The 70962-nt window shown below is 49.5% G+C and overlaps 1 protein-coding gene and 1 non-coding gene across 7 annotated transcripts; one reads left to right on the top strand and one right to left on the bottom strand.

Moving 5' to 3' along the window:
- Positions 1-14436: 14436 nt before the first annotated feature.
- Positions 14437-66895, bottom strand: HNF1B (HNF1 homeobox B). 6 transcript variants are annotated; one of them, XM_065897923.1, is made up of 9 exons: positions 66363-66895; positions 61566-61765; positions 56687-56873; positions 55007-55242; positions 35598-35758; positions 30565-30697; positions 26730-26924; positions 24171-24289; positions 14437-15405 (listed from the first exon to the last, which is right to left on the bottom strand). In XM_065897923.1, the coding sequence occupies exons 1-9, from the start codon at positions 66704-66706 to the stop codon at positions 15385-15387; spliced, it is 1596 nt and encodes a 531-aa protein (XP_065753995.1). In that variant the 5' UTR covers positions 66707-66895; the 3' UTR covers positions 14437-15384. The 6 variants fall into 6 exon arrangements, with proteins under 6 accessions (XP_065753995.1, XP_065753991.1, XP_065753992.1 ...); XM_065897919.1 differs by having other exon boundaries at positions 30565-30700; positions 56687-56951; positions 66363-66863; XM_065897920.1 differs by having other exon boundaries at positions 14875-15405; positions 56687-56951; positions 66363-66706.
- On the top strand, positions 19522-19653 carry LOC136139567 (small nucleolar RNA SNORA72). The gene has a single exon (XR_010657088.1). It is a non-coding gene; the product is annotated as a small nucleolar RNA SNORA72 (small nucleolar RNA).
- Positions 66896-70962: the final 4067 nt, after the last annotated feature.

Below are 70962 nucleotides of genomic sequence, written 5' to 3'. Positions count from 1 at the left end.
GCTACAACTACTGAGCCTGCGCTCTAGGGCCCGTGAGCCACAACTACTGAAGCCCACGTGCCTAGAGCCCGTGCTGCGCAACGAAGAGAAGCCCCCGCTCGCCCTAACTAGAGAAAGCCCGCGTAGCAACGAAGACCCAACGCAGCCAAAAATAAATAAAACAAATACATAAATAAATAATTTTTTAAAATCTTTAAAAAAAAAGAATTTGCTTTCAGAATATGAGTCAAGGGCATGGTTCCTAGAGAACCGTGGGTGGCATCTGGGATCACCGAGACATGTACATTCCTGTGCACACGCTTGCGTGTGGGCACACACACACCTGGCCCAGACAAGCACACTCACCACACCACCACATTTGTGATGAGCAGGCCCTGGAAACAAGGGTGGCCTTCGGGGGAGCAGCAAGTTCACGGGCTTGTGGTCTCCATTCCCCAGTGCCTTGATGTGACCCGTTACGCCCTGCTGGGTGTGGTGGAGCCTGCCTTCTCCGAACTGAGTCCCGGCTGGGGCAGTCTTTCCAGAGGTTCGCCCAGGGGCCTGGGGACACAGTTCCTATTCCCTGGTCTCGGACTGCCAGGAGTGCCCACCTCACAGCCCCCTAGGCAGGGTTCCATGTTCCAGGTCGGCGCTCAGGCCAGCCGTCCTTCAGCAGCGATGCTTTTGTAGGTCAAAAGGGAAAGCATTGTTGCTGCCCTGTAGCCGGGCAAACAAGCAGCTGGCTTTGAAGTCCCAGGGGGGATTTGCTCAGGCTGGAGTGGGGAGCCTGAAGGAGAGGGCTGCGAGCCTCCCCCGAGCCTGGCTGTGTTTGTTAACTCCGCCCGGCCACCCAGGCCTGGGGTGTTTGATGTCTCTCCGGAGAAGCAGGAGGAGGGAGGCCTGCCCGGGGGTCCTCCCAGGGACAGCTTTCAACTCCTGCTGAGCCTGCGAGGGAAGGAAACACCGAGCCCCCTCCATTCAGGGTGGGCCACGGGGGCGTGGCCCAGGGCGGCTGGCAGAGTGTGCTGTCTCCCTCGGGCGCTGTTTCTTTTCAGGTGGCATCAGGTAAGAATGAACGGCAAGGGGAGACTGGAAGAAAGAGGTGACAAAGGCAGCCCTGGTGCCTTCAGTAGCCACAGGCCTGAGGGTCCCACCTGAGGATCAATCTCCTCCTCCCTTCTCATCCTCCACCAGCTGCTTCCCTGGGTCTCCGCACTGTGCCTCACCCTTTCTCTCCCATCCCCAAGGCAGTACAGGGGGCAGTTTGCCTTCCCCCAGGGGCAGCGCTGCTGTGTTCCTGCCTCAGAAGCTCTGCCCCCCAGCCTCTCCTGCAAGCAATAAAATGCATTGGGTGAGGAACCCTGGTGGGAGGTGGCCAGGGTGGTGGTGGTGGTGGTGGAGAAGTCTCTAGAAACCTGGGTAACACAATGCTCCCACTGGGCTGGCTCTCAGGGCTTGCCTTAGGGTTCCCAAAGCATGTTTGTAACCTTTCAGGCCTGGGCCACAGGGAATGAGACAAGGAATTAACCATTATTATTAACCAGTTCAATGTCCTATGTACGATTAACCACGAACAGCTCCATTTCTGTCTCCTTCTTTCCCTCCTAAATGTCCCTCTTCTGCTACAAGCAAAGGAACACATTCTGCTAGAGTCTCACCTCCAACACCGCTCCATCTGGTCTGTCCCTACCCGCCTCCCCCCTGCGCCCCCCCCCCCCACACATGTTGAGATTGAGAAAGAGCTTGTTTACGATAAGACCTTGAAATCTGGAGTTATAAATCCTTCCAGGACGGCCACCCTATCTCCGTGCTAATGCTTGTGGTGCCGTCCAAAGGAGGCTCACCTGATTGTGACCCATCCCCTCTCACTCCCCGGAGCCCCCATCTCCTCCTCTGCAAACATGGGACAATGGGCAAATGGGAGTTACCTGTCTCAACAGGTGTTAGCCTGGCCTCACTTTCCTACAGGGTGATGCAGAGGTCACCTCTAGCCCAGCCCTCTCTGGGCATTCTTGTGATTGTAAAAGCCCACCTTCGGACGTGACCTTCCTTTTGGTCCCCCATGACTTTAGCTGCAGGAGGCCGAGCCCACCTCAATGGATTTAGAAGTCCTCACTTCAGGGACTTCCCTGGTGGTGCCGTGGTTGGGCATCCACCTGCCAGTGCAGGGGACACGGGTTCGAGCCCTGGTCTGGGAAGATCCCACCTGCCGCGGAGCAACTAGGCCCGTGTGCCACAACTACTGAGCCTGCGCTCTAGAGCCCGCGAGCCACAACTACTGAAGCCCATGCACCACAACTACTGAAGCCTGCACGCCTAGAGCCCGTGCTCCGCAACAAGAGGAGCCACCGCAACGAGAAGCCCACGCACCACAATGAATAGTAGCCCCCGCTCGCGGCAACTAGAGAAAGCCTGCACCCAGCAACGAAGACCCAACGCAGCCAAAAAGAAATAAATTTATATTAAAAAAAAAAGAAGTCCTCAGTCTAGCTGCTGAGGCCACTGGCTAGAGTGCAGGCAGCACCACCATTGTCTGGGGATGCGGTGTGTGTGTGGGCGGAGGCTGACGCCGCTCAGTTTGTCCGCACCGTTCATAGTCCCTATTAGCCTTCCCTACTAAGCCATGAGCCGCTTGAGGGAAGAGATTTTTTCTTATTCATCGTTGAATCCCTATGCCCAGCAGACTGCACAGAACATAAATGTTTGGTAAATGACTTAGCCTAATGCTGTCATACTCATCGCCAGCAAATATTTATTGAGGGCGTCTTCTGGGCAGCAACTCAGCTAAGCAGTAGTGGGTACAAAGATGGACGAGACACCATTCCCACTCACAGCGGTTTACGCTAGAGTCAGAGAGACCCAGAGAAGCTTCACTTGCCAGGAGGTCAGAGGAAGGAGCTGGGGCTGGAGACCCCAGGGAATCTGGCAACCAAAGTTTCCCGAAAAGTTAACTTACTGTGGATGCCCCCAGACCCAGAAACCCATTCACTGTGGATCTCTGTATATTCCAGAGTGGAGCTAACCACTTACCAGTTATCCGCACGTCTAGCTTTTCCCTATGTGACTTTGTCTCAAAAATGTGAATAAAAAACTAGTGTCTCTACTTGGGAAGGATTTCTCAACCATTAAGTCCTGGGAACCATGGAAGTGAAACGTGTCCCCACGGGGACTCCAACCGGAGCCACACTTTTTAGCTGTGCCCGTGCTGTTTGGTTTGGGCTCCCCAGGGATTTGAGGCCAGAGCTGTCACCGCCCTCAGGAGGAAGGAAGGAAGGAGACGGAGGCACCTGTCTGGAGTTCGGGCCATCCCAACACAGCTCAGCACATCTGTGCTGGCCACCAGGAATACAGAAAATGACAGCAGGGTTGTAACTCCTCCTCTTATATCTCCGAGAACCTGGGAGAAGAAGGACAGCAAGTTGATCTCTTGGGGTCCCAGGGGGGCCAGATGATGTGAGCGGCCATTGCTGTACCAAGGCCATCGTCTCATCAAGGGGACCTCCAATGCATGGACTGGGGGTCTAGCAGCGTGCGTGGACAGTAGAGGCACTGTCACTGGGTGGCATTTTCTGCTTGACTCTTTTAAGCCAGTGCTTCTGAAACTGTTCTCCTCAAGTGCCATGTGGCAGAGAGGAGTGACTTTCACATTTCTCAAGGAGCCTGGGGTTTTAGGTCACTGCAAACAGGACATTTCTTTGAAGAGCCATATTTGATCTTAAAAATGCATGTAAAATTTGTATTTTCTACCACGACCTATCAATTTGCTTTGATATAAAAATGCAGTTAAAATTACTTATCTCTGAATAAAATGGATGCTCTGGGAAGACAAACTATCTTTCCTGTGGCTTCTTGGACCCCCTGACTCATTGCCCTGTACCCCACTTTGAGAAGAAGCATGTCTCTTAGGACATCAGGCCCATACACATGTTCCAACCCAAAGTGGGCCTATAACATACTTGCGTGGCCCGTGACCTTGATCCCCAAACGCTCCTCTAGGTCTGTCCTACGCTGCTCTGCCCACACGTTCCTCCAGTCTGACCCTGTGGGGTCATCCCTTCACCTCTGGGTCTATCCTGCTGCCTCCAGCAGAATTTGGAGATCAGGTGGCCAGTAACCCTATTCTTCAAATGTCTGGGGGCAATGGCTCTAAATCTTTTTGCAGCCTCTTTCACAGAGAATGAGCAGGGCCGTAAGTATGAGATCCTGAGGTGGGCTGAAAATAACTACTAAAATGGATACTTAATGATCAGTTATTTAAAGGGTCCTCAGCTAGGGATTGTCCTTGCAATGGCCTTGGTAGGCTTTGCTTTCCCTGACACAACTGCTCCACCTGTACAAGGAAACTAGGAATCAAGGCTGTCTGCTTACGTGATGACGCAGAAGTTAGGTGATCTGAAGTCCATGGTAGTTTTGTTATGGATTCACTCTATCAGTGGATTTCAACTTTTAAAAGAAGTGCCACCAATTCACTTATTCACCCATGCATTTGCTTATTCATTCAACGAGTTTTTATAGAGAATCTACTATGCAGCAAGCACTACATGAGGTACTGGAGGTACAGTGGTGAACAAGAGTAACATGGTCTGGGCCGCCTTAGAACTTGCTAGGGGGAGACAAAATTAAAGAAATGGTCTCCAGGAAGCAAATAGAATGAGCTCAGATGGGGCAAGCCCAGGGCCTTCCGCCATTGACCCCTCCTGCCTTGGATGTCATGCCCAATAGCACAAGGACACAGTGAGTAGGTCCGGAACTAAGTTGGGGTCATGGCGAATTGCCTGCAACTCCTCATAGGAAGGTTAAAAACACATAGAATGAAATTCCCCTCCGAGTCCCCTGACCTGCCCAACTGCCCCAGAGACAATGCACCAAAACCTAAGTGTGCAAACATGCCGGAGAGTGAGGAAATTCATGGTTTCATATAATCCTCACATTCGAGCAGCAACGTGGACTGGCACCAGGCTCTCCCCCATGTCACAGATGCAGAACCCGAGGCCTTGGAGAGGGGAAGCAGCATGTGGAATATCCCCTGGCTGGGCCAGGACTGCGATGGGGTTTATGGGGTGGGGTGGGGGGGTGGCGGGGGCCCGGGGGCGTAGGGCCCAGGCGTGGCTCTTGATTCTACTGAACAGTGCTGGGCTGGAGCCTCTAGTAACTTGCCAGACAGACCCCCGTGGTTCTGGAGACTCTGGCCACAGCCCTTTATCTTTCCTCCCCATGACCTGTGCAGATCTGATGGCTCTCGTTCTGAAAGATCTGGACTCTAGAACTCAGCTAAGAGCTGGTGGGACAATGGAAATGTGGGCTTTGGAATGTATCTAAACAACCCACAGCCCTGTCCCCTCCTCCCCAAAGACTGACCAATGACCCCTAAACCCCTGGATTGTTCCTAAGAAACCTAGTGTGGCTTTGGCAACTGCCTGGATTGTCACCATTTCCACCCTTCAGTGCTGGAGTATCTTCATCTTAGCCTGTACTGCCATGCAAAAGAAAACGCAACCGAATCTGGAGCAAGTTAGGTTGTAGAGCTAATCATGTGTAGAGTCACCTTCTTATGACATTAAGACCTCCAGGAGAGCCACTGAAAAGTCTTGTGAGGTCTGCTAATTCCTCTGCCAGTGAGGAATGTGTTTATTCTTCCAAGGGGCAAAGATCCCCCACTCAAAGTGACGCTGCCACATTGTGTAACCAGGAACACGGGTTGTTGCTGATGTAAACATCGGCCGGGGCGGGGGCAGACCTGCCGGGAGCCTGGGCTCCTTTTCCCAGAGGTGTTTCTTATGAATGGCTGTGTCCAGTGAAGCAATTTCCTGCCTTGTAAATTTCTGCCCAGCAAACCACATCTCCTATCTATCTGCTGCCTGGCTCTGGGTCATAAAACAATTCCCCAGAGACCAATCAGAGCCCGATCAGGAGTCCTTGAGTAACAGGAAAATTACCCTCCACCTGCAGACGTAATGACACTCTGCAAGCTAGTGGCTTTGCAGTTTCTGAACGTAAACATCACATGCCTTACGCCATGCCTTACCTCTGCTCATCTGAAATGGGGGGCCCACACATTTGATTCTCAGGCCCTGGTTCACTCCTCACAGGCACTGGCTGGCTAGTGACCCATTACCTTGACCTGAGGACCCTGCAGCCTGGAGAACATATTTCACTGTGTCAGAGCACGATTTGCAGAGCCAGGGCAAGAGAAGTTCAGGCAGCGGGTCTCAGGCACGCAGAGGACAGAAGATTTGGGCTGAAACTACATTGGAACTGATTTGGACATTCACTTTGCATTTTATGGGTCCTCAGCCTGGAATGTTTTCTCCCCACCCCCTCCCCCATCTGCCTGGTGAACTGACATTCATTCTTTCTATTTTATTTATTTATTTATTTGGCTGCGTTGGGTCTTTGTTGCTGCACGCGGGCTTTCTCTAGTTGTGTCGAGCGAGGGCTACTCTTCATTGCGGTGCGCAGGCTTCTCACTGCGGTGACTTCTCTTGTTGTGGAGCACGGGCTCTAGGCGTGCGGGCTTCAGTAGTTGTGGCACGCAGGCTCAGTAGTTGTGGCTCGCGGGCTCTAGAGCGCAGGCTCAGTAGTTGTGGCGCACAGGCTTAGTTGCTCCGCGGCAGGTGGGACCTTCCCAGACCAGGGCTTGAACCCGTGTGCCCTGCATTGGCAGGTGGATTCTTAACCACTGCGCCACCAGGGAAGTCCCCTGACATTCATTCTTTGTGATGCAGTTCAAGTGTCCTCCGAGGAAACTTCTCTGACTTCCACCCAGACAGAATTTCCTCCACGGTCCTACCACTCTACCTTCTAACACCAACACAGCACATTCATTGCAATAACTTGCAAAATTTTCTGTCTCCCTGGCCAGGCTGGGAACTCCTTCAAGGCATCTTGGAATCCCCAGCACCCACCCCTGTGCCTGGCTCAAGTCAGTGTGCAAAAGAGGGTTGTTGAATAAATGAGTGAATGGGCATCTATTAGGTGTCTCTCTACCACACTTAGATGCTTTGCATATGGAAAATGCACAATGGATATAGTCAAAGGGATGAAGCTCTGGGTTAGGCCAGTAAAGACAGACATAACCTAGGCCTCCTGTCCTGGAGAAGTCTGCAATCTGGTTATGTTTCTATGGGTGATAGGAATATGTGCAGACGGGGTATAAAGATCAGATTCACAGATAGACAGAAGCGGATTGTTTTTGTTGTTGGTTTTCCTTTCTGAGGGCCAGCTCAGAAGCCAGAATGGGTTCCAAGCTGGTCTAAGTAACCCTAGTATTGCACTAGCCATAAGGAGATACCTAGGACCTCCATTTTCATCTCTTTCCTTTCTCCTTGTCCCCATTTGTAGCAGATGTAACAGTGACTTGCTCCTTCCTTTGAAGCTTGGGAGGCCCCAGACAGAGGTGCTGAGGGTGGTGGTAGCAGGTGCACACTGGGGTCATTTTCCAGTTGTAAAACTAGTAAACTCCATGACACACATACACACGTGCATTCACTCAAAAAATATTTACTGAGTGCCTAATATGTACCAGGTACTAGATGCTGGGGACAGATCAGTGAATAAAACTCCCAGGTCCCTGCTCTCACAGAACTTACACTCCAGCTGGGGGCAGGCACTCAGTGATGGCGGGGATGGGGCCCATCATGTTCTCTCTCACATAGTCCGAAAAAACTGGACGCAAATAACTAATATTTAGTGCACACTTTCTCATGTACCTGGTGAAGGACTTGATCCACCTTGTATCTCATTTAATCCTTACAACAGCCCCATTTTCAGAGAAGGAAACAGGCTCAGAGAGGTTAAGTAGCCTTCCCAAGATCACACAGCTAGTAAGTGGTAGAGCCAGGATTTGAACTCCGATTTGCCTGACTCCCCCCAGCCTGAGCTCCTCACCATGACTCTGTATGGCAGCAGTAAATATTTACCAGGTGAACAAAGGGGTGGATGAATGGTTAACCGTCACTACAGTTGCAGCCCGTTGTTTTGCTTCCATGATACAAACGTGAGCACCACGTTTAAGTTTTTCATTTACTTATTGATTCAAGCTTTTCCAAAGTGTGGCTCCCATAGAGAGTAGATTTCATAAAGATGAAGAAACAAGCATCTTTCTCATTATCATCTGTGTTTCCCAGGCAAGGCAACCTATTTTACACAAATAATCATGAATTATCATTGAAAAAGTTATGCCAAAGAAACTATCACCTTCAGTTCTCTTTTCTGGGTTTGTGGTAAAGTCTGTATTAGGCTGCATAACGACCCCCAAAGATAGCAGGTCTGAATCCTTGGAAGCTGTCAACCATTATCTTAAAAGGAAAGAGACTCTGCAGACGTGATGAAGGAAGAATGTCCTGGATAATCTGGGTGGGCCCTAAATGCAATGACATGGATCCTTATGAGGAGGAAGAAGAGGGAGATTTGACACAGGAGAGAAGGCAATGACACCAGGAAGGCAGGGATTGGAGTGATGTGGCCACAAGCTAGGGAACCTGGAAGCCACCAGGAGCTGGAGGATGCAAGGAGCAGATTCTCCCCTATAACCTGCGGAGGGAGTGTGGCCCTGCTGACCCCTGGCTTGGGCTCAGTGATACTGACTTTGGACTTCTGGCCCCCAGAACTGTGAGAGTATATATTTCTGGTGTTTTAAGCCACTGAGCTTGTGGAAATTTCTTATAGCAGCCACGGGAAACTAATACAGTCTTCTACAGGAGGAGGCAGCAGGGAGAACAAGTCTTTGACCACCAGTGTAGGTGATTCAGAAATACACTCTCTTTTAAAACTAAAAATAGAATTACCATATGACCCAGCAATCCCACTCTTGAGCACATATCCAGACAAAACTCTAATCCAAAAAGATACATGCACCCCTACATTCATAGCAGTACTATAAACAGTAGCCAAGACATGGAAACAACCTAAATGTCCATCAACAGACAAATGGATAAAGAAGATGTGGTCCATATATACAATGGAATAGTACTCAGATATAAAAAGAATGAAATAATGCCATTTGCAGCAACATGGATGCAACTAGAGATTATCATATTAAGTGAAATAAGTCAGAAAGAGAAATACAAATACCATATGGTACACTCATATGTGGAATCTAAAATATGACACAAATGAACCTATCTATGAAACAGAAACAGACTCACAGACATAGAGAATAGACTTCTGGTTGTCAAGGGGGAGGGGGTTGGGGGAGGGATGGAGTGGGAGGTTGGGATTAGCAGATGTAAGCTTTATATATAGAACGGATAAACAACAAGGCCCTACTGTATAGCACAGAGAACTATACTCAGTATCTGATGATAAGTCGTAATGGAAAAGAATACAAAAAAAGAATGTATATATAAGTATAACTGAATCACTTTGCTGTACAGTAGAAATCAACACAACATTGTAAGTCAACTATACTTCAATCAAAAAAAAAAAAAGAAATGCATTCTCTTTTTAGTCAGGATGCCCCCAAGAAATCCCACCTTGGAAAGCAAGGGGATCCCCCTACAAAAATGAATCCACCTCCTTCCCAGCTCCCATCCCCTTTCTTGGCTTTGTGTTTCTTTCCATTGCCTGTCAATCAATACCCGGCATACTGTATATTTGTTTATTTTGTTATTGTTGGCTCCCTCCCAGTTGAATGTAAACTCCATGGGAAGAGTAACATTTTTTTTTTTTTTTTTTTTTTTTTTTGTGGTACACGGGCCTCTCACCGTTGTGGCCTCTCCTGTTGCGGAGCACAGGCTCCGGATGCACAGGCTCAGCGGCCATGGCTCACAGGCCCAGCCGCTCCACAGCATGTGGGATCTTCCCAGACCGGGGCACGAACCCGTGTCCCCTGCATCGCCAGGCAGACTCTCAACCACTGCGCCACCAGGGAAGCCCAAGAGTAACATTTTTAAAACTGCTTTTCTTTCCATACCTAGAAGTGTATGTAGCACATAGTAAGCACTCAATAAACACTTGTTGGATGAATGATCAAATGTCAGGTTACTGCCACCTGGAGAGTCCTGACATCATATCAGGGACATGATAACAGCAGACATCACAGCATGACATACTACCCAGATGCTTCCTAAAGTACCACTTTACAAGATGCCTGAGATAAGAGTCTTTGCCCAGGTAATACCGTTTTCCATTTTCGATAACATCAATTTCTATTTCCTGATTTGTCCAGGCCTCAGACCTTGGAATCCTCTTGGATGCCACATCTAAACTATCAGAAAACCCTCGTGCCTTCAAATCCTCTCCCTTTAAAACCACATCCACGATCAGACAGCCTCTCGTCACCTCCACCCCCACCCCCTGGCCTCAGGCTCTGATGATGTATTGCTTCATGACGGTCTCTTTGCCGTCACTTTTGGCGCCTCCCTACAACTCAGCAGTCAGAGGGATTCTGTTAAAGCGTAAGCCAGATCTTGCCCCTGCTCTGCTCACAACTTTCTGATGGCCTCTAGCTCCCTCAGAATAAAAGTCCTTGCAGTAGCTTATAGCAGTCCTTACAATGGTGACCAGGTCCTTGTCATCCTGTCATCACCTCCCCGCACTCTGCTCACACCCTGACTCCCACACTCCCGCTCACTCAGCTCTATAGCTACTCGAGCCTCCCTGCCGAATTTTTCATAGATTTAAAAAAATCATCTGACATGCACATACACACATTCACACATTTACTACCCATCTCCTTAACCAGAATGTAAAGCTCACGAGGGCAAGGATTTTTATCTGTTTGATTCACTGATGTATCTTCAGTGTCTAGAACAATGGTGCCTGGCACACAGTAGGTGTCAGTATTTCTTGAATAAATAAATGGGAAATATTATTTTGGACTAGACAATATTTCCAAAAGCAAAGGGATATACAGAAGGCTAAGGCCTTTTGGCTCAGGAAATCAGGCATGTTTTCCTTAGAGTGCGATTTTTTTTTTTTTTTTTTTTTTTGTCTTTTGAAAACTAGCTTCGGACTTCCCTGGCAGTCCCGTCGTTAAGACTCCACGCTTCCACTGCAGGGGGCACGGGTTCAATCCCTGGTCAGGGAATTAAGATCTTGTGTGCCATGCAGCGAAGCCAAAAAAAAAAAAGAAAAAAATACTAGCTTTATCTTTTTATCTCTTTCATAATTAATTGGGAATCATTTAATATAATTGGTTTATTAAGGATGTCTGGACAATTGGCCACAGGAAGGAAACCTGCCTTTGGGGACTATAACAGTATGTATCTATTGAGAAAATTAAATGTGTGGAAATGGAGAAGAAATTTCGGGTGATCTGTTGGAATAAACACATTTATACATATGCAGACTGCATGAAACCTGCTCTGAGGAGTCCTGCTTTTGATGTTGTCTCCCCTCATGTTTGTTCTGCTCATTCTTCCTTAGAAAGCATTTCCTCTATATACATGCAGATACCATTTTATATACGCCAGGAAAAAAATGGTCATCCAGGTGTGTGAGAAGCCCTGCATGCCCCAAAGATTCATTTATAAAATACTGTCATGTTATAAATCTTGGCTGACAATCTAGTATTTGCCCAGCTGGAATGACCTCTGTACGAAAGAGAGACAGAGACAGGGAAAGAAAGGGAGGGAGGGAGACAGGGAGGGGCTTTATAGGCATTTGGTTTAGCTGATTGCAACTTCTCGTGAATATTCAGTCTGTTTGATACAACTGGGATGTGTTTAAAGTATCAAAAAACATGGATTTGTTATATGCCACTATGTGGTCCATTACTGGCAATCTCTTATATTTTCCAGAACAGATTTCAATGGCATTTATTTGAATTACTTCCTCATTCAAAGGGGACGCATCAGCTCTGATTGTGCTTGGGAAGAAGCTCACTCCTGCCTCTTCCTGACCCACCCCCTTCCTCGCTCTCTGTATTCCTCCTCCATGTCAGCCCCCTCCCCAACCTTTAGGGACATGAAGCCACCTTTAGTCCCAGCCACTTGGCTCTCTGTGGTCCTCCCACTCATCACCACATTTTTTTTTTTTTTTTTTTTGCAGTACGCGGGCCTCTCACTGTTGTGGCCTCTCCCGTTGCGGAGCACAGGCTCCGGACGCGCAGGCTCAGCGGCCATGGCTCACGGGCCCAGCCGCTCCGCGGCATGTGGGATCTTCCCGGACCCGGGCACGAACCCGTGTCCCCTGCATCGGCAGGCGGACTCTCAACCACTGCGCCACCAGGGAAGCCCCATCATCACATTTTACCTTCTTCTTTCCCTAAGGACACAGACTCCCCAGTCAAGCCTTTCCGTTCTCCTCAGACCTCTCCTCCCTGACTCACCCTCGGTTCACTGCTTGATTGGTCATATACCATAGACATGAGCAAAATCATTTCACCAGCGGTTGGCAGTTTTCTTTACCAAGCGTCACGCTGGTGATGAGGGTGTCTGGAAAGATCAACCAAGTACAGAAGACTGCGTGAGGAGGCACTCTGGGATGAGAGGATGCTAACACACACGCTCTCACAACGTACCAGGCCCACGTCTAAGCGTTTAACATATATGAACTCAATCACTCCTGTGTACAGTAGGCACTACTATCACCCAGTGTTATGTAGGCAGACAATGAGCACGGGGTTTAGTGGTGAAGTTGGAGATTCTAATCAAGGCACTCTGGCTCCAAAATGAATATCAAAGACCTGCCCCCCAGGCTTCCCTGGTGGCGCAGTGGTTGAGAGTCCGCCTGCCGATGCAGGGGACACGGGTTCGTGCCCCGGTCCGGGAAGATCCCACATACCGCGGAGCAGCTGGGCCCGTGAGCCATGGCCGCTGAGCCTGCGCGTCCGGAGCCTGTGCTCCACAACGGGAGAGGCCACAACAGTGAGAGGCCCGCGTACCGCAAAAGAAAAAAAAAAAAAGAACTGCCCCCAACCCAAAAGGTCAGTTCCCTGGCTGTCTACAGTGTTCTTATCCACCTGAATCCAGGAGCTAACACTCCAGTTATTTCTGCCTTTGCGGGGAGATAATCCACTGTTTGGCATGGACAAGTCAATCCATTTTAAGGTAGGTTTTCATTACCGATTTCATTTCTTATCCACGGGTGTGAAAATGAAATCTGCCTTCCTCAGATCTCACCCTAGAAGACGGAGGCAGATCATGGTAAAAACAGAACCATCTGTCTGTTAGCCTAGGCTCAGGGTGTAAAGAGAGACCCCGGAAATGTTGGTCCCTAACATGCTGGAGGAAGGTATGCGGAGGTTTTAGTTGCAAATGAATCTTCAGAGTGGGTAATGCCTGCCTGAATGCACACACAGTGAGCCTCCTTGCCCCTCTTAGAGCCAGTGGGAAGGGAGATTTGATTTAGAAGGGAGGTGTTCTCAGCTGTCAGGGTCACCTTCTACAAGTCTTGGATCACGTAGCGTTTGGTAAAGAAGACTCCCTAGAGATTTCCCCCTACCTGCCCACCCCCCCAACTCCCAGATGGCCTCTTGGATGGTGAAGACCTTCTGGATTCTCAGGGTTATTGCAATAACACAAGATCTGAAATCTATCAAATGCAGATACTAGCTGTCCCAGAAACAACGTTGAGTCCAAACACAGGGCTTCAGTTGAGGCTTGAGCTCAAGACCTATATTCCCTTCCTCTTCCTGGAACTCACAGGAGCCAACCAACAGGACATCTCAACCAGAGACAGCAAATCTTGGCCTCTCTTGATACATGGTGCTCGGCCTTGGCCCCAGTCCTTTTCAACCCAACCATGAATTTTCTCTTGACCACTTTAGCCCAAATTACATTGTCTGGGGGAGCCAGGAGCCAAAGGAGGTCAGCGTTTCCAAACCTACCCACCCCTGCCCTGGGCACTCAGTACATTTGCCCGGCTCACTAAGAATTACGTCTTCCACTACACTGAGATTTTGAAAAACCCGTTGCTTGGGGCCCCGTTGGCATGATGCCCTTGTACCCAGCTTGGGAACTGCTCTGTCTAGAAGCCAGAAAACCACATGCTGGTAGGTCTACACTGCACGTAAGAGGAGACAGCAAAGAGGACAGGTCCAGCCTCCTTCTTCCTGGAGTCAACGCTGGATCATCTGTGGCAAAGTCCCTGCTGGCAGAGTGTTCAGGCCTCTTTTGGCTTTTCACCTTCCTGCCTGGGAAGGAAGAGCCATTCTCCTGACTAACAGCCCTACAGAAGGGAAGAGAGCTGGAGTTAACACTTAAAAGGAGGTTGAAAATGTTACCCACGGGGATTCCACTTTTCCTACTTTTTCTCTGTTCCTGTGACCAACAGTCACCAAGAGTTGGCTCCATGTCTACTTCTGTGAGTCACAGAAAGACAAAGGTATTGGAGTCTGACTGGGGTTACAGCCTTTTCTTACCTTAGCGGTAAAGCCGGCCTGAAGACACTGGGGCATGCAGCAGCGAGCCTGGTGGAGTAAGTGGAAAATTCCAAGGAGACCACGGGCCGGGGGTTCTTGGAGGAACCGTGGCAGGGGAAGAGTCAGAGACAGACAGAAATATGAGACGCTGGGCAGTGACAAAATAAATTGTTTTAATGGGAGGTTTTCGGAAAGGGCAACTTTTCTTTGTGCTATCAAACAGCCAGTGTCCCTGTCTTGGGGTTTCCTGGGGAGGTACTGGCTGATCCCCCAACCCCACCGGAAGCGAGGACGTTACTCTGACACTATGCTCAGCCCTTCCAGGGATCCAGAGGTGTGTCTTAACATCAGGAGATTGGAGTGAGCTAGCAGACAGTCCAAAATACACAGTCCCTGTGTGTGCCCGGGCCCGAGGAAGGGGGGGCAGGGGCTTCACTTCCACCTTAGATGTTTCTCCGTGGGGGAAGACAGAGGGGGCAAATCACTTTGAAAATTCAACTCTGACCTTTACGAAGAAAACGGATAGACACTTTAGTATTATACACAGGGCAGAGGGGAGAGGAGGTAGAGGGGAAATTGCACTTAATTACAGTAGTTTATAGTTTACACCCATTGGACAAATTTACTTCTTTAAAAGAAATCTCCAGATCAGCTGGGAGGGGGGGTGGGGGAGGGAGGTGGCTGATATTTACAGCGCGTTTGGCTCAGTTCAATAGCACGTGTCCTCCTCGCCTCATTTCAGTAACAGATTCAAGTTTTCACATCAGTTTGTTCGATGAAGGAGCATGATGTAGACGCTCCGGCTTTCTCTCTTCCTCTTCCTCGGTTTCTCACCTCCCGCCTTTAGGACAGACCGGACGGGAGAGCTTGACGTCTTGGGAGAGGCATCGTGACAATACTGCATAGAAGGGAAGCTGGGCTCCGGGCCGCGCCTCTCAGAGCGGATTGTCCGAGGCGCTGGCAGGACGTCAGGTGAGCAGGGACCTCTCGCAGGTGCTGCTTGTCAGGTCACTGCGCTTTTCCGCGACAGCTGCCTGGAGGGTGATGGTGTGGAAAATAGGGTCCTTGTTGCTGTGCACAAAGTAAGTGATGTGTGGGCATCACCAGGCTTGGAGAGGACACTGCAGAGAGAGAGGAGAGACAGCTCAGCTGTGTACATCTGCTGGGACCTGGGCCATTAGTCTGGCTTCTCTGGGGGAGCTGAGACCCAACTCAGCAAAGAGCTGAGGCTGGAGGCCTGGGGACCCCGTGCCTGCTGAGCCTGAAACACGCTCCCTTTAGGAAGACCTAGGTGCCGGCTTCCCTGGCTACTTCAGAAGACAGAAGTGAATTGCCGCCGACCTTGAAATAGTCATAACTCGCCGACCTTTATCCTGAAGTTGGGCTCCTCTTCCTGTGAGTTTATAAATAAACTGCTCAGTTTGGTGGTGATGGCAGCTGGATGGGGAGCTCTTGCTTCTGGTGGAAATAAGGATCTCTTCCTAAGTCCTCTAAGAGCAGGGGTTCCCCTAGACCCCTTCCCAAACTGTAATGGACCCGTGAGTAGCAGAGATCCTGTTAAAATGTACTGATAGATTCTGATTCAGTGGACCTGGGGTAGGCCTAAGAACCTGCATTTCTAATCAGCTCCCAGCTTGGGTGGATGCTGCTGATATATTTTGAGCCACGAGGCCATAAAGCGCATGAGAAAATCACCACGTACTCACAAACGATCCATCAGGGACGAAGCACGGGGAATTGCGAAGTGCTTTCTACAACATTTGTTACCGTCAGGACAAGAGCTCAGAGGACCAGGATCTAAGGGCTGAAGGCCTCTGACGCCAGGCTTCCCGGTGCGTCGGGGCAGGAGACCTACCCAGCATGGAGGAGCCTTTGAGAGGAGCCAGACCCCCATCCGAGGCAGCCTCTGCTCCCAGAGCCCTGGGCCTTGCTCATCTCAGCTGTCTTGGAACACCACTGCTCGCCCTTGCCTTCCAGGGAGTCCCTTTTCTCCTCTCTCTGTCTCCTTCTTCTCTTTCCGCTTTGTTGTCATCTCAGGGGAAGGTTCTGCCCTTTGGCTTCGTGGCTTATTTTCTCAAGACCTCACCCAATACACACGCGTGCCGCACGCGCGCACGCACATACACGCACACCTCCCACTACTATTAAAGGCCTATTATCCCACTGTTATCTCATTAATCAGTGCTCCCAGCCATAGCCTTGTATGAGGCTGCCATTATGTCCATTTTACAGGTGAGGAAAACAAGGTCAAAGAGAGTCCGTGGATTGTCCAAGGTTTCAGACCTAGGAGAGTGTGGGGATTCCAACCAGTTCTGGGAGACCTCCCAGCCCGCGTTCTTTCTATTACGCTGAGGTTAGAAGCCTTCTACTAGCTTTCTTCTTGGTCAATCTCCTTTCTCTGAGCCTCGGTTTCTCCATCTATAAGATGAAGGTCGTTGGGGGATCAGAGGGGCTGCTCTGTGTGCAGTACTCCGCACGGTGCTTGGTGTAACTGTCCTTGGTAACACTGGACTGCCCGGGGTGCCCCCTCCAGAGCTCCTCGGAGCAGGACTGAGCCGTGCGTCCGTGGGAGGAGACAGCTTGCTGGCCCTTCTTCATTCTTGAGGCCCTGGTCAGGGTCCTCTGATACCCTTTGCCTCCTCTTCCTTCCCCCACCCACCCCCACTCTCGAGTTTCTTTACTCCCCACTATCAGCCTTTTTCCAATTTTCAGATTTCAGGTGGAGGAGAGAGAAAATGGCTTGTGACCTTGCAGGTTTCAATAGAAGAGCAAACACCAAGAGCAGATAAGGAGACGCCAGCAAGATTCTATGACCTGTCATTAGGGATGGGCTTCCCAGCTATCAAATGTTTGCTCACATAATAAAATGGTGGCAGAGCCCTAAATGTTGTCAAAGGAACTAGGGTTATTTGCCCCCTTCAGAGTCTAAACACAAACATCTGATAAGGGGTGCACTGTGCTCCCTCAGAATGGAGGCCTGGCTCACCCAGCGGCGCGGGGGCCTTGCCCGAGGACCTCTGAGTGACTACAGAGCCCTCGTCTGGAGGATGTAGTGGCTGGGGGATTGTTAAGGATGTCCTCACCCTAAGAAGATTTGATCCGTAATGGGGAAGAGCTGACATTTATTGAGGTCCTACTGTGTGCCAGGCTGCACCGCTAAGTAAGGGCTTGACACGCATCATGGCATTGAATGCTCACGTCAAGCCTCTGAGGTAGGTAATTCATTCATTTCACATGGTTTGGAGGTCCTTCCATATCCTTAGCCCTTTTTTAGGCACTGGGTGTGTGTGCAGTTGTGAACAAGACCCTGTCCCCATCCCCACTGAGATTAAATTCTAGTGAGGGTTTTGAACAATGAATGAGTAAAACAAAATGCATAACATAAAAGTTTAGGAGGAGACGAACACTCTAGAAAAATAAGCATGGTAAGAGGTTTCAGTGACTGGAGGGAAGAGGCAATAAATTAGGGAAGGGGATCGGAAGGTGATCCCCCCACTCTTTGAGGTGGTGATGTTTGAACTGAATGAAATGAACACAGGTAAAGATATGCATTAAAGAATATTCCAGGCAGAGGATACCGCAGAAGCAGAAGTCCTGTGGTAGGATTGCTTCAGCTCTGGTTCAGCTGAGGCTGAGTGACAGAGGGAGAAAGGGCCGTGGTCTGACCACATAGGGCCTTGGAGGTCCCTGTTTCAGTCTGGTTGCAACGGGAAGCTAGTGGAGCATTTTGACAGAGGAGGGACACGATGGATTTCCCTTTTCCAGAGATCACTCTGGCTGCTGTGTGGTGAACAAAGCACACGCACCCCTGTGGGGCAAGACCGGAAGTGGGAAGTTAGGGGCCACTGCAGGAGCGAAAGACTGATGGGGTGGTGAGAAGCCGTCAGACTGAGGATGCATTTTGAAGGACCCCTAGCAGAACTTATTGATGGACTGGATGTGGGATGCGGGGTATGAAATGATCGAGGGTACCCTCAGGAATCTCACTGGAAGAACTGGTATCATGTTTGGAAATGGAGAAGCCCAAGGAGGAAGCAATTTGGGTCAGGAGGAATTGGGACAACATGAAGAGCTGCAGGTTCACTTTGAGAGGCTTGTCAGGTATGTTAGGTATGCATCTGTATGTGCCAAAGATGCATCAGGTTTGTGAATGGACCCTCAGGGGAGAGGTCTGTACTGGAGACAGAATGATAGGATCCATCTTTGTGTACACTTGATCCAAAGCCCTGGGACTGGAGATTGCCCAGGGACAAACATGGAAGAGAAGAGGCCAAAGAGCGAGTCCCAGGGCCCTTTGACAAGTAAATGTCGCAAAGACGAGTTGCCAGCCAAGGAAAGGAGGAGTGGCCAGTGTCATAGGAGGAGAACCAGGCATGGGTAATGTCCTAAAATCCAAGTGAAAAAAGGAAGGAGTGATTCGCTGTGTCAGAGATAGAGCTTGAGAGATAACCACTGGATTTGGTGACAAGGAGGTATTAGTGAGCTGGCCAAGAGGGGTTTCAGGAACGTGGGGACAAAAGCCAGACTGAAATGTTCTCAAGAGAGGTATATATACAATGGCGGGGGGGGGGTGTATATATGCAATGGAGTACTCCTCAGCCATCAAAAAGAATGAAATTTCACCATTTGCAGCAACATGGATGGATTTGGAGGGTATTATGCTTAGTGAAAGAAGTCAGACAGCGAAAGACAAATACCGTATGATATCACTTACATGTGGAATCTAAAAAGTACAACAAATGAGTGAATATAATAAAAAAAGTAACAAGATTCACTAGAGAACAGACCAGTGGTTACCAGTGGGGAGACGGAAGGTGGGTGGAAAAAGAAAGGAGATTAAGAGGTACAAACTACTATGAATAAAATAGATAAGCCACAAAGATCTGTTGTACAGCACAGATATTGGAATACAGCCATTATTTTACAATAACTATAATGGGGTATAACCTTTAAAAATTGTGAATCGCTATGTTGAAACTTATAGAATATTGTAAGCCAACTATACCTCAGTTAAAAGAAAAGAAAGAAAAGGGAACTGGGGGTGAGGAAGTAGAGACAATGAGTACAGATTATTATTAAGTTAGATTAATTATAGCTCTATTAATTACAAGTAAAGATCATACTTCCAGTTTTGTAGATGAGGGAACTGAGGCTTACAGAGATTTTAAGTGACGTGCGCAGGGTCTCAGAACAGAAAATTTTCTGCTCTTACCCACTACGTAAGATTACTGCCTTTTCTGCGAATATTCTCGCTGTTCTGATTTTGTAATAATCAGGGCAGGCTAAACATTCGCTATATTAAGACCATGCATGTGTCCCCAGACCTAGTTCTTTTCCTAGGTCTGGTTTTATAAATGCTGGTGATAAACCAAGTCTGATTTATGTGATGAATCTTATGTGGGAAATGGTAGCACAGCTAGTGTAATAACTTTTGAAGATAACCATTGCTAATTTGATGATTACCCGTTGCCATTAAATGAATTGTAAAATTAAAAAAAAAGAAAGATTACTGCCTTTTATCTTGAGTGGGACACCAGGGAGAAATAAATGCCCTTTGCCATTTAAAATCCTCCTTCCTAAGCTCGAGAGACACTCAAGGTTACCAGCAGGGAAAGCCAAGATTGGCCCAGCTGCCACGGACTGGGTGTTTCCAGCCAAGCGCTGAGCTGAGTGTTTTACAAGTTTTATTGTGTTTTGTCCTTTCAATGATCCACGAAGGAGGAATTGTTATCTTCATATTAAAGGTGAGGAAACTGAAATTTCAGAGACGCTAGACTTTTCCCTTTGGTCACACAGGTAGACAGTGGTGGAATCTTGAGCCCGGGTCTGCCTCGCGCCCACGTCGGCTCTTCATCAGCCCACACTGTCGGTGGGGAAGGTCGGGAGGGTGGGGGGCAGCTGCAGGGCATTTATGACGATGAGGCTGCCCACCTCCTTCTCGTCAGCACCCCTGACAGTGACTGCTCCGGGGGTCCTCTCCTGACCTCTCTCTACGTAAACTAGGAAGTGGAGCGGTGGGTAGAGAAGTTGTGGAAATAGGAGTGGGCTCACAGCCTGCCCACACTTGTTCTAGCCAAGGTTGGTGCTTGCTGTGGTCTGGTTTCCAGGCTGGCAGGCTGTCGTTTTGCAGGAGGCTCAGGCAGAGACCCATTTAGGTGGTAACTCTCCAGCCCCCAAGGGTTGAGAAGGGGGGGATGGGGCATAAGCTCTGGAAAGGACGGAGGGCAGTAGCTGCCAAGGATTCCCAGCGAGAAAGTTCCAGCCTGAGGTTCCCGAAACATGATCCACGAGGCCCTGGGGCATGTCTGTCTTGACAATGGAAAACACTGGGATCAGACAGCTTCAAGGTCAAATGCTGGCTTTAGCCTTATACTGGCATAACCTTGGGTCATTTCTATGAGTACTTTAAAAATGGATCTTAGGACTTCCCTAGCAGTCCAGTGGTTAAGACTCCATGCTCCCAACACAGGGGGCACGGGTTCGATCCCTGGTCGGGGAAGATCCCCGCATGCCGTGTGACATGGCACAGCCAAAAAAAAATTAAATGTTAAAAAAATGGATCTTAGAAGGTGAGCGTTGTTTAATGGATGTGGAGTGAGAAGAACCAAAGTCTGGAACTCCAACTGCAGATTTACCATCATGTGAGTTTGGGCAGATTCTTCCCCATCTTTGAAATTCAGGTTTTTGCTCTATAAATCAGGCATACAAATTTCTACCTCGCAGGATGGATGGGAGGATTAGCCAGGAAATTAAGATGGACAAGCGTCTGGAGTGCTGTGTGGCAAATGGGAGGCAGTCAAAAAATGCTAGATCTGAATTCATTCATTCATTCATATTTACTGAACATCTACTAAAGCCCAGGCATTTGGCTACACACAAAGGGCCTGGGTGCTTTGAGAGGCCCTGAACTATTTGCTTTTCTCCTGGGAGATGGGTGAGAGGGCATCCTTGTGCCAGCACGAGAATGGGAAGCAGGGATCTGGAGCCTGGGCCCAAGAGGCAGGATGCGCTTGAGAGACGGTCCTAACCCTGAGAAATGTTATTGTCAGAACCTCCTTTGATCACATGCAGACCAAGCAGTGAGTTAAATATTGAAGGAGCTAATGGAAGGTGTCTCCTAAAGGATCACAGACGGAAAGGGGCAGGAACAGGGAGGAAGCTATCACTTCGAGCACGTGACTCTGTACTATGCATGGTCTTCAGACACTTTGAATATTCTGTAAGAGGGAGGTGGGATTTTCCCCTTTAGAGATGAAGAAACTTCGTCTCACAGCCATGAATTAACTGCCCAAGGTCGTGTAGCAGGGGTGAAGGAGCTGGGATTGGCTCAGGCCTGTTGGCTTTTCCTAGCATTCTACGATGTCTCTAAAGCAGCATTGCCCGGGATGGGTCTCTATTCACTGCCCACATCAGCAGAGGAAAGATTCTGAGATGCCCTGCCCTGTGGGATTTCTGTTTAGCCCAGCTGTTTCCCCAACAAATTTGACCATGGAATCTTCTCCTCATGCCATGGGGCCCTGATTCCTAGCAATAGCCTTGAAACTCTTTTTGGAAAATACTACTTTAAAACAACAAAAAAGCAGAATTGCCACCAATTCTCTTCCAGAACTCACTTCTGACCCTTTGCCTTTGGAACAGAGTTTGTACAACTTTTCTTCACCTTGGGTTCCTTCTGCTGCCAGGAGACAGCATCTTTACCCTCTTTTTACTTCATTCTGTCTTTCCTATTTCCTCTTCTCCTGTAGTTTGCAGGAAGAAAGTTTCCTGACTGGAATACAGTATGTGGGCTTAATTTTTACTCATGTTCCTGACCGGTAAAGACCACAAGAGCAGCGATTACCACGGGTGTTTTAAAGATGGGTATTGGAAGACAAGTATTATTTAAGTGGAAAGAGTCCAGGATTTAGAATCCAAGACCAAAGTCCGGAAGTCTGGCTCCAGCATATCACCTGTGTGACTTTGGGCAGATGACCCTGCATCTCTGAGCCTCAGTTCATTTCTTTGTACTTCTTAGGAGGTTTTGGTAAAAAAGAAAATGGTGAGATAATATTCATGAGAAGTATCAGTGTAAACTATAAAGTGCTATATGAAGTTTTATCCTTACTAAATGTTATCATCATCCTAGAAGTGAGTCCATCATAGACTCCTGAAATGTCCGGGGACTCGGAAACAACTTCACAGTAGTTCTAGAGGGCCGTCTGTGCGGCTTCAAGGTCGGCTGGCCGCTCTGTCCGATGGAGGGGAGAAGCCGGCTGGGAGCCGGTGCAGAGTCTCAGAGAGCATCTCGAAGCATTTTGATTAAGAGACCATTTCCTGAATTCAGAGGACTTGTTTCAACAAGCAAGCATCAAAGTCAACTTGGGAAAGACAGGAATCATTAATCACAGCCTCATCTAGGGCTGACCAAGCGGCAGATGGATTGATAAACCTTTCAAAGGGGAAGGTATTCCCAAGCAGGGCTGCTGCGCCTGGCTGCCCCCCTGACTGAGATTTGTGAGCACAGATAAATGTTTTCCCTGCTCGCTACAAAGAGTGGGAAATCACATGGGAGTCGAAGGGCAGGGCGATGGGGGCTGTCCTTTCATCTTCCAATGGGTGAGAGAAGGGCAGCAAAGCAGGTCCCACACACTTCTCCCTCCCCAACACCCCCAATTCCAGAGCCCGGATGCCTAAGTTGTATTCAGCATCCAAGATGTGCCAGGCGCTTAATCTACATGACATCATCAAATCCTCGGAACAAGCAGATGTTATGACTTGTTTTAGAGATGAAGAAAGTGAAGGCTCACCGAGGTCAAGGTCACCAAGCAAGTGGCAAAGCCAGGAATTGAACCCACCTGTTTTGACGCTGGCGGACCAGGAGGAGATGGGGGCAAAGGAAGAACAGAGAAGGCTGAGCCCGTGAAAGAACTTGCTCAGAAACACATGGTGCTGGATGAGGTGGGATTTGAGGGAAAAAAAGACCGTCAACAGGACCAAACCCTGCCGAGAGCATCTGACATGAAGTTCAAGGTTGTCACCTACTTATCTAGCAATCAATAAAGGCCAAACAGTTCCCACACTGCACAGACCCCAGCTACTAAAAGGTCCTATTGTGTTACTCTGGAATTGTGACCTGTGTTCAGACATCTTGTCCTGTTCTCTAACTCTCGGCATCTCATTCCAGTCCAGCTGTCCAAGCTGCAGCCTCAGCGTGGGTCATCTTTACTCTCCATCCCCTCTATGTGGAGGTGGGCATTAGTCATCAACTGACATGGTGACTAAGTCTCTGGATTCCCCACTTTCAATGCACCAGGAAGTTGATTCTAAGTTTCTCTGTAAAACACCAAGTAAATGCAGGTTCCTGGCAAGGCCAGGCTGTCTACTGGGGAGTCCCCATGGGTTGGCAGAATTTCATCATTCTCTAGAGCTTACAGCGTTGGGGGTCCAACATGGGTCCTGGACTGGGTGAATCAGCCTGAGGACTCACTGCTCACTTTCTCTCTTGGTGGGAAATCCTCAGGGATCCTTCTTGCAAAGCAGGGAACTCCGCAGGGGGTCTGACTTTCTGAGCCCTCCTTGGAAATACCTTTGCTGTGGCTCACTGATCAATCCATTGGAGATACTCAAGCTCAGTGCCTACAGGCTCTGTGTAATCCAGTCTCTAGCAACTGATCAAACTTCAGTACTCTGGCGCTCTTGTCAGGGATGCCGGGGGGAGCGATAAGTCCCTCCCCTTCGGGCTGTGGCCCGTCTTCTTTGCCCTGTGACCTCAGGGATTCCTTTAGCAAGTACCAGGGGAGCCTCAGAAGGGTCACGCTTGTGGCTGAGTCCACACTTGCCGCAGTCTCTGCACATGAGAAGCCATAGTCATCCCTCCCCTCCCCCCACACCTTCTTGCTGGCGTTACCTGTTTACTGGAAGACATGTTGGTGAGTGTACTGATGCTGCTGGTATCTGTGACCACCATTGCCGATGGAAACCGGGAGGTGTGGGAATACTGGGGGGGTTCCTGCTTGTGTGCGTACACTAGAGAGACAGAGTGAAGACAAAATCAAGGTGTAGATCACACAGGGGTGAGCATAGCTACAGACCCCCGCCACCTCCAGCCCACACCACTGCTCCTGCTTCCCCAGGCAGATAAAAGGAAGGTGGCGGTGGTGGTTATGTCTGGCAAGGCAGTGCGATGTGACAGAAAGAACGGCCATGCGTTTAAATCCTGGCTCCTTAATCAACTCAGTTAGCCTCAGTTTCCTCACCTCTAAAATGGGAATGATATAGGATTAGAAGAGTTTGTGTTTAAAGCACTTCATACCAAATAGACCAACAGCTTTGCACAGTGCCTGGTATGCAGTGGTGGATGGCACTTCTGGGGTGGGAGCACTTCTTTCCCCCTGACTTTCAACAAAGTATTAGACTCCTGGGCATCAACAAGTGATCCTTAGGTATATGCGGTACAACTGAGAACTTAGGGCAAAAAAAAGTTCTAACTAGCTGGCAAAATGAAGGAGCTGGCCTGTTTGCCTACTGTTTCTGCCATGACTCAAGTACCAGGTCTCGTGCTAGCAACTGTAGATTAATTAATAATTGTAAATGGACACGGATGTCATGACTTGTATAATTCTGGGCTGTTCCAGTTTGCACTAGAATGCCTTATGACATCACACAGATATGAAGGCTGATGGACAAAATGAGACTAGACACCAAGAAAACCTCCAGGACCATGTGGCTCACTTTCTGTTTTTCTAGCATGTGTCCACCAGGTCTGGAACCTTTGACTCATGCTAGTTCATCCATAAGAGTCATGGAAATTCCAGGTCACGTGACCAACCCAGAAAGCATGTGGATGTTTGGCCTTGAGGGAGGGGACCAGCTTGTTCTACCAAGGAGTCCTCCAGTTGGGAACGGGGGTGAAGGTCACAGCCCGACGCCTCAGCCTGCCCTTCCCTTGGAGGGAGGCTGGTTATTTCCCGGCCTGGGGCAACCGTGAGCTATCTCTTCAGAGCCAGCCAGGCCAGCTGGGCCATGGCAGTCCACAGGTCACTGGTGACCACTCTCCGACTGTCATACCCGGGCCTCGCCACTGAGGAATCCTGCCCAGGTGAGGGGCGGGGGCAAGTGGGGAGCATATTGGCCCTGGACGGAAGGGCAGTGGTACACCTGTGGTCCCAGACTCTGCTACAGGCTGTGGTAGATTTTTTTAAAGCCTCGAAAATGTGATTGGAATGTGAGATGGTACTTAGAAACCAGCTCCGCAGGCCTGGGAATAGAGCCCCGAGCATAGGAGAAGGCTGAACTTGGCTGGTCTCCCTCAGACCCACAGCTCTGCCTGAGGCAGCCGGAGGAGAAACTGAAATCCTCTTTCCCATCCCTGCCTCCTTCTATTAAGGAGTCCCTTAATAAATAATCACTTGCATTTTTACAACTCTTAACGCTTACCAAACACAGTTCATACCTATTTTTGTTTCATTTCCCTAATCACTCTACGTGCACACTATTTCCATTTTACGAGGATGAAACTGAAGCTGAGGAGTAGCTAGGGAACTTAACAATGGCTCCCTAGCTGGTAAGGCTCAGAGCCAGGATTTAATCAGACAGCTAGGTCTGTCTGACCCTAAGGCTATCACTCTATTCCACAGACGTCCCTGGTGTCCCTGTGGTAACTGTGCTTGAAGCAGGGAAGCCATCCTTTCCATGATTTCTCCCCAGACTCAGAGGCCAGGGACTACAGCCTGACGTGGCCAGAGCACTGGGGGTCTGGGGCTCAGGAGGGGGTAGGGGGAGAGACACGGGGGATGGGGGTGGGTGGGAACTAAATGGTTGAAAGGTAGACTTGGGGTAGGTGTAGAAATTGGAGGCGGGAGGCAGCCTCTGTGTGGTGGGCAGAAACTCTAATATTCCTTGTGCAGGATGATGTGTAGGCGGTATTTTCTGCCCATGTTCACGGTTCTTGATTGGAGATGTTTGGGGGTGTGGAAACTGGAGGGTGTGGGGACTCTGGAAGATTTTTCAGTTTCAGAGAAGGCAAATAGGAGGCAAATTATATGCCAAGTCTGATCATTTGGTAACAGCTGCCTGGAACTTTGAACTGAAAAGGCTAAGTTGAGGCTCGTTGGGAAAAGGGGCTGTGCTTGATTGGGGGTCTCTTCCACGGGGGCCAGGGTGGGAAAGGGGGCATGAGTTCGTTCCACATCTAAGCTACCCTTACTCTCTATCTCCAGCTCCCCTTTCCATATAGGCCTTAATTGTCTTCATCAAATCTTCCCCCAGGAATCCTGGGGGTAGAGAAGAGGACCAGAAAAGGCACAGCACTGCATAAGAGTTATGCTTGAGACATTGGCTTTGTTGATCACAGGTAGGGAAAAGTGACCAGACCAATAAGCTTCCAAGAAACTTCAGACCCACAGAGGGAAGAGCTCGGCTGCTGAGGTCCCTTTGGGCTCCCTCCCCGACTTGCCCATGCCCTTACTGTGTGAGTTCTGCAGCTGCGTCACAGCGGCCATGAAGGGCTGCTGGGCCATGTGGCTGCCCGGGCTCTGCTGCATGAGGGGCTGCTGGTGAGAGCTGTGCAGCTGCTGGGAGAACTGGACGGGCTGCAGGGCTGCCAGGCTGCCGGCCACGCTGTTGATGACAGGGACGCTCTGAGCTTGGGAGGAGTTGAGGCCTGCGTGAACAAGAGGGAAGATTAGAGATGGCTTCAGGGAGGAGGACAGGTGAACAGATGTGAATGGTCATCAACGGAGGCCCTGCTATTTGCCAGGCACTGGGCTGAGGCTGTTACATAAGAGACTGCACAGAAAGCAATTTTATAGACCCATCTTATAGACCAAAAAACTGAGGCTTAGAGAGATTAAGTTGACTTGCTCAAATTCCACAGCGAGTTGTGGATGCAAATGGGCTTTCAACAGATCTGACGGAGACCTGCGAGTCTCCCAAAGTTGTCCTGTGACCTCCCAAACTTAGCTCCCTTGAGGTTGCAGGGCCCTGTGCTTGCCTGCTCCATCCACGCCTGGCTCTGAGGGAGCAGAGTTAAAGGCATCCACACTAAGGTGCAGATTACTGCCCAGATATATCTGTCCAGCAGGGGGCAGGAGTGTTCAGGGACCCACATTTGGATAAAAAGCAAAACCCCCTCCACAGTCCTGGAGGTATGGAGCCTGAAGCCCCTCATTTAGCGGGCTGTGCAAAACCCGAAAGAGGTCAGATGCTCATTCTCTTGCCTGGAACAGAGAGGGGATAAAACACTGCAACTCAATCAGTCCATGAAAAGGGTATATCTTATCTGACAGCACAGGGCTGGTGGCCTCAAAAGGACCAGGTATTGGAAGGAGTAAGTAGTAAGTTGAAGGTTGGCAGTTCCAGTAGGTGTTGCTTTCTGTTCTGGAAGGATGAGGGCTTCCGTGGTTCTGTACTGTGTCTGTATCCTAAGGTCTCTGTAGAACTGGGGCCAGCACTGCAAAGATCAGGTCCCTGGTACCCACCCTCCATCGCCTCCCTGGGCGGGACTCTGGGGAAGACACCTGAGGCAGGGTGGGAGTGGGGATGTGAGGATCAGGGGAAAGACACCCGGACCTCTTTCCTGGAACTGCCAAGGTTCCTTTGACCTTGCTTTCTGGGAAGTGGGGGGAAGAATGCGATGAAGAGGAATCCCAGAGAAAGGTCTCTTTTAGGCAAATGTGGAAGAGACACCTAGAGAGCCTTTCCTGAGATGGAGAGGGTTCCATAAGCAGGTTCACAGGAGGAGGCAGTCCTCCATGGAGATAGCACAAAAACCTCAACGATTGCCTGCTCAGAGCCCAGCTGATACTGTTATCAGAAACCTAAAAGGTGAGACCCATGAGCAGAAGGGAAGAGGAAGAAGCCCCCTCCTGGCTCTCCTGGCTGGGACTGGGGAGGTGGGGTCCTCTGAGCGCTCAGAATAGTGCTATCTCCAATTCCCCAGGGGTTCGGCTTCTCCTCTAGGCAGTGTCTCACCTGATACCATGATCTCCTGTTTCCCTTTCCTACCTTCTGCGTAAGGTCTCAGTACCCGAGGAAGCCCCATGGATTTGCTGTTGTCTCCCCGAGCCCATTGCCACTGCTCTTTTTGGGAAATCTCTGCCCAGAAAAGCAAATTATGCTGTCTAGAGTGGATGACAGTGGAGGGCATACTTCTGCAACCTGCCTGTGTTTTAGAATTATCCTGGGGAGCACTTTAAGAAATATACATTCCTCGGCCTCACCCATGACTTAATGAGTCAGACACTTTAGAGGTGAGGCCCAGGAATTTTATTTTCAACACAGTCTGTGACCCTGATGTGCCTCAATTCCAGGACGGAGAGCCACTGATGTCATTCGAACTCCTGCGAAGTATGACTCTTGGCCTTTCCATCTGTTTTCTGGGCACTGGTTCCTGCTTAAGAAGCATGTTATCCAGTCCAGTAGGTGAGTAGAGAACGAGGAATTGGCACTGCCGGGTAATCTGTTATCACATTCTCCTTGGGCCTCGGCAGTCGCCAGGCAGGGCCCACATACTCAACAGGACAGGAGTCGGCTATTCCTTGCCCCAAAACTCATCTCTCGGTTTATTGGCCTGTCATGTGGAGAGCAGTACAAGCTTGGACTCGTAACTGATTCTTCATCCTGACGCTCCATGGGGTAGGACCACTGCATCTCAGCCACGTTTTCTGGTGACCCTCATCACGCTTCAAGTACACACACACACACACACACACACACACACACACACACACCCTTCTAAGGTCAACGTACTCTGGTGTTGGCTGTCTGCAGTAGGAGATTAAGATTATTGTAAGAAGGTAGAGAAGTATGGGTGAGAAAAATTAGGAGGAACAAAACAGAAAAATATGTAATAGCTCCAGGGAAAGTTTTAATTCAGATAGTGCCTAAGAAAATATATAACTGTGTGTGTCAGCCAAAGCTGGACGTGTGAAGAGAGAAGGTAAGTGGGACAGTTTGTGTATCATTTTGGTTGTAAAAATATAGGTGGGATATCTTATCCGTAGGCCTTTTCAAATCTTCTAGAAGGTAAGCAAGCTGGTTTCAGTTATCCTATCTCATTCTCAAACCCTGGTGTTAGCGTGGTTACCATATTGCTGGAGAGGGCCCCGTGAAAAGGCAGCAAATTTTAAATACTTTATTTTGTGAGTCCTCTAAAGGCTTCTCCTTTCCCACTTCGCTTTACAGAACTCAATGGGGAGGGCATCAATCTCTCAGCTGATGAGGACAGAGAGAGCCACACTGATTCATTCAGTAAACTCCTGTGTCTCCTAGGGGCCTAGCCCTGTTTTGCCCTCAAGGAGAGCACAAGTCCTTCTCTTCAGAAGTGATCTGAGTTGCTACCCTGACTAGAGATGGTTTAGGAAGAGAGGCGATCCCCGGGGTGAAAGAAAGATAAGCGATGTACTGCCCTTAGACCTTTCCCGAGACTTCTCAGGGATGCTTCCCTGGGTCACAAGGAAGACTTGGCCTGAGCTGTTACCGTAAGGCTGAAATATGCTGAATACCCATCAACATTATTACTCTGCGAGAGACATCCACTGGCACAGCCGTGTCAGCCTTCCTGTGCCCTGAAATGGCCCATCTGTGATGGACGGGGACGGACTCTCTGTGGGATGCGAGCTGCTGGGGCTGGAAGGACCTGACCCCTCTCCCTGTCTTCAGTCCGGGACATACACAACCTATTTCTCCTTAAATCTGTCAAGGCTCAGAGATGCTGTGACAGTTTCCTGCAGAGTCCCTTCTCAGTATGTTTTCACCGTGGGCCAAGGAGGTCTCGTTCGACCACAAAAAATTCCCCTTTAAGAAGGAAGCCCCTCATGTCTTGCTCCATCTTGGCCAACACAAAGAAACATCAACACAACCCAACCTCCTGGAAAATCCACCACATACTTAGGGATAGGAATGAACACCAGACAAAAGTATAAGCTACAATATTATACATACTCATGCTTTATCGATTTACAGGCATGTCTACACACATGGTCATTGGATTGCCAACCCATTTTACAGATGAGGAGACTGACCCTCATAAAGCTTCAATGATTTGACCCACAATGCACAGCTAGTGAGCTGTGACCAAGATTCAACTCCGTTCCATAATTTTCTCTTATTTTAGGCTAAACAATCCAAATCTTGTTGAGGAGAGAAATAAGGAATGAAACGAGTTGAATCAAACCTACAAGTGTTGGGTGAGTTTTACAGGGATCTTCTTTAGTTCTTCTGTTTTTTTTAAAATCAGGTTGACTCATTTCCCATGCTGCTTCTCCCTGCCCCCAAGTTTTCTGACCAAGAACAGAGCTTACTTTGTGCAATGGCCATGACTCCAGAGAGGGGGGTCATGATGAGGTTTTGAGATTGCTGGGGATTGTGGTGGGACAGGCTGTGGATATTCGTCAAGGTGCTGACCGGGGGCAAACCTCCTCCTGAGACTGAGATCTGCTGGAGAGAAAAAAACAAGAGCAGCGTGAGTAGAATCAGGGTTGCAAAGAGCAGTGTCCAAAATGACGTGGCTCAGCAATTCCTTGGCACGGCTAATTCACTGGTCCATTCATTCATTCATCCATTCAGGAACAATTATTAAGCACCAAGTGAGGGATAGGCACCATTCTAGGTACAGAGGATGGAGTGGTAAGTAATATTGACCATAATCCCTTCCCTCATGCGCCTCTGTTTGTTGACTACCTTTGAATTACTAGCTTGCCTTAGAGATTCCTCAGCCCATGTGTATTATATGATTGTCTCTGGCTCATGTTGAAAGTATCCTCTGTTCTGCTCTATGCCCTCTATATTATTGGTGCTAAAGACATGTGATTGCTAAAAATAGTAGCTGAAGAGATGCCCTGGGATTCCCTAGCGTAGCAGATTAGGGCCCAGGCAGGAGCACAGGGAAGCTTTCACTGAGTACAGGTTCTAGGAAGCACTGCTCATGCATTAACTCACAAACCTCACTAGAGCCACGAGGCAGATACTTTCTGCCATTTCCATTTCACAGATAACAAAACTGAGGCTCAGAGTAGTGGTGCATATTGCCTGAGATCCGACAACTAGTAAATGGTAACTCTTGTATTCAAACCCAAGTCTGTCTGACTCTAAAATTCAAGTTCTTACTTTTTACAGAGGACTTTTACCCGATAATTATTACTAAGGTTTTTCTGGGGGAGATCAGCCATTATTGGGCTTCTCTACTTTTCCCAAATCTCTACTATACATTAAAAAAAAATTTTTGGGGGGGGGGCAGGAAGCCACTATTGTAATGACAAAGCTACTAAATGAGGCTTGGCTCCAGGTACCCCTACTCTGTTTCACCATTATATTTTAATGACAGATTAGTAAGAGAAACCTACTGAGTTTTGTGTATTTTTGTCCAAGGCCACTCTGAGTCCTTCTATTTATTCCTAATAGTGTCTTTTCCTTATTGATTTTCTTCATTTTCCCAAGTGTATATATAACGGCATCACAGGCCTATATTGCTAATTGGGTCTCTTCCTTGCTGGTGCTAATACGTCTACATGTCATATTGCATTGGTTAGAATTTTCCCAGTAGTATTAACCAGTAACAGAGGTAATAGATGTACTTACTTTGATTCTGTATTATCAGAAATGCTTCCAATGTTTCCCCATTAATTATAAGGAGTTCTCAGTTTTACACACACATACACACACACACACAAAACACACATACACAACAAATTTTTATTCGTGATAAAGTAGCTTACTATTTATAGTTTTAAAATAATTTTTAAAAGTATTACTAAGAAAGGACTGTCCCCCTCACTCTGAAATAACTCAGACATTCTTGATGGCATCAGGAATGCTGACAGGTGGGTTAGGGTTGGGATATATACATCAGATGTTTGAGTTGCCCTCTCCTTCTTCCTTCCCTTGTGACCCAGAGCTCCTTAGACTATAGGTCTCACACCAGCACCCAGGGGGGAAGACACTCTCTCTTGCCTGCCCTTCTGATCAACCCCATAGCTTCCAAGGTGAATTTGAAAAAGAAAGAAAGAAAAAACCAAACAGGTTTGTTTGTGTTTTTAAAATGAGCATCAAGACATGAGTTAGGGGTCACATGACCAAGAAGGAATTCTGACCACATCAAACAAGAGAGAACCAGCTTGTTTGCTAGACTTGTTTTTCAAAATGTCAGAGTCATTAAAAAAAAAAAAAAAAAAAAAATCAGTGACCTGCCTTCAGACTTGCCCTGAGTAATGCAGTCCTTTGGAGAAAGTCAATGGAGTGACAGTAATCTGCCATTTCAACGTCTGGTTTTAACGGTGAAAGAGAAACGTGGGTGCTAGTGATAAAAACAATTTAAATGTGTATGGCTTTCGCGCTTGTAAAGTGCTTTCACTGCTTGTTCTCAATAGTTAATGGCACACATAGGGAAGGCGTTATGATTATTGCTCTATAGTACAGATTAAGAAACTGAGCCTTTCTCAATGTCTTGTAATAACCTACAATGGAAGAGAATGTGAAAAAATATATATATATATTTATATATGTATGACTGAATCACTTTGCTGTACATCTGAAACTAACACAAAATTGTAAATCAACTGTATTTCAGTAAAAATTTTTTTAAAAAGAGAAGGAAAGTGAGCCTCAGAAGAGTTGAGACAGCAGCTCGGTGTCACCTGACTAGTAAGCGAGGAAGCCAGAATTCGAACCCAGTGCTGCTGGGCTTTAAATCCCATCCACTTACTATTTTGGGGGGCACCTTGGTCAAGCTCCTTCCCACTCTAAAATGCAACCATCATCTTCTCTTTGCCTTCAGGACTGATGGAAGCCAGGGAGCTGCCAAGAATATCTGTCATGATCCTCACAGGATAATCCAGAGAGTTTGAATGGTATCAACGCTGCCTTTTACAGTCCTCTGCTTTGTGCTTCACACACCTACCATCTACAAGGTTGGTACTATTAACTCTCCTTTGCAGACAAGACGACGGAAGTTTGGAGAAGTTAAGAAATGTGCCCAAGTGGTATAGTGGCCATGAAGAGCAGGCGATCTGCCTCCAGCCCTGAGCTTTTCACTATTAAGCTCTGCTGCTTTGATACTGTGGAAGTATCCAGCATGTGCTTTTCTAAAACACAAGGTTCAACAGACACAGACTGCAATCTGAAACCCGGCCAGCTCTTTGTGGACGCATGCCATTTGGGCATGGGGTGGGGGCCAAATAGAACAAAAGAAAGCTCAAATGGATCACCATTATTTCCAAAACCAATCCCTGTGGGAAGATTTCAAACGCACATCCTACCACAGGTCAGCACACGGAGACAGTCATTCCCTGGATGGGTCTTATCCCCAAAACAGCAGAGCTACAGGCAAGCCTTACACCACCCCGGTGATGCAGGCATTGTTATCCCCCATTTTCCAGATGAGGAAACTGAAGTTAAGCAACGTCCATCCTGTGGCTGATAAACAACAGAACCCAAGACGTGGACACACTAGTTCCCTTGCTGCGTTATTTTAAACCATACTCCACTCCTGTCTTTGGTGGACCAGGATCTGTGATGGGCTTGTTATATATTAACCGAAAACAGACTCTTGAATTTGGGCATCCAGTGATAGTGACATAACATATGAGCCAGGGTGTTGGAAACTAGAGAAAAGCTGGTCCCTGCAAACAAGCTTCCAGGTGTTTGCTAACGTTGAGGTGTGCTGTCTTGGTCAATCATCAATCCAATAACATACTGCTCATTAGGGCGCTGCCGAGCAGAAGAGGAAGAAAAAAGCGTCCCCTGCGGCTGCCTTTGGAGCGCCCCGGCCTGGGTGAGGCAGTTTGCTTGTTTGGAGGAAGGGCGGGAGGGCTCACAGGGAAACCCCAAGGACCTTCAAGCGATAGGAGAGGAGACCTGTTTCCTCTGCTGGGAAGCCAAGATCTCTCCCGCAAGCCCCGCCCCCCTCCTCCAGGGAAGTCTGGGCAATCCTTTAACTTATTTGGGTCTCACAAGGCAGCCAAAGAAGAAGCTTAAGGGATGAGAGGTGGGCAAGGGGGCTGCAAAAGGGCTCCCCTAGGAGCATCTTTCGTTTCCTTTTGCAGAGACCACTACCAGGGAGCGATCAGCTCAAGTCCCCAAACTAGAGTTGGCCAGGCCTGGCGCTCCCCTCGGATATTACACTTTGTTTTTTCCTCCAGGGAGCTGGGGACTCAGTCACCTGTGACTCACCATTCCTGTGTTGCCTACACGGCACACACGTCAAGGTCTAGAATGGCATCGGCTCCCTGCCCGCCACCCCCCCCACCCCCCACCCCCACCCCCCGCCTCTAGGTCAGACACCTTGAAGGAAGGCATACGGCTCCACCTTGAGCTTGGCAGCCAGGAACCCACGGCTCCTCCCTCCTGTGAAACACAGAGCATGACCCAAAGAATCAAGTTTTCCACGTTCTACCCTTCCTAGTGTCGTCATGCTGTGTTCTCTTGGAAGCCGCCCTCCCCTGCTGCACTTGTGTTGCTTGAGGATTAGAACGTCGAAAATTCAACATCAACTAGTCTATTCCTCACCGGACGGGGCTGCTCAGCTGACATCTGGGGCTGGGCTGTGGTTATGGGTATAGACAACTTCATTTAGGGAGAATAATACTGACATTCACCTAACAACAACCGTGTTGTCGTTCATTGAATATTTACCGTCCCCAACACCGTGCCTCTCGTGTTATCACCTTTGTTCCGCCAACAACCTAGTGTTATTACTTTTTATAGATGAGAAAGAAAGAGCTAGAACCTGCCCAAGGCTACACAGCTATTAAGTGCCGAGCTGGGATTTGAACCCGGGTCACTGTAACTTGAAAGTTGGTGTTTCCCACTCACCCTGTAAGCACCGCCCCACCCCACCTGCCATTTTGTGCTGCGATCTTCACTGCCGTCCAGTGTCCTTCAAAACCCCCGTGCCAGAAGCTTCCCCACCTCTCGCCATCCACTCAATCCTGACTTAACTACCCTCCTTGCCTGGACCAGGGGGCTGTGAAGAGGAAGACGGGGCTCGCTGGGGCTCTCTGGGTTAAAAAACTGAATGAGCATTTTATCAACTCAAATGTCACTGGCAGCCCCAAAACAAACAGTGTCCCACCCGCTTTGCTCCTTTATGAGGCATTCAATCAATAAAACGAGAGCAGGGCTCTGTCAGATTTATTGGCTGGGTTCAAACCGAACACCTCTTCCACCCGCCAAAGGCTGGGTCACCGGTTCTACCTTTCCGTTCCAACTCTGGACGGCCCCCATTTTCCCCTGTGAGGCTACAATGGTTCATTGTTTGAGGCAGGCCTTGTGAGAAGTTGTGTTTGTTTTGCCTCTTATCTTATCAGCTCCAGAGCTACAATGGCCCAGGTGTACTCACCATTTTACCATCAGGTGAGAGGAGATTGTGGCCCGGGTCCAGGCTGGCTGGAGAGACTTGCTGTAAAACAGACTGGCTAGTCACCATGGCGCTGTTGCCATGGTGACTGATTGTTGAGGAGGAAGTGACCTCATTGTTTCCCTGCTGGCTGTAGCGCACTCCTGCAAAACAAGGCAGACCCAACAGCGAATATTAGTGCCACCTGACCCGAGAACGCTTGCTTTCTAGGGTGGATGACAGGGAAGAAAAGCTGCCTTCTATCCGCTGTCTTTCTCTAGGGTAGAGGTTCAACGGCCTCTGCTTGAATTCTAGAATGTAATCTCCATGAGGGCAGGATGTTTTTATCTGTTTTGTTTTGTTCATTGCTGTATTCCCTCGGTAGCCACTCAATAAATATCTGTCAAATGAATGAACGAACGAATGAACAAATGAATGGATTCTGATTCTTGTTGCTTCGGCATAGTTCGTTTGGGATTTAGGGGCTTCTCTTTCTGGCTGGCGTATTTCTTTTGTTCTTCAAAATGCCTTCTAGAAATGTTTCCCTGGCATCGCTTGGCCAAGTAAGGCTTCAAAGCATGAGTTGATGGATCTTACAGAGAGGGACTGGCCCAGCGACCCTTATAAGGGCCACAGCAAAATGCACCAGACTCTGTGCACCACCATTTTGGCCAAGCCCAAGAGGCCAGGGGGACACAGGTGGAGCAGGGTCAGGATGGGGCTGAAGCTAGGAGTCTTTGGTTCTGGAACTCACATTCCTTTGGTGGGGTCCCATTTGGCTGACTTCCAGGGCCCAGGGGAAGGCGTGTCTGCTGGGAGGTGGGGCAGGCAGCATGCACAGGCAGGAGGTGGATGCCTAGTAAACCACTGCAGTTTGGTCTGCAAGGGAGGGGAGAACCAAGCATGTGTACAACGTCACTGCTCTGACCCTCCCTCTCGCTCGGGAACCAAAGCGCAGGTCTGTGCTCAGGAAAGGGACAGTGCTGGGCAGAGACCAGGCGGCTGAAGGGAGCTGAAGGGGGAAGAGAACCTGGGCCCAGTGTGCAGAGTCCAAGTCCTGCTTGATGTGCCCGTGAAACAGCCAAAGACGAAGCCAGGGGTAGCTGGGGTATCTCACCCTCAGCTCAAAGCTGAGAAAGACAGTGTTCTGGTTTATGCTTTGGATTGGACAGAAAGGTTCGGGGGACCCTGTTCCTACCTGCAAGGGATGGAGACCAAATGCCTTAGGCACGGAATTATTTGGAGAGGAGGGCCAGCTTCTCCTTCGTTTTCCCTTTTGCCCAGGTCCCCAGGATCAAACACCACTGTATCAAGTACCCGAGTTCTGTTGGTCCGCTTGGCCCCTGCCCCGCCCCCTGCCCCGCCCCCTGCCCCACCTGGAGCCCCACCTGCTCGAGGAGCCTACAGAAGTCCCCCTCCGCACCCCCGGGAGCCAGGCAAGCTGCCCTAACCAGCAGCCTCTTAATCACGAAGACAAAGCTTGCCAAGAGGAGATCCAAGCTGGTTTTCCTTGAATTGTGCAAAGGACGTTCCCCAAGGCTGATATGACCTAGAGCTTAAGAGGGCTGGGGAGAAAACAAACAAATGCTAGGGCAGGGTTCTAACCTTCAGGAGCAACTTGTTTGACTACGAAGTGGCTTGATGCATGCTCTGTGGGCTTCTTCTATTGGTTGTTTCCCCATCCTTTGATTCAAGGGGCTGCTGGGGGTGGGGGCGTTGGCAGAGGGCCAGCACTGGAGTTTGGTAGTTATAGGTCTGGAGCACTATATTTTGGTGGTGGTGGTGAACAGGAACTATGAGGCTAAGAGGAAGAAAGACTTCCACGTCTCCAAGCCCACACCGCCTGCCCAGCCCTGTCTGTCTTCCTCTGCACCTACCTGTAGCCCCTAGGTCCCCTCTTTACCACCCTCTACTCCATCCCGTTGAGTTAAATTAGGTCCTTTTCCTCCACTCATATTTGCCACCGGGTTCCCAGCAAGACGCTTATTTAGGAGAAGAGAGATCTGGAACTTGTGAGCTCAGAAGGCAGCTGGGTCCAGTAGAAAAGGAGACAGATTTCAGATCAATTAAACGAAGGACTTTCTAACAAGGAGGGCTAACGGGAAGATCGTGTGCTCTGGAGCTGGACAAACAAGGGTTCCAATCCTGACTTTGCTCTTAACAGATGCGTGATCTTGGGAAAAATCACTCTCTCCCTCTGTGGCTGTTTCCTCTCATAAAGTGGAGAGGACGCTTCCTTAATAGGGCTAGTTTGGATTAGAGATAACATCTATAAAGCTCTCAGCAGAATGCCAAATAAATGGCAAACACGGCTAGGGATGCTGCAGGAAGGGAGCTGGTGCAGGGATGGAGCCCAAGATATTTGCCCTAAGACTCTAGAACTCTGGACAATGAACAGTAGGCTCCAAGTACTGGATGGAATTACCTTTCCACGGAGAATCATTTCCAAAGAATCCAGCTCTGCTGCGACTACTGATGCTTTGTCCTGGAAGCAACTTGGGAGGGAGGCCTGGCCCCTGGCCCTCTTGTTCTCTCCTTTTGGAGAAACTGGACTTCACCCTGTTTTTCTCCTGCTTCCTCTGACTCCCTGACCAGCTATTTACCTCCCCAAGATGCTCTGCTCCTGAGAGAGCAGTGATAACGCTGGGAGTCAGGTGTGTTTTCACCTCCCAGCTTGTCCCCATCATTGATTCAGTCTCAAGTCAAACAGACGCTCGTTTTCGCCTATTTAATTTGGCTGAAGGAAGAGGGCCAGTCCTCTGGTGATCGAATATGGGTCGTGGGTAGACTTCTCCCCTACCCCAGGCTACGTAATTATTTATTTAAAAATAATTAACCAAAGATATCTGCAGGAAACAAAAGCCTTCTTCACAAGGGAGCCTAGCAGGAGGGAGGCAGGAGCCATTTGTTAGAATCTCGGCAGCATAGCCCAAGGCTGCTGTACTTTGTAAACCTAGTTTTCTCCCCCCGCGGAACTTCATTATATGAGAAATATAATGATGGAGCTGCTCTCTTCAAAGACAGATGGGCCTAGACCTCTGCACCTCCCTTTAAGGACCTCTGGTTGAGAGATAGTGTCTGGGATCCCTGTTTTGAACTCAGCTCGGCCATCAGTGTATTGGGTGAGCTCTAGCTCCCTCAGCTCTCAGTCAGAGGAGTGCCTACTGTGGGGAGGGGGCTATCATCACCACACTGTTCTCACCAGAGTGTGGTGAGAGCTGGGCACGAGGCTGCTTATCCGCTGCAGGTGCACCTGTAGCTTTTCCCACTGACACTCCTCTCACCAGGAATTTGGCAATCACTCAGGCTCCTGAGAGGGTGGCTGTAATCAGCCAGCCGCCTTAAAAGGGGGTGCGGAGGTGGAGGGTGTATCACAAGATCTCTGCCAGCAAGACCAGAAATCGGTGTTCTCGTTAGAGGAAGGAGAGGCCAGGTCCTTGTGTATTTCACAAACTCAGAAGAGCACTTGAAAGGAGAACCAAAGTAGAATAAGCTCTGGTGCCAGGTGACATGGGTTTAAATCCTGGCTCTACCACATAATAGCTGTGTGACCTTGGGGGAATTACTTAACCTCCCTGAGCTTCAGTTTCTTTATTGTTAATGATTTCCATCCCTTTGGTCATTGGATGAGTTATGGGCGTGAAATTACTCAGGCCACGCTTGGCACACAGCAGTTACTCGAGACACATCTGTTCCTCCTATTTGGGGATTGTCTCCTCCTATTTGGGGACATTTTTAGGAAGGCTGAGTTCACAAAACTTCATTGAGCACCTATCCTGTGCTAGGCATTGTGGCAGGGAGCCTGTAAGAAGTGGAATGGCACCTTCCCTTCTCCCTTCACCATTGCAGGCTCTGAAAACGAACATACGACGACGGCTCTGGTTTAATAGTGACTGACTGAAGATGCCAGGCTAATAGCCACAGAGGTCCCGCAGGAGAAATGACAAGGCCAGAAGGTGGTCGTGTACTTTCCACTCACTTCCTGGCTCAAGTCACTAACTGGCCACATCCTATCAGCAGCCCTAAGAACCACAGCAAGTACGTCCAGCAGCAAAGGCATCTTAGCTGGAATCTAGAGACACCCCTGAGGCCTTGGAGAGGAGGTGTCTACTCTCACCTGTTCCCAGGTCTCGGCATCATGGGTGATGATGCCATTTCTGAACTCCTGACAGCATGTGGGACAGAGACAAATCATTTGGTTTCCATCCAACATGACTGGTCAGAAGTGACAAAACATGAAGGAAGCTTACGGTTCCAGAAGCCAGCCTCTCCATACGCTGCCTTCCTGTACCAGCACCCAATCCAGGGCACTCTTCACACTACTGCAGGCTGGGATTTCTTTCTAGGACAAAATTGCACCACGTCACTGCACTCTTTGGAAACCTAACGCTGCTCCTCACCGCCTTCTGGAAAAGCCCCAACACCTCAACGGCAGAATGGGGCCGTTGTGACTCCAGTCTGCCTTATTGGTATCATCTGTCACCACATCCCATACAGCCAGGTCAGAGCCCTGCCACTCTTCAGCCAGACCCTGCCATCTCCTGCCTTTGTGCTTTTGCTTATGCTGTTCCCTGTGCCTGGAGAGCTCTTCCCCTCTTCTCCGTGTCCCATCGTTTAAAAGGGCTAAACGTCACCTCTTCTGTGAAGCTCTCCTTGACTCATCCAGGTAGTTATCTGTTCCATTCTTTGTATTTAACATACAGTAGAGACTCTTACAGCAGGAGCTGGTCGCCCTGCACTAAAATGCTCTGAGGATATGTTTCCTTCTCTCTCCCTCTCAAAGAGATGGCTTTTTACTCACTAGTGCATCCTCAGAGCCTAGCAGAGGGGCTGATGTGTGAATATTCACTGAATGAGGGAATAAGCCCTCAGGTGCTTTGAGGATCCTTGCCCCAGAGAACAAGGGAGCATCCCTTCTGGCAGAAGGAGAAAATACAGTCAGTTCTGCGGTCAGATTGGTATTAACAGTGCGGATTGGTTCCAATTCTATTGATATATTAGGGAATAACTTGAGCACAACATGAATTTCATATGTGAGGGATTCAGAAATCTGCACCCAGCTGAATGGAGCCACATAGGAATATACTACAATTGCTTTTTTTTTTTTTTTTAGTTTTTTAAAAAATCGAAGTATAGTTGATTTACATACAGCATTGTGTTAGTTTCTGCTGTACAGCAAAGTGGTTCATTTATACACATATATACATTCTTCTTTATATTCTTTTCCATTATGGTTTATCCCAGGATATTGAATATAGTTCCCTGTGCTATACAGTAGGAACTTGTTTATCCATTCACATAGGAATACACTAAATGCACACACACACACACACACACACACACACACACACTCACGCTCTTCAAACATCTACCAGCTACCATTAGTTCACTGCATGTACTGTAAGCCACATCCGTCCCCCGCCTCACAATAACTCACCAGCTGCAGCCCTTCCGATGCTCACTTCAATGGGCAAACTTTAGGCCTTTTTCAAGGTAAAGTGCCATATTTATTGTTGTACAGTGTTTATGTATTTCTTAGGCATTTAACAGGTGTAAAACTCTGCTAATGTTTTAATTAGATTCTTATCTTTTTTAAAAGGTGTCAACGACAAAGCTTTTGAGTATTGTGCCCTTAACCCCATTTTTTTCCCATAAGTCCTGTGGTTTTTATTGTGTGACCTTGCAAAGCACAGTGGTTTTTATGATGGGTATGTTGGGTTCTATAGGACTGACTGTGCCCCTGTGTTCAAAGGTGGAAGCAACTGCCTCCCAGGAGGATCCCAGGGTGTAATTAACTACAGAAACTTTTCATAAACCTGTGCTTCAGGGGCTTGGACTACCCCATAGAGCCCTGGGTATCTAATCCGGCTCTCTACGAGCTTCAAAAATCAGTTTAGGAATTTGGGATTAACATATACACACTATTATGGGACTTCCCTGGTGGTCCAGTGGCTAAGACTCCACATTTCCAATGCAGGGGGCCCGGGTTGGATCCCTGGTCAGGGAACTAGATCCCACATGCCGCAACTAAGAGTTCGGCATGCCACAACTAAAGATCCCGCACGAGGCAATGAAGATCCCATGTGCCGCATCTGAGACCCAGTGCAGCCAAATAAATAAATAAATAATTTTTAAAAATACACACTACTATATATAAAAGAGATAAACAACAAGGACCTATTGTATAGCGCAGGGAACTATACTCAATATTTTGTAATAACCTATAAGGGAAAAGAATCCGAAAAAGAATATATATGTATAACCGAATCACTTTGCTGTACACCTGAAACTAACACAACATTGTAAATTAACTACACTTCAATTTTAAAAAATGGTTTAAAAAAAACAGCTGAGGGGGTTCCCTGGCTGTCCAGTGGTTAGGACTCGGCGCTTTCACTGCCGTGGCCCGGGTTCAATCCCTGGTTGGTGAGCTAAGATCCCGCAAGCCATGTGGTGCGGCTAAAAAAAAAAAAAAAAAAAAAAAAACCAGCTGAGAGCCCAGTTCCACAACTCCAGAAATCAACTGGGCACCAGTGTCCAGCCGCTTTAAATTCATACTCTCTCATCTCTCTGATGATTCTGGGCCAGTCAACTTCTGGGCCTTGGCATTTTTATCTGTAAAATGGGCATACAGATCTCCCTTCCTCGGAAGCCAGAATAATGAATGAATAAAATGAGGTTAGAGAAGCACTGGGTTCCCCTGAGAAAGAAAATGCTGGGCAAACAGAACAGCAGCGTCAGCCCAGAAAGCATGACCAGAATTGCTTTTTTAGAAAGAAGCAAAGAGGGAGGTAGCGGTCTCCTGGGCAGTGGGAGGCTCAGCTTGACCCCACGTGGCCTTTAAGCCTGAAGCCTGGGGGTCCCTTTCACTGGGGTCTGTGAGCTGTGCCCAGAATCTGGTGGGCTGCCTTTCACTCTTGACATTTCAAAGCCAATCTCCCATCCCTGATAGTGCAGGAATGTTCCTCTGGCTGGTGGACCGCTGCCAGCTCGAGTGAGTGTCCCAGCCACCAACAGAGTAAACATTACTCAACCGGCCGGGGCTCTGTCACACACACTCTTCCCCTGTGTTCCTGACCTCACGCAGAGTGCAGCCTGGCACTGTTGGGTCTGGAAACTGGGAATTTAAAACCAGGCAGGAGGGAGAGTGCAGAGGAGAAAGCTCTCCGCAAAAGGAAACAACCGTGTCCATCAATTATAAGTAGACAGAGCTGTCTTTCTTATGAAGCCAAAACAGAGGTTTGGGGGTAGGGGCACCAGGAGGAATTAGGCCAGTCTTGATGGGTCCAGTAGAGCATCCTTATAAACCCACTCCCCCTTTTCCCCAAAACGAGTCACTTTCTTGAGTGAACTTCTTAAGATACTCATTTAGGATAAAAGAATGTGAAAAGTTGCCCCAGCTTGAAACTGGGAACTCCAAAAATGAAAGCTTTCAAATAAGCTGGCACCGCTGCCTCGGTTTCCTCATTGGTCACGCAGGACTATTGCCGGTTCTTATTAATATTTCCTTCTCTCTGAGGATAAAGATGAATGTTTGCCAAGAGTTGAGGAGATTAAAAATCTGAAAGTCTGGGAGGAAAAATCTGAAGCAAGATGAAAGCAGTTTAAACATGGGGCTGGTTTCAATTCCAGATCTCTTTCTATCCGAGGTGGCTTAGTTAGGAGCCCAATTCATAAGAGGAGAAACACAGACAGGCCTGTGGGGACGGTAAACACTCTTGAACTCAAGGAGTAAAAGTTGAGTGATACTTGAGGGAAGCCCACAAACTGGTTTTCTTATAAAAATCAAAGCAAATGTAACCAAGAAAAGACAAAGGCTTCCATCAAAAGCATCTTGGCTGAGAACAGAAATGAATGTGCACCTGAAAAAATGGCACACGTGAGGAGGTAGAAAGGGCTGCCTGTCCTTCCCACTAAGCCCATCTCGGCTACCACGCCTGCTCCTTAGCAGAGAGCTGGTTTCTGCAGGCAAACAAGAGAGGGTTTGCAATGAACACGTCATCCGGGAGATGCTGCTACAGGTGAAAGAAACCCAGGCAACCCTCGAGTGCTTGAGAGGGCCTCACCTCTGTAAGTGTTTTACACAGTCTGCTTCTCAATGTGTCCCAGATGCCCACTTGACAGAGTGGAACACTGAGGTTCAGAGAGGAAGAAGTCATTTCCACCACCTCTTGCTAAGGGTCTCCCAGCGAAGCAGTAGTATCCCGAAGCTGGCCCCTCTCGCTCTTCCCCGATAGCCCCACATTGACTCCACATATCCTGAGCCTCCCATCGTGATGCACTAATTTCTTGGCGGCATCTCTCACTGGAATGTAAGCCCAGTGAGGGCAGGACCTCATCTGTCTTCTCCATGATCTCCTTCCTCAGCGCCCTGTACAGACTATGCTCTGCCCCCTCGATAAGAGCGTGTGATGAATGAATGGCCTGCACTTCAACTCGAAGTGACAATGGTATAATTTATTCGCTGATCTCCCGGGTTTTCTGAGGTTGACGGGAGGCATGTATTTCTAAGGAGGAGTAGCAGAGAAGGAGAGAGGAGAAAGAGAGATTAACATCTAATCAAAATGAAGAGATAGCATGGATGCATTTCAGCAACTTCATGTTGGAAGGTACGAGGTGGAGGTGCTGAGGAGTAAGTATGACGTCGCAGCTCTTCCTTTCCGCACCAGACACCTTGGACAGTGCTTTATCCAGGGTGCAAAGGGCCAGTGGGATGCCTGCAAGGACCTACCCATTCCCTACTTCTTGAGGCCTAAGAACGTACCCGTTACCTAGGGTCCTGGTGGGCTGACCATTTCTAAAGGGTTTGGGCTGCTGGTGGGAGCCCCAAATTTCGACTTGCCGTGTTAGAACCCAGTTTTAGGCCCCTTGGGTTTATTTGGGGGTCAGTAGGATCAATTACTGGGGATTTACTGTGGCAACCTGAGTAACTCAAACGTCTTTCTCCAAAGGAATCTAGGGTAAAACTAAGAAGGGTTAATGACGGACATCGTTAGGCCGAAAGTCTGTGCAGGCAGACACAGCCCTGCCACCGTCTGGCTCCTGGGGTGTCTTTTCTGAGAGGCTGCCTTTGCAGGCAGGGGTAATGCGGCTGCAACAAAGGCCCCTAGGCTTGGCTGACGAGGAGAATGATGATGCTTCTAGTGGGTCTGGGGAACGGGGAAGGCTATAAAGTCATCAGCAGACTGAGCCACTGGGTGTCCACATAAAAGTGAGGTCCCATAAACAGACATCTGTATTGTGACTGAAGGGCTAATAAAATTGCCTTAGAAGAGAGAGGTTTTCCACTGCGACCTATTCATCAGCAGGACCCTACTGGGAAGTGGTACCCGGGGAGAAGATCCTTGGAGGCCTGGCAAGTGTCAGAGCTCATTACGGGCGCTTGCCCGGCCACACCTCAGCCTCTTCATCACCGTCGCGGAGGGCAGCTCCAGCACCATTATCATCATCATCATCACCATCATCATGACAGACAGCCACTGATCACCCGGCAGGCTCATGGATGCTGGTCGCAGGGAGCAGCAGGTGTCGGGCACTGATACCTTGGAAGGTGGATGATCACTGGCTTCCATTGACCAGGAGCACCAGTAACGTGCTTAGGGGTCACCCCAGAGACCCGGTGGCAGCCCAGAGCTGGGGAGTTTCCTTCCCGTTTCTCCAAATGACTGATTTGCAATAAGTCCAATCCCTTTTCTAGTCCTCAGTTGCTCAATAGAAACTCAGGAAGAGTAATTCTTGCTCTTTGCTTGCCCAAGGGATGCTGGTAAGAGATTATAAAAGGAAGTAATCTAGAGTGAAGTAAGTCAGACAGAGAAGGACAAATATATGATATCACTTAGGTGTGGAATCTACAAAAAGGGTACAAATGAACGTATCTACAAAACAGATAAGAAACAGAACTTATGTAGAAAATAAACTTATGGTCACCAGGGGGTAAGGGAGGGAGAGGAGGGATAAACTGGGAGATTGGAATTGACATATACACAGTACTATATATAGAATAGATAACTAATAAGGACCTACTGTATAGCACAGGGAACTCTACTCAATACTCCATAATGGCCTATATAGGAAAAGAATCTAAAAAGAGTGGATATATGTGTATATATAACTGATTCACTTTGCTGTACACCTGAAACTAACACATCATTGTAAATCAACCATACTCCAATAAAAACTTTTTCTAAAAAAGGAAGTAATCTAGTAGAACTAAACTGAACGAGTAATCTAAACTCAGCTAATACACTAAACAAGGAGAAGCTAAATTAGTAGAACACAAGGGAGAAAAAATAATAACATGTTCCTTGAAAACTTCCTGGTAGAATTTAACGTTGAGGGATTTTTTGGTGAGCTGTATACTTTAGTTAAGCAGTATTCATGGAGGTGGAACTGAATGACTTGTTTCTAGAAAGGGGAGAATATGCTTTACATAATAATATGTACATACGTTATATAGAATGAAACTAATTCCATGCTCAGCTTGAAAGTGAATAACACACTTATAAAGGAGGGGATTTATGCATGAAGCTTTTGGACAGGAAGCCCTCTGCAAGAGAGGTTGTCATTCCACACATATATGAAAGGTCTACCATGTGACAGGCACGGGGCTTTGGGCTAGAGACTCAGTGGTGAAAAAAGCCAAAAAAAAAAAAAGTCATAGGGAGCTGGATTTGTAGAGACTTCAGGGACTACCTTTTTCATGGTGAGAATAAGACTTTCTTGGTTTTTTTTCTCTGTCTTTGACAGGTAGGGATGCAAACCCTACACTCTACCTGGCAGTGGGATTCTCAAGACGACGGAGGAGAAGGCTCATTTCTGTTTCCATCCGTAAGACATCTTGAGATAAATTAAGCACCTATTTTGTGCTCACCATGCAAACTGATGTTCTCCAAATGGGAGATGCTGTTCAGAGGTTTCCCATCCTTGCTGAGCAAGGACTCACTGGACTTCATTGCCAGGCTGATCCAACAGGTGCCGACTGGAGAGAGGCACCCTGTGGTGGGCAGGCCTGGGCAGTCAGGCTGCCACTCAAAGGCCCTGAAAGTGTTAACCTCCAGCAGTTATAGGTGCCTCGTTTATACCCATTTTAAATCTGTTTATTGTGACTGGCCCCACCCAATCTGCTGGTGCTGTAAAGCTCTAATGGTCCCTAATAAAGGTGGAAGGCACACAGTTCCTGAAATGGGGAAGAAGTGAGGGAGTGAAGGAGACCAGGAGGGAGAGAGACAGATGATGAGCTTAACAATAAAGTATCACAATGGCAAAGCTCCCTCTGCTACTTCAAACAGCAGAGCCCTGGGCCCCAGTGTCCAGATAATAACCTGTCAGAGCTGAAAGGCCAGAGCTGAAAGGTCTCATTTGCCAGACTCCCGGAGAAATTAAGTGATTTGCCCAAGGTCACCCCTGCCCCTCAGTGCCTCAGGGCTCCTGGATCCGAGTCTGGGGCCCTCAGCCCAGCTGCCTCATCTCTTTTACTTCAGCAGGGCAGGGGACCATCACGACTGTCGCCAACCCCTTGAGACTCTAGCCTTCTCTCATCTAGCCTATGATGTCCAGCCTTGATTGTATATCCACATCTCTTAGGGAGTTTGTTGAAACTTCCCATGCCTGACCCCTTGTTCCAAATCCTGATTCTAAAAGGTGTGGATGGGGGAGACATGGGTACTTTTAATAAACTCCCCAGATGCCTTACATGTGGCCTGGGAAGGAGATCTGAGAACCACAGATCTTGTCAATACTTGGGTTTCACTGTTCCTGATGTCTCAAATGAAAAGCAGGGTTCATAAAAAAGGGAACTCTTCCAGGGTGAAACTGCAAACCACAGCCCTGTCAAGAACCCAGGGAGAACCAAAGCTCTTCCTCTCTCTTGATGCCCTGAGGGTTCCTGAGTCAACCTAATAACCCCTTCTGGGTCAGGCACTGTGTGGGGCACTCACTGGGTGCACTTTATCACCTTTAAGCCCCTCAGTAGTCTGAAGGAGATAGGTATTACGATCCCTATTTTATGGATGAAGAAACTGAGGCTCAAAGAGGCTAAGTAACTTGTTTGAGGCCACACTGCCAGACAGGGACAGAACCACAATTCAAGCCCAAGCCTGTTTGGGGTGCTACGCCTTGCTACCCAGACACACCCATCTGAGTGTGGTCCTGGCAATGGACTGCCTGTGACCAGCTCGCCTGGGGGATGTGGATTTCCCTTGGGAAAGTCATTAAATGCTAAAGATCATCTGCATGCATGGTGTGTCTCCAACTTGGGAGGGACATGCAGTGTACACGTCCTGAGAAATGTCTTGACTTCCTGAGAGCACTAGAGAGACTGAGCCTCGCTGGTCAGCTCCTCTGTGGCTGAACTCACACAGGTGTGCTTTGGACGGGGCTGCTGAAGCCAGAACAGAGGGTACTGGCGAGGTATCTTAAGCAGATGCCTGCTCTCAGGTACAGGAATGTCGCTTCCAGAAAATCAGCCCTCAGGAGCATCTGAGGTTTCCTGCGTTCACTGCAGGAACCGTGTCTACCCCACCCCTTCTTACTGTTCTTTTGCGTGAAGTTTGGGGGAGCTTCCTTCCTAAGAACAAAGGTCATGAAGCTTCTCAGATTTGGCCTCCACCAGGAAAGTACCACACCCTCTCTAAGTGGCAGGTTCTCAGGGCTAACTACCGACGAGCAGGGGTACTCACACCTCCTTTCATTAAAGGAGAGAAATGCCTTATTAGGTACAGGAAATTCAGGGTCATCTTACGTAGCTGACCTTGCTACACGGTCATGACCTGCCATCCCCTCCACCATCCACGGTTCCTCCCAGCTTTCTCTCACTGTTTAGTGTCTTTGCACTGAAAGCCTAAGGCACTGGACATGGCACTTGCAAATGCCTTATGGATGTCACAGAGCAGTCCTTCCTGGAAGCATGAGAGCCTGCCTGAGACTCAGTTACTACAAGAAGCCAGCCTGAGTCTACTGCAAACACCAAGACGAGTATCTAGTAGACCTACTCAAATTGTCTCAAAATTGAGGTTGAAATAAACCTATAAGAGGAACAGAGGGAAAGAGGAAAAAGAAACCCAAACCACTGGGCTCCACAAGGTATGGTAATAGGTACCATTTATGAGAGCCTGCTACATCTGGGGTGCTTTGCATATGTTATCTCATTTAATCTTTCCCACATCTGCATGAGCGGGTGTCTCCATTTTATGCACTGAGAAACTGAGGCTCAGAGTCCAGAGTCACACAGCTGATCAGTGGCCAATTTGAGGTTGGGATTCATGTCGACCTCCATACCCATGACTTTGTCGCTACGCCCACTTGGATTTATAACAGCATTTCTCCAGAGTATCTTTAGCGTATATTAAATGTCGGTATTGTTGACGGTCAGGCATCTATGGTACAGCCCAGGCACTGGGATTTTTGGAAGTCTCCCAGTTGATTCTAAGATGTGGCGAGATTTAGGAACCGTTGTCCTAGAGCACGGGCCAGCAAACTGTGATCTGCAGGCCAAGCAGCCTGTTTTTGTATGACCCACGAGCTCAGAATGGTTTTCACGTTTTTAAATAGTTTTTAAAAATAAAAAAAGAATATTTTGTGATGTGCAAAAATCATAGGAAATTCAAATTTCAATCCCCATCAATGAAGTTTACTAGAAGACAGCCATGTGCATTCGTTCACATACGGTCCATGGCTGGTGTGTTCTCCAAAGGCAGAGCTGAGTAGCTGCGACTGAGACGGTATGGCCTGAAAAGCCTAAAATAGTCACTATCTAGCTCTTTACAGAAAGTTTGCCATCCCCTGTACTACAGTTCTCATGCACAGCTAGGATGATAACCAGGATTGAGTGTATTTGACTTTATTTGGGGGCTAGGTTTCATATATATATATATATGCTTCATATATATTTATTTTTATGTTTCATATATACATATTTTTTTCCCCTCTCCCCGTTTGTGTTTGATCTTGTGGCTTCCCGGCCAGCAGTTAGCTTCATAGACCCTTGCATAGCTCTCTGCCTCTCTCCCTCTGCTTAATTCTCTCCCAGTTCTTGTCAGTTTCCATCAAACCTTCAACAAACAGACTCCAAGGACACTTCTCCCGTAACTTGCGGGCTGGGGCAATGTGCTTGCAGGCAGCTTCCTTCCTCCTTGGATCGGACATGAGGCATCAAGGAGTCCTTGAATTCTCTAAGGGTCCTTCAGGGGGATTAGGCACGCAGGTAGGGCTGCCTTCAGTGATAGAACACCGGTATCTCCTTGGCCCCTTTGTGAGGAGGCTGGAGTCCCACCAGCCCGGGCAGCCGGGGTTCTTTGTATGCAGACCAGGGTTGGTCCGCTATCAGGGGGAGGCTGCCAGCAGAATGCTCTGAAGGCTGGGCCTCTTAAGCTCATTAGTATCCTGATTGTCTTGCCCAATCTAGTGGCAGCCGATGGGGTGGTACCCGCAAGATAAAATGACCTTCGAATTCAACAGATAAAATGGCAGTCCGATAAAGTCCCTACAAGGAGAACATTGGAGCCGTGGCCGCCACGGAACTCCACATCAGTATAAATGTGTTCTCTACAATAGCAGGTGACTCAAGGCAGGATCTGTTTCTCTTCTGAACTCAAAGAACCTACTACTTAGGGACAATGGGGCTTATTTACTGTGGGGATCTTTGCTGTGGAGATGAATATTTTTACAACTGCCCTCATAAACCCCCTCCACTCGTCTGCTGCCCAGGGAGTGGGCGGGGCTCCAGAGGTGAGCTGAGGTGCCTGCACTGTCTCAGAAGCCCCATTAAGTTGTTAAGGCCTTTAGTGCCCCAGACAGTGTCGACTGCAAGGGCAGTTCAAATCCCCACCCAGATGGGGATGGGGTTGTGAAAGAGGGGGCTTTGATTTCTTCCCTGGGCAGGGCACAGAATCCACCTTGGTCAGGGGCAACAGTTGGTGGCGGGGTGGGGGGAGGCTGAGAGGGAGGCGGAAGCAGCAAACTAGCCAGACTGGGGGACCCCACCCTTAACCCACCTCGCAAAGCCCCTTTGTCATTCAGAGGGGAACAGTAAGAATATAGGAGAAGAAGGAACTGTGGGAGGATTGTGTGTGTGTGTGTGTTGATTTCCATGCCTGAAAGTCCTTAGCATCTGCATAAAGCAAAGTGAAAGTCAGTGTGTAACAGCTCAAAACCTGTCTCTGCCACTTACAAACTATATGAACTTGGGCAAATTACTGACATACGAAATATCTCACAATTTATATGTACAATATGTACAATGAGGGGTAAGGTTATGGATGGTGTCTACCCTACAAAGTTGTGAGGATTAAATGAGATGATGCATGTACTCAGCCCAGGGCCTGGGACCCAGGAAGCGCTCGATCAGCACTAGCTGTTCTCATTATTCAGATTTACTCACGACCCCGCCACTGGGCACTTTTGAGATTTCCTTGGGTTCTGCAGATTTCAGTGTCAGGGAAAACCACAGTGACCACATGATATCCTGGCCCAGAGTCTCGTTTGTCTAAGACCCAGGGTTAGATTTCTGCAGGCAAGTTAGGAGGAGATGTAAGAGGGGTTCGGGGGGAGGCAGGAGGCTGGATTCTCAGGTCCTCAAGCTCTGATCTGACCATGGGGGCAATCACAGCCCCTGGGCTTGGAGAGGCAGGAGTAGAATTTGAAGGGAGTGAGGAGAAAGCAGCCACAGAAATAAACGTCTCCTCTTCTTGGGTAAAGAGGCTGTGTGGCTCAGGACATCCAAAGGTTATCCTGGTAGGGCTTGTTCTCGCCTCTGGGCCTCACTTTCTTACGAGGAGAATGAGCCTCTATCTCCTTCTCGAAAGATGATACAAGAGGGAGGACATTAGGTGTGGGGTGAATGAAGGCTGATGAAGACCTCTGTCCCTCTCTTGCTGTTGCAAGGCGGCCGGGTGAGTTTGCTGGAGGCGACCAGGCGAGTCTGCCACAGACTGGAGCAAAGGGGACAGTACGCAAGGCCACCACAGATGGTGCAGCCAATCCCAGGGCTTGGGCCGAGGCTAGCCCAGCTTCCATCCCGTGCCAACTTCCTCCTCCTCGGGCTCATCAATACAGGCACCAGTCTCCAACCAGTCTGCTTCCTGGCCACAGCCCTGCTCTCTGACCTTTGGGGGGCCTTTCTCTTGATTCCGCTCCAGAATGGAGGTCGGGGCCATCACTCCGGGCCTGCTCAATGGCCTCAGAATAGGCTGTCACAGGGCCTATAACCAGGGACAGCTCCTGCTGGCGAGAGCTGGGACGGGGGGTGCAGATAAAGGCCTTCCTGGCTGAAGATAAATGGCTGCCCACAGCCTGCTACAGTAACTCCAGGCCCCCAAGAAGAGCAAACAAAGGGTGCCCCTGTGACACTCACTGGAAAGACGAAGCCCCATCAGAGGCAGCCAGGCTGGTTCAAAGACTCAACTTAATTGTCAATTAAGCATGCATGAGGAAGACAAAGCCATGACAACCCCGGGCTGCATGCTGGCGTGTGATTGTAAAGTCGGGAGGGGCAACGCTGAAAACAGCTGATTCTGCTGACAGTGTGTTTGTAGGGCACCTTGTAACCAATCAGCCTCTGCTGACAGAGGCAAAGGGCTCCTTCTGCCGCTCCTATTGTGCTGGACATTCCAGGACCAGGGTCACACTGTGGTCACCGTGGGCAAGTGGGCCACGGCACCGTAAGCGTGGCTGGGAGGGAAGGGGCTCAGGTACAGGAGGGACGCTTTCCTCTCCGGGAAGAGGGGTCAAGGGAAAGATTTGTCTTAAAGGTGCCTCCTCTCCTCCTGGCTCAGAGACTGGTGTTTGGAGGGGAAAGTGGGGAGGGGGTGGGGACCTCATCTCCCCAGCTCAGCCTTAGAGGCTGCTAGGGCTGACTCGGGCTGTTGGTTTCTCCTCGGCCACCACAGAGCCCTTTTCTGCATCCAGGTAGGTTTGGGGCTTGGTTAGAGACCATACCTTGGTTGTAGGGACCGTGATGGGAAATACATCGTGAGAGGTTCAGATCAAACCTTCCCTGCCGTCAGGCCGGCCCTGGTTGCACTCCCTAGGAGCCTGTTACAACCCGTGTGCTGCCTCCACCAGCAGTCTGCGAGGGGGCCAGGGCCTGATCGCAGCATTTGCACCCCATCCCCAGAACACACCTCACTGCCTCTTAGGAACAACGCCCGTGTATGAAATTGAAAAGGAAATAGATTTCTACTGCCCGTCACTCTTTCCACTGCCGCTTGTTTAGCCTTCTGTGATAATAATAATGATAATAGTAGTTATGGTTTATTGGGAAAGATGGTGTTTACACACTCTCTCGTTTAATTCTCACATGGCCCCTATGAGGTAGGTACTATATCTCCATTTTACAGACAGGAAACTCAGACTCAGAGAAGTTATGTGAATTGACCACACTGCAGTTATGGGAATTAGAACCAGGTTAGAATCAGGATTCAAAACTAAGTCCAGAGAATCAGTCCCTGGACTATTTTGATGAACCCTGAATGAAAATTAAGGGAGAAGGGAAGGTAGCCACTGAAAATACACAGTGGCCCATAATTATTGCTCCATAAATAGCTAGAAAGACCCACAAACTCCCCAAAGTTAACCTTGATCCCCAGCCAGTTCTAGGGACTCTACGCCAGCAGGAGGTCTTCCCAACTAGACCATAAGCCCCCAGGGACAGAGACGCATGCGTGTCTTACTCATCACCAACGTGGTGCCCAGACTCAGCGCCTGTCTGTGCTGCGGGAAAGTACAGGGTGGGAATCGGCAGGCCTGGGTTCTAGCCCTTGTTTTGCTACCGTCGCCCTGTGGAACTCTGCAAAGTCACTACCTCTTTCTGGGCCTCAGTTTCCTTCTTCCAAGTTCCTCCCGGTTCTAATATTCACTGATTTATAAAAAGGTTGCGACTTCCGGGGACCCCAGAGAATCCACTTCCAGTGGGACACGCCTCCTCAGAGGGCTCGGTGGTGTCTCAGGGCCGTGTTTCCCGCCCGACCCCTGCCCTGTCCCTAGTACCTGCTCCAGCCCCTCCAGCCCCGCCTCTCTGGGTCTCCTGTCACCATACAGAATGCCTAAGCCAACAACCGCCTGGTGACCTCACCACAACCCCAGCTTGTCAGAAAGCTGCCGGGCCTTTGTTTGGCTTGCAGGCTCCCTGACTTTGGTGTGGAGATCACAGGTCCCAGCACAATAGCCATTGTCTTCTCAGTAACGCCCCTAACCCCAGCCACGCCCCCCGGGAGCTCCCCGCTCCAGATCCAGGGATTGCTACAGCACAGGGGTAGTTACTTTGCCAGTGTCAGGCCAGTGTTCATCTGGAGGCTTGTCTCCCTCTCAAGAGTAACCCCAACTTTCTTCTCGTGTGGCTGAGCCCTCCCCTTCCGTGGCAACGGGACCCAGAGAAGCTCCCCTCCCTGGCCCCCCAGGCTTCGCGCTGGACAGTAGCGGCCTCCCAGAGACACTTGAAGGGGTCATGCTGGGCGGATGGGGTGCAGTGTGGAACAGATGCTTGGAGACGGCCCAGCTGCTGGCTCTGAGCCTGTGCCCCCAGCACTTAGGTCAGCGCCCAGGTCTCAGGCCTCTCCCATCAGAAGGGCAACCAGCAGGCGAGGGGACGAGCAGTTTCAGAACCGGCCCCCGAGTTAGAAATGGTGCTCGGCGCTCCTGCAAACCCGTCCCCAGAGCAGGCAGCAGGCTGTGCCGCAGTCTGTCTACACAGGCACCAAACTGACCTCAGCAAACACATCCACTCCGGGAAGCCCGCTTCCCAGGGGAAGACGTACTCATCCCATCCCCAGCCTATGCCCGACGCAGCCCTCAGCCTAGGGGGGTGCTTTCCCACCAGGAAGGTGTAGGATTCCATCCTGACAAGCCCACAGCCCAGAGCAGAGGCACCTAATCCCGGCCGGGGGCCTGGCGCAGGGCAGCACACATAGGTACTCAACCAATTTTGGCCAACTCATCACCACCAAGATTTCAAGTGACCCGCCCCGCCCTAACTCTGGCGGAGCACAGACGCCAACAAGCAGAGTGGCCCTTCCCCAGAGGGCCCTGGGCTCCTCCCGCTGCAGCTGGACAGAGCCCTGGGGGTGCACCTGGATGTGGCGGAGGGGCCACCCCTCTGCCTGCGGCGTGGACCGGGCACACCCGCGAGGCAGCCTGCTCCGTCTCATCCGGTGGTGGCCCTGACCCGCTGAGTCAGCAGCCGCAAGGGCAGGAGAGAGGAGCCTGCAGAAGAACGAGGCGGGCGGAGGGCTCCCCGGAGGCCGAGCGAGGAGTTAGAGCAAACCCAGCTAGAGCCACACGCTCTTCTCACGAGAATATTCCAGCAGCAGGAGGAGGCCAGCCCTAGGACCATCCAAAAGCACTGCCTCCTCTGAGACGCGCTGAGAGCCGTGGGGAGAAGCCGGAGGGTCTGGTCGCCGAGGCGTTGGGGCCTGGCTTACCTGGCAGCTTGTTGGGAGGGGAGGTGCTGGGCTGGTGCGGGGGGGAGCCGTGGGAGAGCAGCGGGTTCAGGCCATGCGTCTGGCTGGAGCTGTAGGCGTCCATGGCCAGCTTCTGCCGGAATGCCTCCTCCTTCCTGCGGTTCGCAAACCAGTTGTAGACGCGGACCTCAGTGACCAGGTTGGAGCCCAGGCCGTGAGCCTTGGAGGGGGAGACACCCCGCTGCAAACATTCCGCCCTGAGAACAGGAGGGAGGGTAGGTGGTGAGCAAGGGCGGCCCGGGGCCGGCCCGCCGGCGTCTGGCCCCAGACGCACAATCACGGGGGGCCTTGGCAAGGAGGGCAAAGAGGCCACGGATAGAGCGGGGGAAAGCCTGTCCTGAGAAGAGGCCAGCCCGTGTAGTTATCTGATGAGACGGCAGGAGTGGGGCGGAACACGGGTATGGAGCAGGCTCACTGCCCCGGGAGTCAGGGGTGCGGCCTCTGGTGTGGCTCCTGAAAAAGAGAGGAAGCCGTGGGGCGGGCAGCTCAGGGAGAAGGTCCAGGTGGGCCTCCTGACTCCTCCTGATGTGGTTATTCTTCCCACTCTACAAAAGGCAAGCTCCCGGCTCTAAGCCCTTCCAAAGCACCCTGAAATGACTTCTGGGGTTTGGACATCCCACACGGGTACCAGGGAAGCGAGATTCCTTATTCACACAGCAGAACCCCCTCCAAGGGGCAGGCTAGGGGAGGTATAAATGGAGCCACGCAAAAGACGGCTGGTCTCTAGTTTTATCAACTGCTGATGAAACCCCAGGGCCAGGCATGAGAGAGATTCTTAGACACCAGTGGATACTGGGGGGTCCTTCTCATCAGCAGGGGGCCAGAGCACAGCTGAGGACGCTGTGACATGTATGGGCGGATCGTTTCACCTCCCCACTCCCCAGCCTGACCTCCCTGGCTGTATCCTCCCACTGCCAGAGCCAGTCCAGCCCAGAGAGAGGTCTTAACCAGAGCAAAGAGCAGATTTTTTAAAAGTCAAGGTTGGAGTCAGGGCGGATGGGGCAGGAATGAAGCAAAAAGATATCTTGAGGATTTCTAATAGTTTTCTTTAAAATTCCATGTCATTAAGAACAAATGAACTCTACAAAAAGGACTGTAATCAGTGTGGGCAGAGTGGAGGGAAGATCTGAGTAATTCTTGCTCTCCTGCTAAGTTTCCTTTGAACCAATGTGTGTAACATTTGGTCAAGGCCAAAGCCAGTCTGTGGCTAAGGGATAGCTTTTCCCTGGTCCGTAAGGGAGGTCAAACACACGATTCTCCCTTCGTTGGCATTGTATTTTAGACCAGCATTCTCCAGCATTCTCTGGGATAATAGTTCATAGGGGTATACCACAGAGAGACCTCCCATGGTTAACAACCGATTCAGCAAAGTGAAGTGGGTTTCTTGACTGCAGGACTTCTCAGAGCAGCCTTTCAAATATTCATGTATGTCATAACTCCCTAAGAGGAAGTATGCAGAATGATGCTTCTCAAACTGATTTATTAATGGCTTGAAATGAGGGTTCTGTGGAACACACTTTGGGAAACCGTGACTTGGCCCCTTATCTGGATAACTAATGTCTCAACATTCCAGGACTGAGGGGATGGAGCTCGGGTCCACGTGCTTGCCTGCCCGCTCGGGTGAGCTTCTGGTGGTGTTACCTGTTGCACTCCTCCACTAAGGCCTCCCTCTCTTCCTTGCTGGGGTTCTTTTGCCGGTCGTAGGCCTGGTACAAGATTTGCTGGGACGCGGGCCCCCATTTGAACCGGTTGCGACGCATCTTCTTGTTGGTGGGCTCAGAGCAGGCGTCATCGGACTGCCCAGGCCCCTGGCTCTGTTGACTGAACTCTGGAAAGAGAAACAGCAGCTGATCCTGACTGCTTTTGTCTGTCAAATTTCCAGAACTCTGGACTGTCTGGTTGAATTCTGAAAAGAGAAAGGAGTAGATTTGATAGGGTCTGTAGCCTTCACTCAGCAGACACACAGACAGATAGACCAACGGAAAAAAAACACCTTTATTCCTCTCCCCTGAGCTTTGGGATCTGCTGTTACTGTGGGTGGGGGTGCAGGGGGGAGGCTCGGCTCAGGCCCCTCACTGCCCGCTTCTGATGGCTCCACCAAATCCACCCCTTTCCTTTCTTTGGAGGAGCTCAAACGTGGCCGACCATTGTTTGCAGGACAATTTATTATTATTATTATTTCATTGGCTCACTGGCTCTCAGACATGAAGCAACACTCTGAATCCTGAACTCTTGTGTTTTGATGTCAAGGAGATGAACTCCATCAAGTCTCAGGTCTAGGGGAAAAAATGCTCAAAAGTACAGTCTGCACTTAGACAAAGTGTTTAGAGGCTGCAAATAGCTCCCCCCACCGCTCTCCTCATAATTCCTAGGGATCAACATTATAATGTTATGCTCTTTGAAAAACCCCAAACCCCAAATCTTTTGACTACTGCTTTGAAATAAACATAACTGGACCTTTGTATTGGAAAGAGAAGAAGCTCTTTAGAGCTCAGATCATTTCGGAGGCAATGGTGTGTGTGTGTGTGTGTGTGTGTGTGTGTGTGTGTGTGTGTGTGTCCAGGGGTCCATTTAGGAGGGAAACAGCCCAAGAGGGAAAAGTCTTACAGACCTGCCCTCACATTTGAATGATGGGAAATGCAGGAGATAGCAAACACAGGACCTTCCTGGGAGTGGCATTTAATGAGTTGGAGAAAGGTAAATATAGATGGCATGATGCCCCTTGTCAGTCCAATTCCCAGGACCCAGGCACACTGTGACCCTCAATATATTTTGGTTGAATGAATGAATGGAAGACGGCAGTTTGCCTGGTGGTGATTTCCTAGCCTTTCTGGTTGCAATGAGATTTGATATTTACTCATGGAAGAGGCAGCCTCGTTGTCCTCTTCCCCACATGTGCGTGAAAAAGTGTTCGTCAGGGTGATTAATTCCATTTTACACATGAACAAGCATAGAGGCCAAGGACCCTGCTGAACAAGGACACGTAACAGATTCATCTCCTAACTCCTGGTCCCTGGGTTCTGGACCTTGATGTTTTTCTTTCTTGTTTCCTGGAGTCATCCCCACAGGTCTCAGAAAATCCTCAAGGTCCAAAGTCAGGCCACTACTTAGTGCTTGAATCCCGTCCACAACACCCTACCACGTGGCCTTCCAGCCCATCCACCTCCAGCAACGTGAAACTTACTACCATCTAAGGATCCACTTCCATTCTGGTCCATCACAAGGAGCAGTGGGCCCCTAACAAGCCTGTACCCCAGACGCAGGTGGAGCTGGCCTTTGTTTAACCAGTTGCCGATCGGCCAAGTTAACGAGCTGTCTCCCAGGTAGATGGACTGAACGTGTCACTGGGACCTTTGATTTGGGCCCCGCCCACTTTGGATGATTCTCAGGCCACTTAGGGCTCTGTTTTCACTGGTTCCCAACAATCCCTTTAGATACCTGAGAATGTCTCTGCCAAATTTACTGGCAGGAAGTTACTGACTCAATGAAATAATGTAGGGTCCCAACCAAGTTCCTTAATTCCTGGTCCCTCAGCTTTCCCGCCTGTGGAATGGGACTGGGTGAAGACCTACAGGCACTAAATAGTCTTTTAGAACATCTGCTCCTAGTCAGGACAACGGTGATGATAATGGTGGTCACCCAAGTTCCTACGGAAGTTATACTTTTCAAAGTGCTTTTACACTTCCTGTAGTATTTGGTCTTCATAGCGGCCATCTAAGTACAGTGACTTTGGGGAGGATCGTAGTGGGAGAAGGAAGTCCCCTGCTCAGTGGGTGTCTGTCTCAGTGACTCCTCTCCTCCCTGTGGCCCTGTGGAGTTACCACGAATAATAGCCAAAGCCAGTACGGGTGATCCCAAGGACCCAGGATCAGCATGAGTTTCCTCATTGGCATGAGCAGATGTCATCACAGGGAACATTTACTGAACCATTTCTACAGTGAGGTATTATACAAAATCCTCCAAATGTACCCCTTCCCCTAATTCTCACACCTCTCTGTGCAAGAAGTATTGTTATCCCCATTGTACAGATGAAGAAATTAAGGTTCAGACCAGTTAAAGTTTCATGGGCTTGGGGCGGGAGCCAGGACGTGAACCCAACCTGTAGACGCTAAACTCATATCACCTCTCGCTTGAAACAACACACCCACAAAACCTTCCAATCGGCCTTGGGTGGAGGTAACTGAACTGACTCCTGAAGTTCTGCCTGTGGTGGGTGCGAGACACGCCCGCAGTTGCCCACGCTGTGGGGCCTGCCTCTGGCTGCTGGCTGCCTGTTTTGAAGAACTAGACTCCCCCATGTCCTCCATCCACCACCAACTCTCCCCCACTTCCTTCCAGATTAACTGGGGGAGGGGCACAGAAAATGTTCATTGCCCATAAAAATTAACTTGAAGCAGTTGGCTTTGGCAACCTCTTTACAGGCTCAGGAGCCAGCCTGGACAAGGAGATTCTATCTGCATAGATGGGTTCATGAATATTACCATTTATTATTTTTAGTTTCTCAAGAAAATTTATCATGTGTCATCTTTTTTTATCTTCCCCACTCTCACCACTTGCCACGTTCACTTGTGTCCCTCTTTTATTCATCTCACTTCCTATATTTTATCCCATGCGTGCATGTCTTATATTCATCCTTTAAGAATTGGTTGAAATGTCGCCTCCTCTAGGAAGCCCTCCGTGATGTCTCTAGGCAATTTAGCAATTCCTCTGCTGCCCCTTGTGTATACTTTTATAACAACTCTTAGAAAGCAGCTGTCATTATTTTTTTCAAACATCTCATCTCCCTCATTAGCTTGTAAATCCCTGGAGAAAAGGACGTGTGTATCTCACAGCCCAGCAAGTGCTTGGCACCTCATAGGTGCTCATATAATACTTACAGAATGAAGGGATGCTTCGTAAGCTTTGTCTCATGGGACTTTAAAACAATAATAATAATGTTAAAATCCTTTGCAGAAACTGTCATACATTTTTGCAAAATGTCATTCTCAAGCATCTTGAGAAACTTTTGGGGACTTTTGTCTTTTTAGAAGCTTCCGACTGTCCTCCTTTCTGAGGGAAATCCCATGGCACGCAGAGAGGAAGCTCAAACTGGAGATGCTGCCTGAGGCTTGTATTGGAGTGAGGGCGTGTCCCAAGGGTTCTCTGGCCTTTGGAGACTATGGCTCCTGAAAAATTTTCTTAGGCTTTCCAGGAATTACAGGGAGTTGCTTCATGTCAGACACACAAATTCTTAAAGACCTAGTCACCATGGATAGTGGATCACCCCAGAGTTTAAAAGGGGCCTCTTCCCCTCAGTAGCAAAGAGCTCTCACTTTGCTTCTTCTAACGTACCCATCTAATGCTTCCAACAAAAGAGCAAACCACGACAATAAGAGATGAACCCTTAAACCCTTTCCCTCCACCTTGAAGTCCTTTCCAGCCCACAGACATTGAGACAATAAATACTGAAACAATCATTTCAGGTCAGTGTGTGACAGAAAACAAGAGTGATTTTAAAAAGTAGGCCTCCAGTGAGAGGGGAAAAACCCAGCCCAGAAAGTGGTGGAAACTCATATCTTGACAGAGAAGCCCACCGCCCAGAGGATAGTGTGTGGGAGGAGTGAAAGCTCATATAAATTTTTCCTAGAAAAAGGGCTGGATCGAAATAATCAAAGTGTAATGTAAAAGTATACCTTCCTAAAGTAAAAACAGTAGGTCACTGATACTCTTATCATTGAAAGGCAGTTCAAACTTCCCTAGACTTCAAAACAAAAATCTTTGTGTTATTGGGTAGAAGAAATCTTGGGACAAAAAGGAAATTGGGGAATGACAATGGAAATGACAAGAATTCACGGGTCAGAGTTGCAAATGCAGATGATTTTAGTGTGTCCTGCTTTAGCCAGAAGCAACTTCGTCCTCCGTCCGATAGGCTCACCGGCTGGGGGTCTCAAAACTCCACCGATTTTGGTAAATGTGAGCAAGCAAGCATCTTAAGTTGCTTCAGAACTCAGTTGCACCCCCCCTACCCAACCCCCCCAAATAACAGGATCAGGTTCTGAATATATCTATATATACAAATGCCTTCTATTTTTTATACTCTTTTCAGAGAGGAGGAAAATAACGATAATAGTGATCAATGTTATTGATTGCTACTAAATGTCTTCCTTGGAAACTGACCCATGGTCATGTATCAAGGGGAGTTGCTTGGCTTACTTTGGGGACGATACTCCACTGTTACCTACTTGGTTTCAAAGAGAAAGATGTTGGAAGCAGGGACCAAAATATTCAAGGTGCACTGCACACACTGAAGGGCTTGTCAAAGCAACTGGCTGGGTACTAGGGGATCGTGGGAGAAGAAAATGATATAAGTCAACCCATTGTACAGCAGCGCTGAAGGCCAAATCCACATGCCAGCTTCCTTATATTTGCCAAGCGCTATGCAGACCTTGTTGAGGAAGAGGAAACTGAGGCATTCCACAGGGGTCAGAGTTAGGGCAAAGGTCACTCCTGGTTGAGGCAGAGGCAGGATGAAAGCACTTACGTCGGAGGATCTCCCGTTGCTTTCGGACGTACCAGGTGTACAGGGCGGCGCGCTTCTGGGTCTTCATAGGGGTGCCCTTGTTGAGATGCTGGGAGAGGTGTGACTGGTTCAGGCCGGTGACATCGACCACCTCCCTCTGGGGGATGTTGTGTTGCTGCATGTAGCCCTTGATCATTTTGGCAGCCCTCCAAGGGTCCTCGCTAGACAGATAAGCAGATGGTTAGGAAGGATGCTGGTAGAAGAGGTCGGGGAGAAATACCCTCTTTCTAGAGGTTTTACCTAAACTCTGTGTAAAACTCTGACCTTCCCCTGTTTCTCCTCCTGTCCCAGTTACATCCTGGGGAGAGGCCAAAATAGAACCTAAACAAAAGAGGAGATGAAAGCTCCTATATAGTGTACTCCATCCCTTTCATCTGAGATTAGGAGGGCAAAGAGGAAGATGATTTCCCTGCTTCAGGAATGGGAAAGCACCCCAGCACTCTCTCTGGGGAAGCAGAAAGAGAAGTTCCTGCTTTATCTTGCTTTCCTTCACTTTCCTGGAATGTGAGAGACTTAAACAACGGCAAGAGGCCCACTGGACAGTGGAGGTGCCATTAGCTTGGGGCTGGGCTGGCTGATCCGACAATGACAGAGGGCAGAATCTCTAAATTCACCTGGACTGCCCCCCATTATTTCCCTTCAGAATGGGCGTCTCCGTTTCTTGTCTTCTAAAACAGGAGTAAAACTTTTGTGTCCACCTCCTGAGAAGCAAGGAGGACTTCTTAGCCAAATGTTAAACAGTTTTCAGAGTTTCAGAAAAGTTTTAAGAAATGATGTTCCTCCCTGGGGCTGAAGAATCGCTGCACTGAGGTGAGGCCAGTAAAGTTAAAAAAAAAAAAAAAAACTTCACAGCCCCGCCTCTCAAATAAGACCAAAAGGAGGGAGAATAATTTCAATTTCTGAATAAGATATGAATGATTCCAAATGCCACGTTTTCCTGTATTCTTACATTTCTCCTCTGACAGGGTAAGAGTGTCTGGAAGTTAATCTTTCTCATAAATTTTAAGCTTGGGATAAGAGCTTACATTTCTCATAAACACAGGTAAAGCAAAAAGCTTCTTTAGAACACTGTATTAGTGCCTTTGAATTTATTCCAAATGTTTTCAACTTTGCCAATATCTTTTCTTGCTTGTTGAATAGGTGACTTAAAAGTGAGAGATATAATTGAAAACAGAAATTAAGAAAACAGTGCACAGTATAGAACAAAAATATTCAAGAAACAATACATCCACATATACTATTTGTTTAATGCAGCTACATATTTAACTTAAAAAAAACCCAGCATCCCTTTACTGTATGTTGATGTATATAATAGCCTGAAAGAACATGAAAAAAAGTGAAGGGAAAAAGTAGTTTCAGAGGTAATAAAAAACAATGCTGAAAAACAACATTTACAGTGTTGCAAATGAAATAACCGATTCATTTCTAAATGGTATCTGTAACATGTCAACTAAAGTTACGTTTGTGTAATGAAGTTTTTAAAATCCAGTAATTAAACTGAGATTTTTGTAAGCATTTGAAAAACTGTGATCATTTTAGCAAGTCTTTAATATGAAATTTATGAAAACACAGGCTTTGATAGACATGTTTTGAGAAATACAAAAGATTAATTACTTATAGCTTAATATATTTCTCAAGTATTTATAAAGGTACTTCCATGTAATACAAAATAACGAACTAACAACAGGAACAAAAAATGAGGAACCGCGCGTCCCAGTTTCAAGCATGGAGAATTCACCTTGAGTAAGAGGAAAGTAATGTAACATTTTGCACATACCCGTGTAAACATCAGAGTTCATTTAAAATCTTATTTCTGGTGAATATTTCCACAGATATTTTCAGGGTAGAAAAACACCTTCAACGGATACCAACAGTAGCTTCAAAAGTTAGAAAAAGTATTTGGATTTTAAAAGTTAACGCTGCTTCGACAGATTCTTTGACTTTTTTAGTTTTGCTTAATATTTTTTTACTTGTATTTATTTCGTGTGTCTAAGAAACCTAACTGAAATTGTGTAATGTTCTAAAAGCGAATGATTCCGTTGTTAAGAGTGAATTAGCTTAACAATTGGGAAGGTTTAAAAAAAAAAAACCAAACCAGTAAAACCTTATAAACCATAGCAAATCTTTCAGCCCGCATTGAAGGACCAGAGTTGGGGATAAGATGGCGTAGTTACACCTTTACAGCTCTGACCACAGAATTCTCATGCATTCACCGGATAGAGCCCCGAGAGTCGGTTACGTTTTGAAATTTGAAAATACAGCCCGTGATCAGGGGTTCCCAACCCCGATAAACACACAGAACGGGAGAAGCGCGCCCGGGCATTGTGCTCAGGACGCAGGTGTCAAGCGCCCGACCTCGGCGCCCGCCTGGCCAGCCCAGCACGCTCCTTTCCAAACAATGCCTCGGCCGCCCACAAGCAGAGAGGTCCTGGACCCCGTCTCAGATCGCTGTGATTCTTCTTTAAGAAGCCTCAAGCCCGGACACTTGGGAGCAACCAACTTTCCAACTTTCCACCGCGCGCCAGCCTAGAGCTGGGGCCGGGGACACAGCAGCGCGCAGCCCCCGGCCTGCTTTTCTCGCCTTTCTCTTCCAGGAGATGGAAAGAGCGGCCGGGCGCTCCCCAGAGTGACTTGCCCCGTTCTTTTCTTTCCGCCTTAGGGGAGCGAGGTGGGCCAAAAAGGGAGTGCGTGCGTCTGGCGGTCAGCAGCCGACTGTGCAGTGACCTGGGGACCGCTAGCGATTTCTTGAAAAATTACTTTAATCAAGTCTGACCACTCCCGAAGTTGGGGGAGGGAAGGCAGCAACCGCTGGGGAAAGGGAGCGAAACCTTGGGGTCTGTCCTGCGTCCCCCCGCCTCAGCGGGGGTCTCGGGCCCCCTAGCCTCGCTCCCCGCCCCCTGGAGCCGGGGGCTCTGCTCAGCGAAGAGCGCTGAGGTCCAGGGCTCCGGGCCGAGCCTGGCTCTCTGCCCGCCGGGCCTGCGGCGTCGGCGGCCCTGGGGCAGCCCGGGTCTGGCGCCGGGTCTCCGGGCGGCGCGGGGGCTCGGCTGGGAGGGCCCAGCAGCGCGGTGCGTGTGCTCCGGCAGCAGCGAGCTGCCCCGCGTCCGCGTTCTGCTTTCCTTCCCCCTCGAAGCCGCCGCGTTTACAACTTCACCAATGAATAACCCGCCTCTCCGTTCAACCTAATCACGACTTTTTGTGTATCTTTCTGTTGATGATTTATAGAAATAAATTAATAACACCCGAACTCCACGTGCTGCAGTTTATATTACATCTCTGCCGCGTCCAGACCGGCGTGGGGCTGGGTGCCGAGGGGCGCCCCAGGTCGCCTCGGGCTTCCCACGTCCTTCCAAATCCCAGCTGGAAGGCGGGCGCCTGCGGCCAGGCAAATGGGCCTAGGTACCGGGGCGGGGGTGGGGGTGGGCCCGCCGGTGGGCGGCGGGAGATCGGTCGGTCCGCCGGGCCCGGGTCAACCTCCGGGCCGCCCTGGCGCCCCAGCCGCTCCTCTTCAGACCCCTCTCACCTTCCTGCACCCTAACCCCGGCTGGGGAGAAACCGCCGCCACGGGCGAAACCGCGAGGGAAGAACCTCAAACCTCAGAACTGTAGCAACATAATTTCCGGAAGTAAAAAAAATCTAGAAATTCCCCTGACTGTTTTGCTAGAGAGTAAGCCGCCGGGTCCCCAGGTAGCAAATTCAAATGCAAGGTCATATCCCATCCCAAACTGCCACTGCGGGCGGGTGACCGAGGCTGCGCGAGTCCCTGGAGCGACTTTGGTCCTGGCCCTGTCTAGAGACCGCGGCTCTGAAGGGTCCGAGGCCAAGCGAGGGCCTTGGTCCTAAAGCAGAGTGGCCGGGAGCGACGTGCGGTCTAAGGGGACCGCTCGGTTCCTTGGATAATTAGTAACCAGCTGTCAAAGCCCTGGGCCGCTCGGGGAGTTTTAGCAAAAGACCCGGGGCCGGGAGATAGACCTCCCGCCAGCCTGCTTGGATTCCCCAGGGACGCCGGGGTGTCGGCGGCGAGATCCGGAAACGCCCTCCTTTCTCCCACCAAATCCGCTGCGAACTGGGGTCTTGGCCGCATTTTCCCCTCGCTTGCTTAGTGACGTGGTTTCTTTTGCCGCTTGAGGATCCACCCTAACCTGACAACGTGCAAACATTTCCTTTCGCGAATCTAAACGGGCTTTGGGGATTTCGGATAGCCCTGGGGTCTTGCACGGGCGCTGTAAATGGGAGCGCACTCCAGATAAGTCGCCCCCCAGATCCCGGCCCGGGTGCCGCCTGTCCCTCTGCCAAGAGCGGCAGGACGCCGTGTCCCAGGCCGGCGGCGTTTCCCCGGACCGCGGAGTTGGTACCTCAGGAGAAAGGCTTGGCCTGGGGCTGATGCGGGCCCGAGCCTGGTCTCCTGGGAATCGCAGCGGTTTCACTGCGCCCACTCGCACCTTGCGCCGCGTGGGCAAACCTCCGGGCAAAGGGCCCCGCAGCTCGGGTTCTCCCAGGCCGAGCCCCAGCCCGGCCGGGAGGGCCCCGCGGGTCCCGGGCGCTGGCCTGGGCAGGCGTTCCTGAAGCCTCGGGGCTCGGGCTGTCCAGTTGAGGGACTTGGAGGGTTCCAGGTGTTGGGAGAGAAGCGGAGCGCCCCCCGGGGGACTTCTCTGGTGGGAACCAGGCTTGGCAAGAGCGGTCGCGCGCAGTGTCGCTCAGGCACAAGGCCGGGGGCTCAAGGGGCTCGGACGCACACTCCGCACCTCGGTCCGCGCCTACCTGAGCATCCGGTCCACCTCCGCCCGCTGCTCCGCCGCCTCCTCGGTGTTGAGGGCTTGCAGCTCCTTGAGGATGGGAGGGGTGTCATAGTCGTCCCCGTCCTCGGAGCCCTCGTCCCCGGACAGACGGCCCTTGGCGTGGCCGTTCGTGAGAGTATGGAAGACCGGCTTGGTGTCCGGCTCGGCCCCGCTCCCAGGGGACAGGGGCAGCGTCTCCAGCTTCACCCCGAAACTCGGGGATGGCAGCAACTCCTCCAAGGCCTGGACCAGCACCTCCTTGGTGACCCCGGAGCTCAGCAGGGCGCTCAGGAGTTCTTGCTGGAGCGACGTGAGCTTGGACACCATTTTCCAAGGACAGAAAAAGAAGGGGGTGAGGGGGTGAGGGGGTGAGGGGGTGGGTGGGTGCGAGAGAGGAGGGTGGAGGGGAGTTTCACAAGCGAACCCCAAGTCCAGGAACCCCCCCACCCTTCAGCCTCCAAACACCTGTTATTCCCCGGGGTCCGGAGTCTCCTCCGAGAGGAGTCAGAAAACTTCTAACTTGCCATGATCGCCACCATTAGGCCATATAAGATATGCAAATTAGTGGGGAGGGCCCGGCTTTCGGCCCGATGCAAATGGTCGTGGGGAGGGGGGAAAACCGAGAGAGGGAGAGCGTGAGGGGCAGACGGGGAGAGCAAGAGACCCGGGCCGGGAGCGGGGCTGCCAGGGTCCATTGTACTCACGCCAGGGGGCCGAAGAGATTCTTGTCCTTGTTCTGTTTATCAGCCAAACTTTAGCTGACCTTTGGACTTGTTAAACAAGTAGCTTGCAGCCTAGTGTGGAAGGCTCCGGGACTTTTCCACCGGCTGCGGGTCCGGCTTTAGTCCGGAGAGAAGAAGAAACTGCGCTTCGGGGGTTCAGGTGAGAGCTGGAGGAAGCTGGGGCGCTCTTGGAAGAAGGAGATGGAGGAGGATGCGAAGAGCAGAGACCCTCCGACGCGTCCCAACCGACGCAGGCGATGGGCCGGGAGAGCCAGGCGGGCGGAGGATAAACTGACCGCAGGGGAATGGACGCGGAGACCTGGGGGAAATGGGGCGTATTAGGTGGGGTGAGTGTGGATTGCGGGGGCGGTGGTCCCATTTACTTCTACCTGAGTTACCGCTCTGCGGACCCCAGGCCCTCACCAGCTGGGTCTAGCAGTTTGGATTTGCACAACTGCCGGCCCGAGAGCGTAGGCCAGCGGGAAGGAGGTCCGGAGAACACTTGGGAGGAGGCACCGACTAATTTATGACCAGAGGGAGTAGCCAAAGTTGAGCTCCCCCAGCAGCGGGGCTGCACCAGCACCCAGCCTGGCCGAGCCGCGGAAAGCTGGACGCCTGGGCCACTGGGTTCCCCGGTTTAAACCAGGACTATCAAAGCGCCTCCGCTTTCGGGGCAAAACTAGGATTGCTGGGCCTCCTTTCTGGCAGTGAAAGCAAGGCTTGGCCTGCAGCTGGATGAACAGTTGGAGCTGCACGTTCTCTGGGCCCACTGATTTCTGGTTTATTCGCAGCTCCAGGACACAGCGGTTCCCGGGGCCAGGGGCGGTGTTCTGCAGAGGCGAGGTCAAGGTGGCCCTGTCAGGCGTCTCCCACGCCAAGTTGGGAAGGCGCGGACTAAGCCGCCGGGGGAAAGAAGTATTTTTCCACGCCGGCCTGGCCCAGGAAGGAAGCCGGGAACCTTTCAGCACTATTGGAGTTTCACCTGCCTCTCCCTGAGGCGCCCAGGGGAAGGAAGGATGCAGGAGTCGCACCCAGACCTACAGGCTGGACTGGACCTGCAGAAGAACAGGGGCTTTTTAGGATCCATCGCTCACAGTCCCATGGTTCCTGGGGCAGAGAACAACCCCTTCCCCTCTCTAGGCCTCAGGTTCATCATCTGTGCAGTATTGAAACCTAAAGTGCAGGGGATGGGGCATTGTACACAATGAATGAGACCACCTGTGAGACCCTGTGGCCTAACAATAGTGTTCACGCTTTTCCTTCCGGGAAGGTAGGAAGCCAGTTTCCAGTAGTAAAATCTAGCCCCTCTGGAGGTTTAGGATTCTCAGAATCAGGCAGATCCAGTGCTGAGGTTGGAGGGACCGGGAGATTCAGAATGAGCAGGGAATTTGCAAAGGAGCTTCTAAGCAAATTCTCCTCCCTTCCCACCTTTAAAAGACAATTAGGAGGAAGGGGTAATTTCAGCGTGGGTTGGGGTGGGGAGGGTCTGCAGCCCTGTCTGCTTGTTTCCGGATCAAATCTCCCAGGTGTGTGAGGGCTGAAACTCCAGATGTCAGGCTGCTAAGGAGCTAGGCTGCCTCTTATATACGGGGACTGCTCCACTCGCCTGGGCCACCCATGAGAAAGGGGTGGTTGTATGCACAGAGCTCTGGGGGACCTTTACACCGTCTCAGTGTCTTTCCCGGAGAAAGGGGTAATAAGTTCATAGAAACAAGGGCTCTTCATTTCACCTTATTGTCTTCTAGTTTGTTGTGACATACGGCAGATCCTTGCCCCTCACAATTCAGCCCGATGGGAGAACATTTTCTGCCAACCCAGCTCCCCTCAACAGGGATAATGAAGTGTTCAGAGTAAATGTCCCTGGAGAACAATCGCTTTTTCTCTGTCTCTCACTGACTATCAGGATAGAAGCAGTCAACTGTAATGAAGATCAGTTTCTGTGTTTAGCTGGAAAACCCATTAAAAAACCAGCCATCACTTCCCTTTTAACAACAAAGCTTTGATTTGTAGTTCCAACTGCTGTGTGCCCCGTCCGACTCTCAAGCTTCCTTACCTCTCAAAATTCAGGTGTCAGAAAACCCATTCTTCCCCCTTCCCCAAGCCAACTATGGGAATGTACAGGAAGTTGCACAGAGTACAGGGAAACTTCCTATGCATGTCCAGATAATCTGGCTATTAATATCCAGCAACTTCCTGTAACCCTCCTGTCCAGATCTACCTTGTATATACCACCTGATGCAATATGGGTGCTCACCAACCAAGTAACTGCAACTATGGATCTGTGAGCAGATCCAATATCTACCCCTTCATATGGAAATTTAAAAAGAAAAGTGTAAGTATCCCACTTCTCTTTTTAAGGATGTGGGTCACAAATGCTAACCAAATGAGCTATCGCAATAAACCCTTTGGTTAAGCTTCCCCTAAACAGAGGAAGCCAGAGTACAGCTGAAAAACCCTTGTTTATGCTTCACACAGGATAAAGTAGTGACGGGCTGATATAGTAGCCCCATTTTAAAGAAATGGGAAAAGAAGACATAGGACATTTTAAGGAGGTGGCTTGGAGCTACTGTAATAAGTTAATGGAAGGGTTGAGATTGGGGCTCAGGACTCTTGAGCAGGGCTTTAGGATGAAAGAGGAAGGGCTCCAGTTTCACTGCTTTGGGAGATGGGAAGTTAAAAGGGGGAATTCTGCTGTGATTCCACGGCAGAGAATAGACAGCAGATGTTGGAGTCAAGCAGACCTAAATTTGGGTTCTCCAATCTGCTTAGCCAGCTGTGCCACTTGGGCACACTATATAATCTTTCTGAGCCTCAGTTTCCTTAGGTGGAAAATAATGATAATACTCTACTGTGTTTTTGTGGAGATTAAATGAGTTCGTAGCTGCAGGTTCCTGGATATCACATGTTTAGAAAGAGGCAGCACATCATGAAAACACGCCAAGAAGAGAGGCGGCCGATCTCTTTGGTCTCTTTTATTCCCAGCTTGTTCTTTTAAGAGTTACTGAATTCGAAGAGACCGCGTTAGGTTCTTCTACTCAAGCAATGAATTCGCTGCTCAAATCCCAAGATTTTCTATGGGAAATGTAGTCCCTGATCCAAGATAATTTAAAATCCAGATGGCTCATTACTGTATAAAGGTTTTCTGGGCACCATCTTGGAAGTTTCACAGGATGGCAAGTGTGATTGCCATGGACTCAGTCTCTCCTGTAACTTCACGGCATAAAGGATATTTCTTTCCTGCTCTTATGCACACAATCTTCCCCCTACTTTCCAGGCTTACCCTGATTTGCTTACAGCAGGGAGAGCCTGGTCCCCTCTGTTCTCTGCTGCTCTACTCTCCACGGCTTTCACATTGATTTGGGAGAGTCTCTAGAAGGCCTCAAAATGAAATCGTCTCTAGAGTAAAACATGAATACTGCCCTATCCTAGTCTGAAGGAGGCTGGGAGCCTTACTGTTAGAGAGCAGTGTTGCAGCCTAGAGAACATTTTAGACTGTGGTGTTAGAGCCTGAGTTTCCAGCTCTGGATACAACACTCTTTTCGGGATAACTCTTCACCTCCAAAGGCTTGGCTGAGTACCTTTTCTGATTCTGCTTTTGAAAAATGGCCAGTTGGTCTGGATGACCATTTAAGTTCCCTAACTTTTCTATGATTTGAAATTCCGGAATTACCAGGGTGTCCATTTCCAGGCCTTTGGGCTGATGATCCATGAGCTCAGGCCAGAACTCTGGGTAGTGCCAGACATGGGACTGTTGACTAGCCTGTGAGAAAAGACACCACAGACAGTAAGCTCCAAGAAGGCAGGGACCATCTCATGCCTTACTCCTCAATGCCCAGAGAGGTGCCTGATCCATAAAAGATG

The sequence above is a fragment of the Phocoena phocoena genome, chromosome 19 (assembly GCF_963924675.1).
Source record: "Phocoena phocoena chromosome 19, mPhoPho1.1, whole genome shotgun sequence".
Classification (NCBI taxonomy): Eukaryota; Metazoa; Chordata; class Mammalia; order Artiodactyla; family Phocoenidae; genus Phocoena; species Phocoena phocoena.
The sequence above is the reverse complement of the archived record's forward strand: the minus strand, read 5'-3'. Positions and strand labels throughout refer to the sequence as shown.

Bases quoted from the DNA above. Each gene is read 5' to 3' on its own strand.
- HNF1B (XM_065897919.1), bottom strand. From the start codon at position 66,706: ATGGTGTCCAAGCTCACGTCGCTCCAGCAAGAACTCCTGAGCGCCCTG. The intron at 56,952-61,565 runs GTAAGTGCTTTC...TTCTCTTTTCAG, and splicing joins GCAACGGGAGATCCTCCGAC to AATTCAACCAGACAGTCCAG. The intron at 24,290-26,729 runs GTAAGGGCATGG...CTGTCTCTCTAG, and splicing joins GCAGCTGCAGAACTCACACA to TGTACGCACACAAGCAGGAA.